This window comes from Neofelis nebulosa, chromosome 12, assembly GCF_028018385.1.
Source record: "Neofelis nebulosa isolate mNeoNeb1 chromosome 12, mNeoNeb1.pri, whole genome shotgun sequence".
Taxonomy (NCBI): domain Eukaryota; kingdom Metazoa; phylum Chordata; class Mammalia; order Carnivora; family Felidae; genus Neofelis; species Neofelis nebulosa.
In genome coordinates, this window is record NC_080793.1 from 95404171 (window position 1) to 95476259 (window position 72089).

At 43.4% G+C, this 72089-nt stretch overlaps 1 long non-coding RNA gene and 1 other non-coding gene across 5 annotated transcripts; one reads left to right on the top strand and one right to left on the bottom strand.

The window, feature by feature from the left end:
- The first annotated feature begins 4804 nt into the window (after nt 1-4804).
- On the top strand, nt 4805-57857 carry LOC131492233 (uncharacterized). 4 transcript variants are annotated; one of them, XR_009251941.1, is made up of 6 exons: nt 4805-5727; nt 7267-7399; nt 19797-19914; nt 26548-26702; nt 51971-52049; nt 57305-57857. It is a non-coding gene; the product is annotated as an uncharacterized LOC131492233 (long non-coding RNA). The 4 variants fall into 4 exon arrangements; XR_009251944.1 differs by lacking the exons at nt 51971-52049; nt 57305-57857 and adding an exon at nt 47841-47924; XR_009251942.1 differs by lacking the exons at nt 51971-52049; nt 57305-57857 and adding an exon at nt 29010-29249.
- LOC131492312 (U6 spliceosomal RNA) lies at nt 49668-49774 on the bottom strand. Its single transcript, XR_009252001.1, has one exon. It is a non-coding gene; the product is annotated as a U6 spliceosomal RNA (small nuclear RNA).
- Nucleotides 57858-72089: the final 14232 nt, after the last annotated feature.

The window sequence follows — 72089 nt, forward strand, 5'->3', positions numbered from 1 at the left end:
CAATTTCCATTATCATTTAGATCAAAATATGTTAAAATTTCTGTAGAAATGTCTTCTTTGACCTATATGGACTTTTTAAAAAATACAACTATAATTAACATACAGTGTAATATCAGTTTCAGGTGTTCCACATGATTCAGTGATTTCATGCATTTCTCAGTGCTCATCACAAGTGTATTCTTGATCTACTTGACCTCTTTCACCCATCCCCCCACCCAACTCCACTCTAATCCATGTCTTTTTGAGAAACTTGTTGTTTAATCTCATGTTTTTTTGTCATTCTCCAACTAAGAACTTTTTGTTCTTGATGTCTAGTTTGAGTCATTTGTGGTCTGAGAACCGACTTCCTGTGATTTTATTTACTTTGTTCAGATCTTGCTGTGACATCTCAAGTACCTGCTATAATTTTATGTCTTCAGGGAATGACTCTATTCAAGAAAGCACTTTCTGCACTTTCTGAAAACGTTTGTTTTCATTTCTGTTGTTGCTTGTGTGTTTTCTCTAGCCATCTCCCCCTTCCTTTCTGATTTGAAAACCTTTGTTGTTGGTGATGTGGGAAAAGTCATAGGACCTGATTTGATAGAATTGTTTGTCAGTTCAGGAAATAGCCAAATGAAGGAAACATTTCTCCCATGTGTCTCATGGGTCAGAGGCATCTTGTAGTCCAAAGATTTTGCCTTTACTTTTGTTTTGTCTGATACTCTGAAACAATTTGTGGTTCTGGAGTTTATTGTGGCTATTGGACTTGACAAAAAATAATTGGAAGTAAATAGTGCATTGGTTATTAAATTAAAATAAGTCTGCCATTTCCATTATTGAAGATTAGTAGTTTGGTATCTGTTTAATAGAATGGAAACATAGCTTTTGGTCAAAAATAAGATATCTACTTTCATTCTCTTCCTTAGAAATGGTTGTTGAAATATCAGCAAGTAGAAAGGAAATTCTTTCTATAGCTTATTCTACTTCTAAGGTTTTAGTATGCTAGGCCTTGGCTACATTTTTCTAGAGTGTTTCCTGAGACAGAGGAAATAAAAACAAAATTAAACTATTGGGGCTATATCAAAATAAATCGCTCCTGCTCAGCAATGGAAACAATCAACAAAACTGAAAAGCAGCTTACTAAATGGGAGAAGTTATTTGCAAATGACATAGCTGATAAAGGGTTAGTACCCAAAATATACGAAGAAATTATACAACTCAACAGCCAGAAGACAAATAGTACAATTTACAAATGGGCCAAAGTCACAAACAGACATTTCCACGAAGGAGACATTCAGATGGCCAACAGATACACGAAAAGATGTTCAAGATCATTCATGGTCAGGGAAAGGCAAATCAAAACTACCACGTGATATCACATTACACCTATCAGAATGGCTAAAATCAATAAGACAGGAAAAAAAAACTAGTGTTGGAGAGAATGTGGAGAAAAAGGAACCCTCATGCACTTTTGCTGGGAATGCAAATTGCTATTGCCATTTTGAAAAACAGTATGGAATTTCCTCAGATAATTGAAAATAGAATTAATTTGTGATGCAGTAACTGCACTACTGGGTATCTACCCAAAGGAAAAAAAAAAAACTACTTATAAAAGATAGATGCATCCCTGTGGCAGATAAGCTTAGGAATCCCCCGGGCTTACACCAATGGATTAACAAGTCACAAAGAAATACAAAGTCAATATAATGCTTGCACCCAAGTTTGGGTAAAGCAGATTGGCATTCCAAGAATAGGGGGGTGCAAAGACAGCCCACAATAGGGAGGGGGTGCTGAGCCCCCCAAAATAGAGGCAAAGGCCTGAAATAGAAATGGTGCAAAGATGCCTAATTCACAGGAATAACAAGTTTAGATATTCAGGGTGAAACCACCTCAAATTTAGTACCATAGCAGAAAGATGCTTTTATAGGAGAATAGGGCCAGGGGAGGCAAATTGGTGAATCGGACTTCAGACCACTGCGCTGCAGGCAAAGCAGCCCAGAATGGAGATGGTTAACAAAAGAAAAGATGGCTTATTAACCCTGAGTTTATTCCCCCTATCTGTCTCATCCCCTAGGCTGGCAAAGATAAATAGGCACGGCGCCTCCTGTCTGCTGTTAACAGCCATCTACCCATCTGCCCGGTGCCTGGATTTTGTTTTATATTGACCCAAACCCCAAACACTGTATATCTTCAAAATCCCCTTTTCCCTGTCATATCCACAAGTTAATGTTCCTAGTTTCTTTGTCTCTTTGTACACACCCATCACGTTTGCAAGCCTTCTGATCTGAATAAATACGAGGCAAGGACCCTTATTCAGCGCTCTTGTCTTTTTCCTGGACATTAGCCGTGTCTCATTTGAATCCTGCATCCGCTCTTTTGCTGGCCAAAAGAGAACTTTAGACTTAGAGTCTATGACACACCCCTATGTTTACTGCAGCGTTATTTATGATAGCCAAATTGTGGCAGCAGCCCAAGTGTCCGTCCATAGATAAGTGGATGAAGAAGAGGTGATATATCCATTAACACACACACACACACACACACACACACACACACACACACTAGAATATTACTCAGCCATAAAAAGGAAGGAAATCTTGCCATGTGCAACAACATGGATTGATATAGAGGATATAATGCTAAGTTAAAGATAAATACCATATGATTTCACTCATATGTGGAATTTAAGAAACAGAACAAATGAGCAAAGCGGGGAAAAAGAGAGAGATGAACCAAGAAAGAGATTCCTAACTTTAGAGAACAAAGTGATGGTTACCAGAGGGGAGAAAAGTGGGTGGGATGGGAGAAATAGGTGATGAGGATTAAAGAGTACACTTACCATGATGAGCCCTGAGTAATGTACAGCATTGTTGAATCCCAATATGTGTACCCGAATCGAACATAACACTGTATATTAACTATACTAGAATTGCAACACTTAAAAAATAATTTATTTTGCTGAACCACACCTTTATTATAATACCACATTGGATTATGATTTTGACTTTTTTGTCACGAACTATACTTTTATAAAAAATATCGTTTCTACATCAAATTTAGTTTTCTTTATCCCTCTTCTAGGTAAAGAGTCGAATATATGAAGGTAAGATTTCAGGCTTCTATTTTCCTTGTAATCTATTCTTTTTAAATCTCTTTTTAAAAGATTCAAAATCCTGACGTGGGGCTCGATGTCACAAACCATGAGATCATGACCTGAGCCAAAATCAAGGGTTGGATGCTCAACCGACTGAGCCACCCAGGTGCTCTGTAATCTTTTCTTAATACAGCTGTTCACTGTGGTTTCTAATTCCACTAGAAGTAAAGACATTGACTTATCAGGTATAGTTAGCCCCTTAACTAGTTAGCCCCTTAGCCTTCTTGTTTGCATCCTAAGTGACAACACAGATTGAGTAGCCACCAACTGAGACAGGTGACCAAGTAGAGGAAAAAATCGGACAATTAGAAGCAGATGAGTTTACCTCTGGTCAGAAATGTTTAAGAATCCAGTGGCAGGAGTATATTGGCGTGACCTGCCTACTGGGGGAAATGCACAGATTAAGGCACTCTCTGAGCCTATCAAGAAGCTCAAGGCTTAGAGAAGAAGTCAGATATTGCCAGGCCACGTGTGTGTCACTAGAGAGGTTTAAAACATGTGTTACAAGTCCTGGGTGGAGAGAGCCTCTAATGCCAGTGGAGAGCGAGTGGAAGTGAACAAGATGCAAAATGGGGCTAATGGATTGTGTATAGGCTTCACGGACTCTGCTGATTAAGGGATTTGGCACATAGTGGGTCCTCAAATGCTGGCGTTGCTATGGGGAATATAGCACTGCTAGTATAGAGAATGGCGACCTCAGGGCATCAGAGCTCTCCCATTGTACAAATAGCAGGTAAGTTTGCAGTTTGGGACCAAACAATAGAATTCAATGCCTGTCAGAAGATTCTGGAGTGCTGGGCCCTGTTCTAGGTGCTGTCCATGTGCTATCCACCTGTAAGGTGAGTGTTTCCTGCATGGTGTTTACCAGTGATGCAGGTGGTAACCTTTGCATCTTGGGCTTTCACCATCTTGTGATTTGGGGAGTTATCCAGGGTTCTAGCTACTAAGTAGTAAAGCTGACATTTTACCCAAGTGTGTTTGATTCCAAGGCCATATCCACCTGAGTGAGCATCCCGCCCTGGTTCTCATGGATGGGACCCTGTGGAGCAGCAGAAAGATATTGGAGGCCTCTGAGGGCCAAAAAGTGACACTTAGAATACTTTGTCTCTCAGTATTTGTTTAAATGTTTATTTACTTATTTTGAGAGAGAGAGAGTGTGTGTGCATGAGTGGTTGAGGGGCAGAGAGAGAGGGAGAGAGAGAGAATCCCAAGCAGCCTCCATGCTTTCAGTACAGAGCCTCACATGGGGCTCAATCTCACCAACCGTGAGATCATGACCTGAGCCAAAATTAACTGATTAGGCGCCCAGGTGCACGCTCTCTTGTTATTGTTATTTTTTTTTATTTTTATTTTTATTTTTATTTTTTTAAATTTTTTTTTCAACGTTTTTTATTTATTTTTGGGACAGAGAGAGACAGAGCATGAACGGGGGAGGGGCAGAGAGAGAGGGAGATACAGAATCGGAAACAGGCTCCAGGCTCCGAGCCATCAGCCCAGAGCCTGACGCGGGGCTCGAACTCACGGGCCGCGAGATCGTGACCTGGCTGAAGTCGGACGCTTAACCGACTGTGCCACCCAGGCGCCCCTTGTTATTGTTATTTTTATTGTTATTGTTGTTTATTTATTTATCTATATATCTATTTAAAGGATTTATTTAATTTTGAGAGAGAGTGAGAGTGCAAGTGAGGAGGGGGCAGAGGGAGAGGAGGAAAGAAAATCTGAAACAGGCTCTGTGTTGACAGCAGCGAGCCTGATATGGGGCTTGAACTCATGAGCGGTAAGATGATGACCTGTGCTAAAGCTGGATCTCAACTGACTGAGTCACCCAGGTGCCCCTTTCATTATTTTTAAAGGGTGGGTGAAAGTGGGGGAAAACGTGGAAGAAATTAGGCAGGTTATTTTTTCTTTTTGACTTTTTTTTTTTAAAGTAATTGCACTGACTTGTTTATTTGATCATGAAGGACAGAATATAAGTATGTAGGATACTTGATTTTTCTCCATTTCTCCTCTGGTGATGTCAGAACAATTTGAGCTGTTCATATATTCTAAGAAGAAAGTTGCTTAATGATGGGATATTAGGGAACACCTGGGTGGCTCAGTCGGTTGTGTATCTGACTTTTGATTTTGGCTCAGGAAATGATCGCAGGGTCATGGGATCGAACCCTGCCTTGGACTCCGCATTGAGCCTGGAATATGCTTAAGATTCTCTCTCTCTCCATACCTTTCGCCCGCTCATGTGTTCTTTCTCTCTAAAAGAAAAAGAAAGAGGAGAGATATATAGAGAGAAACAGAGAGAGGGAGAGAGAGAGGAAGAAGGAAAGAATGAGAGAAGGAAAAATAAAGTGCCACTAACTAAAACTTGCTTTCTTCAGGGACCACAGTAATGCCAAAATGTTATATGTGACCACAGTGCCAGATCATATGCCTTTGCTGTTGACACAATGGGTGGTTTGATTTTCCTGGTTTTGGTACTAATCTTGAGAGATTGCTCTTTTATCTTTTTGGTTAATTTAGATCAAATTTCTGAGAAGATTAAGTACTACATGAAGGAAAATGCAAAACATGCAGAAAAAATGTCCATTTGTGAATAGAAGGTATAACCATCCTCCCCCCTTTTTTCATTTTCATGATTTCACCTGGAATTGTGTTCACTTCTGGTTCACTGATTTTGCCATCTCCTCTTTCATCCTGATGTCCCATTTCATTCCATTGTCTACCAGGCTAAATTCAAAGCAATCATCACACATGTAAAATACCACATTCTTTATTTCTGTAATGACTTACCCACCAAAGATAAGTTTTTATGTCAACGTAGTTAATAGTTTTGAATTCTGAATCCTTTATTACATATTTGTGTAGATCAATGGAGCGAAGAAATGTGCTCAAGAAACCATGTGGCAAAATAAGCTTCCCTCTTACAAAGCACATAGATGTAAGATAAAAATCCCTTCTTTGTCCTGGGGCACCTGGGTGGCTCACTTGGTTAAACATCCAACTCTTGGTTTCAGCTCAGGTCATGTTCTCATGATTTGTGAGTTTGAGTCCTGCATCGGGCTTCGTGCTGATGGTGGGGACCTGCTTGGGATTCTCTCCCTCTGTCTCTCTTTGCCCTTCCCCTGCTCACTCTCTCTTTCAAAAAATAAATAAAAAATATTAAAATACCTTCTTTGTCCTTTAAAAATGGAAGTAAAAGTAATGAGTAAGTGTTCCTGATGACTATGTGTTTTGTTGAAGAATAACAGTGAGACACTTGAGTGCACTAATGAATTTTTTAATAACATCATTCCAAGTGCACACGCTTCATTGCAATCTGAGAGAAATCAGAATGTCAAGAATTGGGGCTTCCCAAGTGATCATAATTTGACATTTGCGCCCTTTTGGTCATTGGGTGAATTGAGCCCCTCAACCCTCCATGCTGTTCACTACTGTTTCAAGCAGTAACACTATAGTACCTCTTTTATTTAGGAGTTAGGCAGCATTTGTTTTCATAACCCTGGCTTAATTTTTATATCATTTAGTGCTGGTGGGAGAGAGCACTAGAGGTTTCTTGCCATGTTGAATGGTTCTGTTCCTCTTAATGCAGAGCAGAGAATTTTGAGAGAATCTGGTGACAATATTTCTCTTCCATAAAGAAAAGTCATTCATTGGAGCTGTTTGGCTTGAAATATTTTACACTTTCTTCGCTTTTTCATTGTCATCCAGTCACAGCTCCATTGACTGGAAACCAAGATAGTTGCTGTGAAACATTTACATCTTCCACTGTTCTCTTCATCCTTCATTTCTTTATGTGTCTGTCTTTTCTCTTTGGCCCAAACTGGATTGACTGTTTTTAATGATACAGGGACTAACTGTGGGGTATGTTCTATTGACAGTGCTTCTTTGTACTTTTGGTTTCTATCCTACTTGCAAATGGGGGAAAGGAAAAATCTACAAAGAACTTGAAAGGTGCTATTTTAGTAAACACTTCAGAAGTTTCAGAAGTAAATTCCCTCTATTTCCTGCAGGATCTCCATTGTACACTTTAGCTTTGAAGAAAAACAAATCTTTCATGTCTTAGAATATTCGATTTATATGTTATCTACTGAGTGATCTTCTTCTTGGGAAGAAGTCACTAGAAAGAATGTTTTGTTCAGGTTCACCTCTCCCTTTACGAAGTTCATACCAGCGAAGTGAAATTGAAGTGTGAAGAACAGGAAGTGAAATCGAAGTCTGAAGAAACAGGCTGTGCAGAAAGAAAATGCTCAGGTTAAGATCCACAAGAATCAGGTAAAAAAAATTTACTATCAAATGTTATATAAATCAGAAATGAACATCATTACTTTCTTTTTGAGTTTCTCTTCTTTAACTGGTAAAATACATGCATTAGAAAGTTTCCCATCATAAATATTTAAGTGTACATTTTAGTAGTGGTAAGTACATTCACGTTCTTCTATAGTCACTCCACCTTTCTCAAATCTGTCTTAAAGTCAGGAGATACTGGTGCACACATCAAGGGTTCAATGCAGGGAGTCTTGACGTCTCATAAATGTAACCTGGAAGAGGTGTTGCTTGGAGGGAAGAAAACTGCACTTGATAGAATGAGTTTGGTCTGGGAAGGTAAAAAGTGGCTTCCTGCCTTGGGAATCCTGTCCTTTCTCCTCTCCCCCTTCATGGCCACACTCGTGGTAACAGGTGCACACACTCAAGTACACTGTTGGGTTTTTTTTTTGTTAATTTTTAATGTTTATTTATTTTTGAGAGAGAGACAGAATGCAAGTGGGTTAGGGGCAGAGAGAGAGAGGGAGATACAGAATCCGAAGCAGGCTCCAGGCTCTGAGCTGTCAGCACTGAGCCCGATGCAGGGTTCGAACTCACGAGCCATGAGATCATGACCTGAGCTGAAGTCGGACACTCAGCCGATTGAGCCACCAAGGCGCCCCTCAGGTACACTGTTTTATGCTTGACAGACAGCAAAAGGGAACTGGGGGACAACTGTGATGCACTTAAGTGTGGGAAAGGGTCAAAGGATGCCAAGTGGGACACGCTGCAGAAGAATGTAGACGTTTGTGTTGGAATGTGTGGGCAAAGACAGAAGCTCACAGGAGAGTAAGACTTTCAGGAATTAATTGTTACAAACACTGTTGTAAGAACAAATGTGTCAGGCAGTGGGGATAATTTTCTTTCTCTGAGGACATTTAACACCAACAATACTTCTATTGTAGTAATCATTAAAAATTGTGTTTCTCCCTTCTGCCTTGATTTCTGTGATCTGCACCTTCCTTCACTTTGTGGAAATCTCAGGGTTTATTTTCATTGTCCTTTACATTTCAGTCCCATCATAGCGACATGACTGCTAAATGTATATATTTTGTTGTTAAAACTCTAGATATTGGGTAGGAAATATTGGGAGGAGAATTCAGGTGTAGTGTGATGGTATCCTGCTGCAAATAAGATGGGAGTTTATGTCTAGCAGGAGATCAGGGGTGCCGGCATTATTGCATCCTATGAACTCAGTTTTCCTTCCTTTCACTCTTTTCCCTTCCCAACCTTTCCCCGCATTCCTTTTTTCTTTTTCTTTTTCTTTTTTTTTTTAACGTTTATTTATTTTTGAGACAGGGAGAGACAGACCATGAACAGGGGAGGGTCGGAGAGAGGGAGGCACAGAATCTGAAGCAGGCTCCAGGCTCTGAGCTGTCAGCACAGAGCCCGACTCAGGGCTAGAGCTCACGGACTGCAAGATCATGACCTGAGCCGAAGTCGGCCGCCCAACCGACTGAGCCACCCAGGCGCCCCAACCCGCATTCCTTTTCAAGGAGACAATATTCTGAAGGTGGACAATTCACATCACTTTCTTTTCGTCAGTGTATTTTGCATTCTTCTCAACTGGTGTCTTTGAGGCAGGTGGCAAGAGTTCCCTCGTGAACTGTAGAAATGTCCAGTAGGTCATTGTACAGTGTGAATAACACCATGTCCAAGAGAGATGTCTCTATGGCCTTGATTGTGCTTCCAGGTTCCATGCCGAGGGAGCCTGAACCACTTCCAGACCCCAGGCGCGTGGTGTTGTCAGACTTTGGTATTGGGTCCCCATGGGGAGAGAGCCTTAGCTAGGGTTAGGGTTCGATCCCTGGACGTCACCAGGGCCAAAGCGACTCCAGTCTCATGATCTCCCTAGAGGACTGAAGTGAGGGCCATGCGATGGTGAGGGTCAAGTGTAGGGTTAGGGTTGGAGATAGGCTTAGGTTTCGGTTGAGGGTCCTGGTTAGGGGTAGGGTTAGGTCCCAGGAGGCTCGAGGCGCTGAACCAACAGCAGTGCAGTGGTCTCCCCGAAAGGCTCAGTTGAGTGAACAAGGGAGGGTGCCAGTCAGGATAGGTCTTTGGCTTCCAAGGCCACAGAACTCTATGGGCCACTGGTCGGGTAGGCCTCAGGAATTCTCTGGCGCAGCTGTGGCTGGGCCTGGGAAACGACATGGTGAGCCTCCGGGTTCCATGCTGAGTGACCCTGCACCGCTTCTGCACCCCAGGTGCATGGTGTTGTCAGACTTTGGTATTGGGTCCCCATGCGGAGAGAGACTTAGCTAGGGTTAGGGTTCGGTCCGGGGACGTCGCCAGGGCCAAAGCGACTCCAGTCTCGTGAAATCCCTGGAGGGCTGAAGGGAGGGCTCATGCGACGGTGCGCTTCAAGTGTAAGATTAGGGTTCGAGGCTGGCTTAGGTTTCGGTGGAGGGTCCCAGTTAGGACTAGGGTTAGGGTTAGGGTTAGGTCCCAGGAGTCTCCACGCACTGAACCCACAGCAGTGCAGTGTTCTCCCCGAAGGGCTCAGTTGAGGACACAAGGGAGGGTGCCGATGAGGATAAGTCTTTGGCTTCCAAGGCCACACAACTCTATGGGCCCCTGGTCGAGGAGGCCCCAGGAATCCTCTTGGGCAGCTGCAGCCGGGTTGGGAAATGACATGGTCGGCCTCCAGGTTCCATGCCGAGTGACTCTGCATCTCATCTGGACCCCTGGCGCGTGGTGTTGTCAGAGTTTGGTATTGGGTTCTCATGGGAGAGAGACTTAGCTAGGGTTAGGGTTCGGTCCAGGGACTTTGCCAGGGCAGAAGCCACTCCAGTCTCGAGATCTCCCTCGAGGGCTGAAGTGAGGGCCCATGTGATGGTTCGGCTCAAGTGTAGGGTTAGGGTTCGAGGCCGGCTTAGGTTTAGGTGGAGGGTTCAGGTTAGGGGTAGGGTTAGGGTTAAGTTTAGGACCCAGGAGGCTCCATGTGTTGAACCCACAGCAGTGCAGTGGTCTCCCCGAAGAGCTGAGTTGAGGGCACAAGGGAGGGTGCTGTTCAGGATCATTCTTTGGCTTCCAAGGGCACACAGCTCTATGGGCCCCTGGTCAGGGAGGCTTCAGGAATCCTTTTGGGTAGCTGCAGCCAGGCCTGGGAAACCACATGGTGAGTTTCCAGGTTCCATGCTGAGTGACCCTGCACCGCTTCTCGACCCCAGGCACGTCATGTTTTCAGACTTTGGTATTGGGTCCCCATGGGGAGAGAGCCTTAGCTAGGGTTAGGGATTGGTGTAGGGACGTTGCCAGGGCAGAAGCCACTCCAGTCTCGTGATCTCCCTCGAGGGATGAAGCGAGGGCCCAACGATGGTGCGGCTCAAATGTAGGGTTAGGATTCGAGGCCGGCTTAGGTTTCGGTGGAGGGTTCCAGTTAAGGGTAGGGTTAGGTTTAAGGTTAGGTCCCAGAAGGATGCAGGCGCTGAACCCACAGCAGTACAGTGGTCTCCTCGAAGGGCTGAGGTGAGGGCACAAGGGAGGTTGCTGGTCAGGATCAGTCTTTGGCTTCCAAGGCCACAAACCTCTATGGGCCCCTGATCGGAGAGCCCTCAGTAATCGTCTCAGGCAGCTGTAGCCAGGCCTGGGAAACCACATGGTGAGCTTCCAGGTTCCATGCCGAGTGTGTCTGTCCTGATTTTGCACCCCGGCTCGTGGTGTTGACACTTTGGTATTGGGTCCCCATGGTAAGAGAGCCTTAGCTAGGGTTAGGGTTCCGTCCAGGGTCGTCGCCATGGCCGAAGCGACTCCAGTCTCGAGATCTCCCTCGAGGGCTGAAGTGAGGGCCCATGTGACGGTGCGGCTCAAGTGTAGGGTTAACATTCAAGGCCGGCTTAGGTTTCGGTGGAGGGTTGCGGTTAGGGGTAGGGTTAGCTTTAGGGTTAGGTCCCAGGAGTCTCCAGGCGCTGAACCCACAGCAGTGCAGTGGTCTCCCTGAAAGACTGAGTAGAGGGCACAAGGAAGGTTGCAGGTCAGGATCAGACGTTGGCTTCCAAGGCCACACAACTCTATGGGCCCCTGGTCGGGGAGGCCACAGGCATCCTCTCGGGCAGCTGCAGCTGGGCCTGGGATTCGACAAGGTGAGCTTCCAGGTTCCATGCAGAGTGACCCTGCATCGCTTCTGGACCCCAGGCGCGTCATGTTGTCAGACTTTGGTATTGGGATCTCATGGGGAGAGAGCCTTAGCTAGGGTTAGATTTCGGTCGGGGACGTTGCCAGGCCGAAGCGACTCCAGTCTCGTGATCTCCTTCGAGGGCTAAGTAGGGCCCATGCGATGGTGCGGCTCAAGTGTAGGGTTAGGTTTCGAGGCCAGCTTAGGTTACAGTGGAGGTTCTGAATAGGGTTAGGGTTAGGGTTAGGGTTAGGTCCCAGGAGGCTTCAGGCACTGAACCCACAGGAGTGAATTGGTCTCCCCAAAGGGCTGAGTTGAGGGCACAAGGGAGGTCTTCGGGCAGGATCAGTCTTTGGCTTCCTAGGCCACACAAGTCAATGGGCCCCTTGTCGGGGAGGATTCAGGAATCATCTGGGGAGCTGCAGCCCGGCCTGGGAAAGGACATGGTGAGCTTCCAGGTTCCATGCCGTGTGACCCTGCCCTGATTCTGCACCCCTGGCGCGTGGTGTTGTCAGACTTTGGTATTGGATCCCCATGGGGAGAGAGCCTTATCTAGGTTTACGGTTTGGTCCAGGGAAGTCGCCAGGGCGAAAGCGACTCCGGTCTTGTGATCTCCCTCGAGTGATGAAGGGAGGGCCCATACGACAGTGCGGCTCAAGTTTAGGGTTAGGGTTCAAGTCAGCTTAGGTTTCGGTGGAGGGTTCCGGTTAGGGGTAGGGTCAGGATCCGGGTTAGGTCCCAGGCGGCTCCAGGAGATGAACCCACAACAGTACAGTGGTCTCCCCAAAAGACTGAGTAGAGGACACAAGGGAGGTTGCCATTCAGGATCAGTCTTTGGCTTCCAAGGTCACACAAATCTTTGGTCCCCTGGTCAGGGAGGCCTCAGGCATCCTCTGTGTCACCTGCAGTAGGGCTTGGGAAATGACATGGTTAGCTTCCAGGTTCCATGCCAAGTGATCCTGCCCTGATTCTGCACCCTAGGCGCGTGGTGTTGTCAGAGTTTGGTATTGGGTCCCCATGGGGAGAGAGCCTTAGCTAGGGTTAGGGTTCGGTCCAGGGATGTCGCCAGGGCCGAAGCGACTCTAGTCTTGTGATCTCACTCGAGGGCTGAAGTGAGGGCCTCTGCGATGGTGCCGCCCACGTGTAGGGTTAGGGTTCGAGGCAACTTAGTTTTCGGTGGAGGGTTCCGGTTAGGGGTAGGGTTAGGTACCAGGAGGCTCCAGGCGCTGAACCCCCAGCAGTGCAGTGAACTCCCAGAAAGACTGAGTTGAGGGTACAAGGGAGGGTGCCGGTCAGGATCAGTCTTTGGCTTCAAAGTCACACAAATCTATGGGCCCCTGGTCGGGAAGGCCTCAGGAATCCTATCGGGCAGCCACAGCTGGGACTGGGAAACTACATGTTGAGATTCTAAGTTCAATGCCGAGTGATCCTGCACTGCTTCTGGACCCCAGGCACGAGGTGTTGTCAGAATTTGGTATTCCATCCACATGGGGAGAGAGCCTTAGCTAGGGTCACGGTTTGGTCCAGGCATGTCACCAGGGCCCAAGCGACTCCAGTCTCGTGATCACCCTCGAGGGCTGAAGTGAGGGTCCATGCGACGGTGCGGCTCAAGGGTAGGGTTAGGGTTCGAGGCCGGCTTAGTTTTCAATGGAGGGTTCAGGTTAGGGGTAGGGTCAGGGTTTGGGTTAGATCCCGGGAGGCTCCATGCACTGAACCCACAGTCGTGTAGTGTTCTCCCCGAGGGCTGGTTTGAGGGCACCAGGGAGGGTGCCAGTCACAATCAGATGTTGGCTTCCAAGGCCACACAACTCTATGGGCCTCCTGTTGGGGAGGCCTCAGGTATCCTCTCAGGCAGCTGCAGCTGCGCCTGGGAAACCACATGGTGAGCTTCCAGGTTTCATGCCGCGTGTCCCTGCCTCGATTTTGCACCCCAGGCGCGTGGTGTTGTCAGACTTTGGTATTGGGTCCCCATGGGAAGAGAGCCTTAGCTCGGGTTAGGGTTCGGTCCAGGGACGTTGCCAGGGCAAAAGCGACTACAGTCTTGTGATCTCCCTCGAGGGCTGAAGTGAGGGCCCATGAGAAGGTGCCGCCAAGTGTAGGGTTACGGTTGGAGGCAGCTTAGCGTTCGGTGGAGGGTTCCGGTTAGGTGTAGGTCACGGTTAGGGTTAGGTCCCAGAAGTCTCCAAGCGCTGAACCCACAGCAGTGCAGTGGTCTTCCCAGAGGGCTGAGGTGAGGGCACAAGGGAGGGTGCCGTTCAGGATCAGAGTTTGGCTTTCAAGGCCACACAGCTCTATGGGCCCCTGGTCGGGTAGACCTCAGGAATCCTCTCTGGCAGCTGCAGCCATGCCTGGGAAACGACATGGTGAGGTTCCAGGTTCCATGCAGGGTGACCCTGTACTGCTTCTCAACCCCAGGCGCGTGGTGTCATAGGTTTATGGTTCGGTCTTCAGAAATTGCCAGGGTCGAAGTGACATCAGTGTTTTGAATTCCATGGAAGGCTGATATGAGGACACATGCTCCGATGTGGATCTGTTGTAGAGTTAGTGTGATATATAGGGCTAGGTGTAGGGTGAGGATTCTGGTTAGGTTTACCATTATGTTTAGGGTTAGGTCCCTTGGGGCTCCAGGCATTTACCCCAGATCAGAATAGGTGTCTCCCCAAAGGCCTGAGTGGAGTACACAAGGGTGTGTGCCCGTCAGGATTATTCTCTGTGTTCCAAGGCTAGACAAATGTATGTGCCACCTTTAGGGTGTGCTTTAGAAATCATCTCGTGTAGGTGCAGTCGCGCTTTGGAAATGACATGGTGATATTCCACGTTCCATGTCGAGTATTTCTTCACTGATTCTGGAACCCATGTGCATGGTGTTATTAGAAAATATACAAATGTATATATTCTGATGGAATGATATCTCCCTTGATGTCTTTGTGGTTTTTAAGTGCCCTACTATGATTATATGAGTATCAATTCTTTACTTTAGGTTTTGACTGTTTTGTGTATTGGATGTCTCAGGTTGAGCACATATATGTTTACAATTGTTGTATCTTTTGTTGGATTATACCTTTTGTCATTATAGTGTCCTTCTTTCTCTCTTATTAGAGTTTTATTTTTAAATCTATTTGTCTGATATAGGTATGGCTACTGCTGTTTTCTTTTGTTACTTTAGTTTTATAATTACTCTCTTGTAGGTAGAGGTTAGATAGATCCTATATTTCATTCATTCTCTCACCTAGTGTCTTTTATTATGAGGAGAGAGAGCACGGGGATGGGAGGGCAGGGTGGGGGGAATGGGGGAAGATAGAGAGAAAGAGAGAGAATGAGAGTGAAGATGTATCTTAAGCAAGTTCCATGCTCAGTGCAGAGCCCAATTGGGGCTCAATCCGATGATCCTGGCATCATAGCCTGAGCTAAAATCAAGAGTCAAAATCTCAAGTGATTGAGCCATCCAGGTGCCCCTATCTGTCACCCAGTGCCTTTGATTTGAGCATTTATTCTGTTTCCTTTCAAAGTAATTGACAGACATGTACTTGTCCTTTTATTACTTGGTGATGGTTGTTTCTGAATCTTTTTGATCCTTTCTTCTCTTTCTCTTTTTTATGGTTTGCTGGGTTTCTTTAGTACCACAGTTGAAATTGCTTGTCTTTATAGTCTACATATGTATTGGTGGTGTTTGATTTGTGGTTATTATTAGGATTGTACCTAACCACTTGTGCATATAGAAGTCTATATTAAGTTGATAGTTGTTTAAGTTTGAACCGGTTCTTTACTCCTCTCCTCCCCGTGTTGTAGATATGTAGTGTCATATTTCAAAACCTTTCATATCGCGAATACTTTGGCTGATGTTTTACAGATATACTCATTTTTATTGCTTTTGCGTTTCACACTTTAATATTGTCACTTTAGGTGTTTCTTTTCCACTTAAAGGGTCCCCTTTAACATTTCTTGCAGGGGTGGTTTGTTGGTTGTGAACTCGCTGAGTATTTATTCTGGAACCTCTTGATCTCTCCTTCCATCTGAATGATAGTGTTGTGGATAGACTCTCTTTGGCTGCAGATGTTATCCATTCAGCACCTTTACCATACCGTGCTGCTCACTTACAGTTTCAAAGTTTCTTCTGAAAAACATCCAGTGATAACCTTATGGGGTTTCTCTTGTAGGTAGTTGTCATCTTTTGTTTTCCTGCTGTTAAATTTTTTCTTTATCACGACATTTTGCATTTTAATTACTATGACTTGATGTGGATCTGCTTCTGTTGAATATTTTGGGGGTTCTTTGTGCCTCCTGCTTCTGGGTCTGTTTCATTCCCCGCATTAAGGAAGTTTTCATCTATTGTGTCTTCAAATAAATTTTCTGGTTCCATTTCTCAGAGTTCTGAGAATGAGAAATAGGACAGGAGAGACCTATGAAGTTTCTTTGATGAGTCACTGGATTTGCATGTGTGGAGGATAGATTTGGGACTCAAATGAACAATCTACCTTTAACTTAAAAGAACTAGAAAAAAACAACAATCTACCAATGTCCAATGTTCTCAAAAGGGAGAAATTAATCCATATGAGAGTGGAAACGAATGAATTTGAGACCATGAAATCAATAGAAAATATGATGAAGACCAAAAGTGGGTTTTCTGAAGAGTGAAACAAAATTTTCAAGATTATACATCGACTATGCTAAGACAGAGAGAGGACCCAACTCAAAATAATTATAAATAAAAGTGTAGACATTACACCTGATACCAAAGAAACATAAAGGAGACAAAGAGGCCACCATGGCTAAATTAGATGCCAGCAAACCGCCTACCCAGAAGAAATGGATAGGTTCTTAGAAACACACAATATACCAAGACTGTATCAGGAAGAAATAGAAGGTTTGCACAGACCCATTAAAGGAAGACTGCATCAATACAAGAAGATAACCAAAGTAAGTAAATTGAATCAGTAATCGAAATTCTCTCAGGGAAGAAAAGCCCAGGACCAGGTAGATTCACTGGTGAATGTGACCAAACGTTTGTAAAAGAAATAACAGCAGTCCTCTCACTGATTCAAAAGGAATGAACACCATAAACTCATTTAATGAGACTGGAATTACCCTGGTAGGAAGCCAGAAAAGGATACTACCTGAACAGAAAACTATAGGCCAGTATTCCCGTGATGAATATAGATGAATAATTCCCAGTGACATACAGGCAAACCAAATTCAGGATCACATGAAAAGGATCATTGACCGTGATGTAGGTTTTTTTTTTCCCTGTAGAGGAAGGATGTTTCAGAAATGCAAATCAATAAATATGACCCCTCACATAATTGAATGAAAGAAAAACCAACCAGAAACCAGACTCTTAACTATAAATAGAAAACAGAGGATTACTAGAAGGGAGGTGGGCAGGGGGATGGGTTAAATGGGTGATGGGCTAAGGAGGGCGCTAGTAGTGAGGAACACTGGGTGTTGTATGTAAGTGATGGATGACTACATTGTATACCTGAAACTAACATTACACTGTATGTTAACCAACTGGAATTTAAATAAAAACTTGAAAAAATAAATACTAAAGAAATACATAAATAAATTTAAACTAAAATAAATACATTTTAAAATTTTTTCTTAATGTTTATTTATTTTTGACAGAGAGAGAGAGAGAGAGAGAGAGAGAGAGAGAGATTGGGCATGATCAGAGGAAGGACAGAGAGAGAGTGAGACACAGAATCCGAAGCAGGCTTCAGGCTCTGAGCTGTCAGCACAGAGTCTGATACGGGGTTCGAACCCATAGACTGTGAGATCATGACATGAATCAAAGTCGTACGCTCAACCAACTGAACCACCCAGGTGCCCCATACATTTTAAAAATTAAAAATAAAACTCCTGTGACGATATCAATAGACACAGAAAAAAAAGTTCTGAGAAAATTTGGTATCTATTTGTGCTAAAAAACTCTTTAAAAATTCCCTGTAGAGGGAACATATCTCAACATAAGAAAGGCCATGTATGTGAAGAACATATCTAACATCATACTCAATAGTGAAATTGTGAAAGATTTTCCTCTAAGATCAGGTAAAAGACAAGGATGCCCTAGATATGTGAAGGGGATTGGGTGATGCAGGCTTCTGGTTATGGAATAATAAATTACAGATAGAAGATATAGCATAGGGAACATTGAGAATGGTACTGGAATAGTGATGCATGGTGACAGATTGTAGCTACACCTGTGTTAGCGTATCAGAATGTATACACTTGTCCAATCACTATGTTGTTCATCTGAAACTAATGTAACATACTGTATCAGCTATTCCCAAATAACATGACTTTTTTTGATAAGGTAAAAGAATGAAATAAAGTTCAGTGTAAAAGAACTTGTTAATGTCTAATCAAGAAATGCATTAAAGTTCCAAACTAGAAAGTCACCATGTCAAATTCTGTAGCTTTCCTATACACTAACCAAATTATCTAAGAAGAAAAGAAAACAATCCATTTACAATAGCATCAAAAACAATAAACTGTATAGGAATAAATTTAGCCAAGGAAGTGAAAGATCTCTCTACAAAAAACTATAACACCCGTGTACAGAAATGGGAGAAATTCAATTTGGATGAAATAAACAGGAGAACACACAAGTCAGTGAAAAGCCATCCCATGTCCATCTTTCAGAGGAATTAATATAGATACAATGTCCATACTACCCAAAGCCATCTAGAGATTCAGTGCAATCTTTATCAAGACTCCAATGCAATTTTTATGCAATTAGAAAAACATATCCTAAAATGTATTTGGAACCACAAAAAGACCCCAAGTAGCCAATGCAAGAAAGGACAAAATAGGAGGCACCACACTTCTTGATTTCAAGCTGCATTCTAACACAAAGAAATCAGGTATGTCACTGGCATAAGCACACACACAAGACAATGGAACGGAAATTGAGAGCCCAAACTAAACCCTTGCATGCACAGTAAACTAGTATTTGACAAGGGAGTCAAGAATACACAGTGGAGAAGGGTAGTCTCTTGAATAACTGGGGCTGGGGAAATTGGATATTCACATGTATAAGAATAAAGCTTAGCACCTTATGTTATACCACTCCAAGAATTAACTTGAAATGGATTAAAGATGTAAATGAATAGTATGGAAACAAAATTCTTCCTCATCGTTTCAGCTCTTACTATGCCAACACGGAGCTGTTGAGGTGGTGAAGGGTTGGGTGGAGAGTAGTCCTGGACATAGAAGCCTGTGTGTGTGGAACAGACTTTCTTTAGTAGTCTGGAATTATCCCTCTGATCCTTTAAGACTAGCTACTTCCTTCCCTACATTTGCAGGCACAGCTAGTACCATGCTGCCAGCAACGCACTGCTTTGTCTCCTCCAACTCCTAGAAGTTCTAGGTGGGACCCAGTGGGAAGGGTGGAGTTTAGAAGCACTGATGCTGCCCTATTGAAACCAAGTGAGAGGAAGGAGACAGGTGCCATTCGGCTTCATTGGGGTTTAGGTATGTTAGTGTTGGTGTTGGTGTTGGATTTTTCACCTTTTACCCTAACACATCTCAAAAGTTTAATTTTTGTCCTGCAGGTCCACGTGGTTTCCAGGATATTTCCTCCTTTCCCAGAAGTGCCCTCCATGTCATACCCCGTAGGCTGACATTTATCACCACCCATGGGCTTTGGACCACCCCCACCTTCTCCAAACTGGGGTCCTCTGGGACCTCATCTTCCTCCTCCACCATGTGGAAAGATGATATGATCAGTATGAGTTGACTTATAAAACACGTTTTGTCTATTACTTGTTATGTGTTTGGAGAAGATGCAGTGATGGCACCACAGGGCTTTCAGGTCAGCCTGAGTGAGGACAGTGTAATGTGCTTCAATTTCTCAGGAAATGCATGAAATGGGCAGTCATTTACACCTAGTGAGCTGGGCAACACGTGTCTCTGAGAAGGAAAGAGGCCTTATACATGCTGACAGACATAACACTCCCTAGTATGTAGCTTGTACAGAGACCATGTGCTGGGCTCTCTGAGGGATGAAACACACCCCTAACATACTTTCTAGCAAGTTGACACCTGAGCTGGTCACAGCTGCTTGATTAGTTATAAAAACACCTGAGCCAGGGCCCTGTAAACCTTCCTCAAGAGACAGGATCAGATCTCCCTCTTGTCCTCAAGGGTCACCCGAGGCACATGAAAAACGCTCTGTCCCTGGTAAGGGACCTGAGAGTGTGAATGAGTTGAATATAATGAAACATGTTGTGAATGGCTTGTTTTTCTTCCACACAGTCTATGCAAGTCAGAATCAACCTCCATCCACCTCCATCCTTTATGAGACCTAAGACGTGATGCAGCTCCCATGGGAAATATCAGTTTTGTCTCTACCAAGGATGCAGAGAAAGACAAGGTAAATTCTGTTGCCCATTTCAGTTGCAATGCTTTCTGGAAACTTTTATCTGGCCTTGTCTGGTTTTCTTTGTCCTCTGGTGTCTTTACTGTTTGATTTACGTGCTCACAAGCCTCCAGGCTTCTCCAATGTAACATCATCATGTTAGCTAGTGCCTCTGGACGCCACAAGTACATGGAAGCTGAAGACCACGTGGCTCTCACTTAGCGTTTGTGGAAATAACTTGAGGAGGATGACACTTCACTGCACCCTCAAGTCTTCTGGAGCGTCTGACTCCTTCCGCACCTTCTTTACATGGGATTATCCTGATTATTTTCATTTTTTCCTATTTCAATGTAGGCCATGAATTTGTTCAGAATGTCTGCTATGAGCCTCATGACTGGAATAGATAAAAACTCTTTCCAACATTATATTGTGTGCTTTGTGCAGTGCTGAGGGTTCTTAGAAAAATTTCAGAATTCATTACTGGTCCTTCTGTGTTGGTAAATGTACAATAGAGAATTTCTCCACTTGTCCCCTAGGTGGAAATACTTTGAATTTTCAGAAGTGGCACGTGTAATAAAAAATGTACGTGGAACTGCAGTGAAGGGAGAGAATCAGTGATTACCTGCAGGGCCAATACCTCACAGAGTTCTTCAGTTGTGTTTATATGAGTAGGTTCTCTTGTGTCCTGGGAGCAGTTGTAATTGGTACTTTGTCTCATGATACCTTATGGGAGTTTTGCCCCTGAAATTGAGACATGTTTCTGTTCATTCTTTTATGTAGAATTTCTACCTCCCTTTTACAATGGCACAAAATAGCTCTGCAACTCATATTGTATTTAAAAGCTGAATTACCTGTGAATTAAGATAAACATACTTGAGACCAATGAATATGCACAGGTAATGTGTTTCCTCAGAAAACACATTTCCAGGCCCCATGCAGGACTCCAGGAATCCCCATCTCCTCAGAGGTCCCTGTGGCCTTGCACAGAAGATGTCTTTGTCAGGGAGGGAAGCAGAGTGAGGACAGGCGTGGGATGGCAGGTAGAGCTTTGACCTTGGGGTGGCCCTGGATCTCTGTGTGGTTCTGGTCATTTCTTTCATTCCTTCATGTTCTGTCTGTTCTCAATGTGCAAAGAAAAAGTCTTCAGATCTGGTGGAAGAGGACACCAGAGGGGTCCTGGACACAGAAGCCTGCCTCTCTGGAATACATTCCTTTATTAGACTGGCATTACTGCCATCAATCTTCTAGAATAGGACTCCTTGGCTTTCTGCATTTGTAAACATGGGCTGTGAAGGGTGGCGACAGTAGTTTTTACTTGTGGCATCTGGTACTTTCAGGCTATAGGTGGGACCTCATGGAAGGGTAGAGTTTTCTGACACTGATGCTCTGTTCTACTAGAACCCATGAATGAACAAGGGGCCAGGTGCTGACACCTGCTTCATTGTGTTTCAGCTCCTGTGGGCGTTCTGCTTCTGTCTGTCATACCAACACACCTGTCACTTCTGTAGGTCCCTATGGGTGCAAGAGGACCTCCTTCTTTCCCAGGTCCATCCCCCACAGATACCCTTTATCACTGTTCATGGGCTCTATGGGCTGCCTCCAGCTCCTTGATGTTCTCAGGGACAGGACCCACCACCTCCACCTCGACTATTTGTGAGATGAACTGAGCTGTATGAGTTGACATGTTCAGCACGTTCAGCTTTTGTGTTGTTGAGTCTTTGAGAAGACGTAGAGATGGCCTCACATGCTTTGTAATGCAAGGGTGCTGCTGGATGAGGACACTGTTAAGATTCCTCAAGTTTCTCAGGACATACATATGTTGGGCTGTGTCATTTCCATTACTGAGCTGGGCTGCATATATACTTTGTGGAGAAGGAAAGAGTCTTTTAATAGAAAAGCAGGCATATTAGTTCTGCAGATGTGCCCAGTACACAGTCCATATCCCTGGCTCTGTGAGAGATGAGGCAAACCCTTTTCCATCAGGGGCTTCAACTGTCCTAATGGAGAGAGAGTCACATGCGTTAAATTACATGGAGCTTCTGGTCTACAATAATGGCAGCTCCAATAATGGGTCCTCAAGTACAAGAGACGGAGACATGAATCTCATGGGAATGAATTGGAGACTGTTCATGAGAAGGGAGAGCTGAGATGGTGCAGAGGGGACGGTGTTGGACTCAGTGAGATGGAATTGGAGGCCATTTGTGGCAGGGCCCACAACCTGGGCAGGGAGAGTGAGCGACGAGTAACATCCACCCAGAGCTGCTGTATGGGTTCAAGGATAGTTCATGCAGGTATCCTCTCTGAAATGTCATTGTGGCCAAAGTGCACCTAGTTCATTATCTAAATAAAGACTGTTGTTTCCCTTGGAGGTTCTCCTGAAGGTTCTGGATCCTTGTGAAAGAATGCCCTGGAGAATTGTGGTTTAACTTGGTTCTTATGGGATGCTTGTCTGCCTAAGTTTGTGTGCCTCTGTGAGACTAAATGTGATGAAGGGTTGTAGATTAGTTGTGTGGCTACCTTGGCCTTCAGCCTGAATCAGACTCTTAGCAGGAATTCAGGGTTGACCAGGAAACGCCCCTGCTGGAATCTTGTTACCACACCCCTGAACCTACTGTCATGACCCTGCATGAAGATTTGCATCTCTGAAACTTCCCTCACAATTTCTAGAGGCACTGCCTGAGATCCTGCTGTCTCAGCCCTAATGCCATCTCTCAGTGGGGCCATCTCAGAGCCTCAGCATTGTAATCTGAGAAGCAGGAACAATGTTGGTCTCTGAGGTCAGTGCGATGAAGAGGTGGTTAAGCACATAAGGAATTTGTAAAATGTATGGGATGAGTGGGCATTCACCCTTCTCAGGGTGGAAATGAATGTATCTGCACACAGAAGATCATCAACAGATGTTCATTCAGTTTCATGAAACTAAGGGTATAATGCCTGAGGTTGGGAGATTGGCAATTTCTGTTTCAAAAGATACAACAAAGACACCTGTGTTTTTTCTATTAAAATTCAGGTCCTACTTTACAAAGAAGGAAAAGATAAGTATGAGAATGTGTATATTCAGGCATCTACATCTAAGATCTGGGGTAGACACACAAATGCAGCCAACAAATATGTGCTCATCCAAGGCCACAGATGTATTGTAGAAGACAAAATGCATAGAGGAGAACAGAAGATCCCTTTGCAATAACTCAAAATCACTTTGACGTAGAGGGCAATCCGTTTGAAATTTGAAGAGGACACTGAACCATTACAAACCAGCTATGGTTATTATATATTTAGAGATGGTGTCTAATCTGCCCCTTGGTCTGAATGCTTTCCCTGCCCACCCTGTCCACTCCACTTTGTCCTTCCTAATGTCCCCTAATACACTTGTCACAGTTGTGTTTCTGTGTCAGCGTCTGCTTCCAGGAAAATCAACACTCATTCTCCATCAAGTGTACACTTTGGGGTTCCTGTATATGCAGTTAGCCAACACATAGTATGTACACGATTGGTGGAAGAAGACAGATCATTCTTTGGGGTTGTAATGCCTGGAAGGGACCTATGGTTCCATCTGAGGAGTTGGATACATCCTTTAGGGAGATCTGGTGGTGGTTGTTATATCTGTAGATAGATGCTCATGAGCACACAGCGTGCGTGCTAGTTGATGGGGTTTGTGCTGATGAGGAGGGTAGGTATCTGTCTCCAGGAAAGGGTCTCTTCCGATGGTGAGGAATGGATTCAGGAGACCAGTAAGGAGGCCTTGCATTAACTCAGCTCTTGTGCCCTTGTGCACCTTACCAGCTGCCCCCAATAGCACCAATCCAGGTGGCCTCCAAGGGGGTAAATGGCACAGCTTTTGTGGTGAGTCACATGATGTCTCACAAAACTTCCCCTGTTGCCTTATTGAGGGATGGGGAGGGCAGAGCTCCATGGTCTGAGATAGTTCCTTGGACACCACCCAGGAGAGTTGTGTGTAAGCATATGGCTCCTTCTACATCGGCCAAGCCAATCCACTTTGTCCCAGGGACACTGAACCCTGTGAGCCCCTTTTTCCTCCCAGGTTAGGGGAGCAGCCAGCCCTCCAGGAGCTTTTGGGTCATGGCTGGGCCACCAAGGGTAAATGTCTGGCTATCCACATGCTGCCAGCATTGCTCTAGCAAATGTCAACATGAGCAGCTGCTGTATAGGGGATTCTCCTTCATTGTGATCAGGGCCTGGGACAAAACAAAACATGAGAGAGGGAGAGACAGGAATGCCCTGTGGTCCTGGACAGGGCTGCATGCACAGAGCAGATATCCTGAAGCCTGGGGAGAGGTGGAGAAAAAGACAGGCAGGGAGAGAGACACTGAATTTGTGATAGGGGAATTGGGCAAGTCCTAGAGAGTGAAAGGAAGAAATAGAGATGTGGTTAGAGAGAAACAGAGACAAAGAGGAAGTACAAGGGGGAAATCCAGGAATGTGGATGGGGTGAGATGGGCCAGGGGAGAGGGGATGTATGAAGTGTCTCTGAGTGCTGGGGCAGAAATGGTAGGTATCATGGGCATCAGTTTTCTGTGACTCCAAGACTCCAACATCCCTGGGGCCAAGCTTTGCAGAGGCTATTGCATTTGAAAAGATGGGTATCCCTCATTTCTCCTGGAATTGTGGGGGCACAGCCTCATGTTCTGTCATAGAGAGGGATGTCTTGAGGGAGAGTGTGCTGCTCATTGGCAGGTAAACGCCAGAGCCTACCCTGTGGGGAGGGGACCCGGACCCATCTCCCTCACTGCCCCAGGCCCTGTTGGATTTCCCCAACACTCCCTACCAGCTGGTCTTCCTCATGTTCTGAACCCAGGCATCAGGCATTGTGTTGCCCCCAGGTCTGGCAGTCTGTACCTGGCAGAGTTGAACTGCTGATATTGATAAAAAGTATTTGACAAGAAGGTCCATATTCTCCCTCTGGAACTAGCGGTGTGCATCAAGATCGTGGGTTTCTATCCTCCTGTCCACTGCCAAACTGAGGATGCCAGATGGTAGGTGAACCCTTTAAAACACCATAGTCTTCTCTTACATCAAATTCAAAGACATTTTCTTGTCCCAGCTTTCTTTTAATTTTGAAGAGATGACAATTAGTAATTGAAGGCATAATGGTCCTATAGGAATTTGACATATATGACTGATGGACATTATTTCATACATCTATATCCCTAAAGCACATTTCATTGGAAATATTAGCCAAGGATACATACAGTAAATTCATAACAGATGTGTAGCTCCCTGTAAGTTGCATTCTGACCCTGTCACATATGTGTCATCAAATATATTATTAGTGACTATTTAGATAAGCTCTCAACATCAAGATGTGATATTAGAGAATCTGGTATAAATGGAGTTTCACAGATTCTAAATTAGGAATGATTTTTTAAATTTATAATGATTCTGTTTTTCTTTTTTGGAGACAGCCTGAGGGAGGAAGGGGGGAGAGAGAAGGAGACACCGAATCTGGGGCAAGCTCCAGGCTCTGAGCTGTCAGGACAGAACCTGACACAGGGCTCAATCTCATGGACTGCAAGATCATGACCTGAGGGGAAGTCGGACGCCTAACTGACTAAGCCACCCAAGCGCCCCAGGAATGATAGTTCATTGGCAAAAAAACAGAAATTAAAGATAGCGTAAAGGATGTCGACTTTTAATTGAAATATTCTTCACACATTTGTTGTATTAGTTTTAGGCATACATTTTAGTCATTCCATATGTCTATAAATTATGTTGTACTTTAGCACAAGTGTAGCTATCTTGTGAAAGCATGCAACAATATTATTACAGGATTGACTCTATTCCATTGGCTGTCCCTTGTATCCCTAGGACTCACTCATTCCATAGCTGGAAGCGGTTATCTCTCTCTAAGGTGTCAATTCTTTATCTAACCTAAATAGTCTGGTGGCAAACACAATTACTTGCTCAGCATGTGTAAATTGGCGGTCTATTTTTCTGTGGACATTGCTTAAAACATTACAAATGATGTCATTATGTTAATAAATTCAGTTTCATTCTTCACTCAAAAGAAAGGAGAAGGAAAAGATTTCTTTGTGTCCCAGGCCCTGTCACTAAGACCCTTCCCAATGTGGAGAACAGGCTGAGTTGTCCAGAGCACCTTCAGTCCCTCAGCTGAGCGACCAGGGCCTTCAACATTGCAGGAATTCCCATGGTAGCCAGCAGAGAGAGCTCAAGCACCACAGACCCGGAGGGGCGGGTTCCTCTGCCCAGGCAGTGATGGCCAGCAGAGGGCGCACCATCGGCTTTTCTGACCCAGGGTACTTCAGAGCAGGAAGGGCTGCTGTTGCTCCCAGAGGACTCAGGGCCTCTGCCGCTGTCTCAGTACAGAGAGCAGAGCTGCGTTTCCAGCGGGTTCTGCCGCCCGCCCCAGGGGAGACCTTGGGAGCTTTGCAACAACTTGGCATCTCCTGAGTCTCCAGAGAGAAGCTGCCTTTTTGTACTGAGTGCTGAGGAGGGGGCGCTGGGTGGTTTCCCTGGGCAAGCTGGTTGCTAAGCAGCACAGGCCCTTGCATTTTCTGGGCTGTTCCCGTGTTTCATTCCTCCACTTACCGGACGTATTTTATTAAAGGACTCGTGGATTGCGGGGTCCCACGACATCACCTCATAGATGCAGTCGATGGTTTGTTCAAGATTCAGGCTTGTTTCCAGGAAGAAACCCTAACAAATTCAGAAGAACGGGAGCTGCATTCCATTAGGACGTGAATACATGAAATGTTTGTCTCAGGACCTTCTAGAAGAATGAGCTGGGACCCACTTTCCGAGTCCTGCTGGAACCAGAGACCGAGGTAAGGGCACAAACTGTCCCCCACATCATACATGCTTTTAAAAAAATTTATGGTTATTTTTCCAACCTAATGAAGTGATTGAAAACTACAGAAAACCCCGTAGGTAGGTGTCTTAACCTTATGTTATCTTTTACTTTAAATTGCACTTAGTAAACATACAGTGTAATATTAGTTTCAGGTGTACAATATAGAGCAACACGTCCACGCGTCACCTGGTGCTCATCCCAGGTGCACTTCTTAATTCCCAGCAGCTGTTTCATCCATTCCCCCACCTCACTGTGGAACCCCTCAGTTTGTTTTCTAGTTAAGAGTCTGTTTGTCACTGTCTCCTCCCCCCCCCTTTGTTTTGTTTTATTTCCATGTGTTAGTGAAATCATCTGGTATTTGTGTTTCTCTGATAGGCTTATTTCACCCAGCATAACATTCTCTTGCTCCATCCACCTCGTGGAAAATGACAAGATTTCATGTTTTTACGGCTAAATAATATTACATTCCATATACTACATCTCAGTTTTATTCATCAGTTGATGGATGCTTGGTCAGTTTCCGTAATTTGGTATAGAAAATGCTGCTGTAAACATCATGGTGCATGTATCCCTTTGAAGAATTATTTTTGTATTCTTTCTGTAAATACCTCGTAGTGAAATTGCTGGATCGTAACATAGTTCTATTTCCATTTTTTTTTGACGAATCTCCATGATGTTTTCCAGAGTGGCTGCACCAGTTTTCATTCCTTCTCACAATGCAAGAAGGTTTCTCTTTCCCCACAGCCTTGTCAACACCTGCTGTTTCATCATTCATTGATTTTAGTCATTCTGACAGATGTGCCATGTTATCTCATTGTACTTTTGAATTGTATTTCCCTGAAGATGAATAATGCTGAGCATCTTTTCATGTGTCTCTTGGCTATGTTTATGTCTTCCTTGGGAAAATTTCCATTCATGTCATCTGCCCATTTTTAATTGGATTTCTCATTTTTTGGGTGTATACCTTTATATATTTTGGACGGTAACCCTTTATCAGATGTCGTTTACAAATATTATTCTGTAGGTGTTTTAGTTTTGTTATTTCCTTGGTGACAGAAGCTTTTTATTTTTATGAAGTCCCATTATTTTTGCTTGTGTTTCCCTTACCTCAGGAGATATATCTACAAAGATGTTTGTACAGCCAATGTCAAATAAGATACTGCCTGTGTTAGGTATCCTCTGGGATTATTATGGTTTCAGGTTTCACACATAGGTCTTTATCCGTGTTGGATTTATTTTTGTGTATGTTGTAAGAAAGTGGTCCATTGTTTTTGTTTTGTTTTCCAGGTTGCTGTCTAGTTTTTCCAAAACCATATGTTGAGGAGACTTTTTTAAAGTTTATGTATTTATTTTTGAAAGAGAGAGAGAGCATGCAGAAGAGGGGCAGAGAGAAATGGAGAGGGAGAATCCCAAGCATGCTCTGCACTGCCCTGAGATCATGATCTGAGTTGAATCCACAATCACATGCTTTGGAGCCACACATGTGTCCCAAGAGTATCTTTTTTTCCCCATTGGATATCCTTTCCTGCTTTGTTGAGAATTAATTGACCATATACGTGTGAGTTCATGTCTGGGTTTCCGTTCTATTGATCTCTGCGTCTGTGTTGTTGTTGTTGTTGTTGTTGTTGTTGTTGTTGTTTGCCAGTACCATACTGTTCTGTTCAGTACAGCTTTATAATATAACCTAAGGTCTAGAAGTGTGATGACTCCAGCTTTAGTTTTGGTCTTCAATTTCTTTTGGCTGTTTGGGGTCTTTGTCATTCCATACAAATTTTGGGATTATTCTAGTTCTGTGACAAATGTTTTGTTTGTGTGGTAGGGATTTCATTATATGTGTAGATTGTTTTGTGGAGTGTAGACCTTTTAACAGTATTTTGTTCTTCATATCCATGAACATGAAATGTGTTTCCTTTACTTTGTGTCCTCTTCCATTTCTTTCATCAGTGTTTCATAGCCTTTAGAGTACAGATCTTTTACCTCTTTAGTTAGGTTTATTCCAGGTATCTTGGGGTATTTGGTGTACCTGTCAATGGGATTGATCCCTTACTTTCTCTTTCTGTTAATTCATTATTCATCTACAGAAATGCAATAGATTTATGTACATTGATTTCTGTATATTTTGATTTGTCGAATTCATATAGCAATTCTAACAATTTTGGGGGGAGTCTTTCATGTTTTTTATAGAAAGTATCATGTCAGTTCCAAATAGCGAAAGTTCTAGTTCTTCCTTGCCAATTTGGATGCCTCTTATTTCTTTTTGTTGTCTGATTGCTGTGGCTAGGACTTCTAGTACTATGTGGAATAAATGGTGAGAGGGAACATCCCTGTCTTGTCCCTGACGTTGGAGGAACAACTTTCAATTTTTCCCCATTGAGGATGAGATGAGCTGTGGGTTTTTCATAGATGACCTTTATTATGTGCAGGTAGGTTGAGTCCCAATCTACTTGCTAGGGGGTTTTATCGTGAATGGATGTGACATTTTGTCAAATCGTTTTCCTGCATGTCTTGAAAGCATCATATTGTTCTTGGGGCGCCTGGGTGGCGCAGTCGGTTAAGCGTCCGACTTCAGCCAGGTCACGATCTCACGGTCCGTGAGTTCGAGCCCCGCGTCAGGCTCTGGGCTGATGGCTCGGAGCCTGGAGCCTGTTTCCGATTCTGTGTCTCCCTCTCTCTCTGCCCCTCCCCCGTTCATGCTCTGTCTCTCTCTGTCCCAAAAATAAATAAAAAACATTGAAAAAAAAAATTTTAAAAAAAAGAAAGCATCATATTGTTCTTATCCTTTCTTCTATTACTGTGGTGCATCATGTTGATTGATCTGTGAATGTGGAACCATGCTTGCAGCCCAGAAATATATCCCACTTGATTATGGTAAATGATTATATTAATGTATTGTTGACTTTAATTTGAAGGTATTTTGATGTGAATTTATGCATACATACTCATCGCGGTATTGGTCTGTAGTTTTATTTAAAAATTTTAAAACATATTTAAAATATTTACTTAGAGACATAGAGTACATAAAAGTGAGGGAGGGGCAGAGAGACAGGGAGAGAGAGAATCCTGGCCATGCTCCACACTGTCAGCACAGGGTCCAACGTGGGACTTGAACCCATGCGCTGTAAGATAATGTCCTAATCCGAAATTAAGAGTTGGACACTAAGCCGACCGAGCCACACAGGCGCCCTGGCAGTTTTCCTGTTTAGTGGAGGCTTTATCTGGTTTTGGTATCAGGGTAATGATGGCCTCATAAGATGAATTTGTAAGTTTTCCTTCTTTTTTTATTTTTTGTAATAATTCAAGAAGAATACATATTATCTCTTCCTTAAATGGATGGTAGAATTCATTACTGAAGCCATCTGACACTGAACTCTTGTGTTGGGGGGATTTTTTTATTACTGATTTAATTTCTTTCTGTTTTCAGATTTTATGTATCTTCCCATTTCAGTTTTGGTAGTTTGTGTGTTTCTAGGAATTTGTCCATTTTTCTCAGAGTGTCCAATTTGTTGCATATAGTTTTTCATAATATTATCTTCTAACTGTATTTTTGTGGTGTTGACTGTTATTTCTCCTGTGTTATTTTTGATTTTTTTTACTTGAGTCCTTTCCTTCTTCTTTGTGAAAAGTATGCCTAGGAGGTTTTCATGTTGATTACTGTTTTCAAGGAACCAGCCCCTGGTTTCATTGATTTGGTCTAGTGTCTTTTTGGTTTGTATATCCCTTATTTCTGCCTTAATCTCTATTATTTCCTTCCTTGGCTGTTCTTCTCATTCCTTTAGTTATAAGTTAGGATTGTTTGGGATTTTTCTTGCTCTTTATGGTAGGCTTGTACTGCTATATACTTCTATCATAGACTGCTTCTGCCGCATTCCAAATATTTTTACCAGTGTATTTTCATTTTCATTAGTTTCGGTGTATTTTCTCATTGATTTCCTGTTTGACCCATTCATTTGGTAGCATGTTATTTAACCTCCCTTTATTTGTGGCCTTTCCCCCTGTGTGTGTGTGTGTGCGCGCGCGTGTGCATGGTTAACTTCAAGTTTCCTAGCTTTGTGGTCAGAAAAAATGCGTGGTCTGATCTCTGTCTTTGGGTACCTGTTGAGGCCTGATTTGTGACCTAGAATGTGATCAATTATGGAGAATGCCCCATGTGCACTTAAAAAGAATGTGTACTCTGTCATTTTAACATGGAGTGTTCTGAATATATCTGTTAAACCCATCTGGTCCAGTGTGTCATTCAAAGCCATTGTTTCCTTGTTGATTTTCTGTTTACAGGTTCTGTCCATTGATGTGAGTGATGTGTTAAAGTCCTCTACTATCGTTATATTATTATAAATGAGTTCTTTTATGGTTGTTGTTCAATGTTTTATATACTTGGTGGTTGCATGTTGGGGGCATCAAAATTTACAATCATTGGATCATCTTTTTTGTTTGTCCCCTTAATATGAGATAGTGTTCATCTTCATCTCTTGTTACAGCTTTATTTATTTTTTAAATTTAAGTCTTAGTTGACATACAGTGCATTCTCAGATTCAGGAGTAGAATTCAGTGATTCATCCCTTACATACAACACCCAGTGCTCATCACAACAAGTGCTATTCTGAATACAGGTCCCCCATCTAGCCCAGAGCCAACCCATCTCCCTCCATGAACCTTCACTTTTTTTTCTCTATCATTAAGAGACACATGTGGTTTGTTACCACTCTTCTCTTTTCCTGCCCCCTTCCCATGTTTTCATCTGTTTTGTTTCTTCAATTCCACATGAGTGAAATCGTATATTTGTCTTTCTCTGATTGACAAATTTCACTTAGCATAACACATTCTAGCTCCATCCACATCGTTGCAAATGGCAGGATTTCATTCTTTTTGAAGCTGAGACATATTTGATTGTATATACATATGTATGTATGTGTGTATGTACACACATACATACATATACACACATGCATATACATGAATACACAGACACACACATACACAGGCCCCACAACTTCTTTATACCTTCATCAGTTGATGGATACTTGGGCTTTCTCCATAATTTGGCTACTGTTGATAAAGCTGCTATAAATATTGGGTGCATACAATTTTACTACTAGGTATTGGCCTAAAGGGTACCAAACTGCAGTCTCGGTTTTAAAGTTTTTTTGCCCAATATAAGTATTGCTACTGGGTTTCTTTTGATATTATTGGCATGATAAATGTTTTTTCATTCTCTCAATTTAAATCTGCAGGTGACTTAAGTCCAAATAAGGCTTTGTAGGCAGCACCTAGATAGGCCTTGTTTTTTTTGTTTGTTTGTTTGTTTGTCTCTTTTCTTTTCTTTTTTTTTTTTTTTTTTGTCCATTCTGACCCCCTATCCAATGTCTTTTGATTGGAGCATTTAGTCGATTTACATTCAGAGTAATTATTGATAGGTATATATTTAGTGCCCTACTAGTTGTTTTGCCATTGTATCTTGATGTTTTCTCTGATCCTTTCTTGTCTGTAACAATTTTGGTCTTTCATTTCCACTCAAAGAGTCTGATTTAAATATTCTTTTCTTTTGACTGGTAGTACATTTCTTTACTTATTTTTAATATTTCTTCTTTTTAAAAATTTAAGCCCAAGTTAGTTACCTAATAGTGGAATACAGTTTAAGGATTAGAATTTAGTGATCCATCAATTACAAAATATATCCAGTACTCATCCCAAGTTCTGTCCATAATGCCCATCACCCATTTAACCCATACCCCTATTCAGTAACCCTCCAGGAACTCTGAGCTTCTTCCCTCTATTTATGGTGTCTTATCGTTTGACTCCATCTCTGTTTGTATCCTGTTTTTGCTTTCCTTTCACTACGTTCTTCAGTGTTATGAATTCTCTCATCTGTGGAATTTAATATGATGTGTGTCTTTCTCTGACATATTTTGCTTATCATAATAAAGTCCAGTTCACTCCACGTTGTTGCAAATAGCAACATTTCACTCCTTTTGATCGCCGAGTAATATTCCATTGTATGAATATACCACATCTTCTTTATCCATTCATCTGTCAATGGTCATTTGGCCTCTTTGCATAATGTAGCTATTGTTGATAATGCTGCTATAAACATTGGAGTGCATGTGCCACTTCGAGTCAGCGTTAGTGTATCCTTTGTGTAAATACCTAGTAGTGCAATTGCTGGGTCCTAGTTCAGTTCTATTTTTGGTTTTTGTAACGAATCTCCATACTATTTTCCAGAGTGGCTACACCATTTTGCATTCCCACCAGCATTGCAAAACCTTTGCCTTTGCATCCTTGCCAACATCTGTCGTTTCCTGAGATGTTAATTTTAGCCATTCTGATAGGCGTGAGGGGATATCTCATTATGGTTTTGATGTGTATTTCACTTATGAGGAATGAGGTTAAGCATCTTTTCGAGTGTGACCAATCTGGATGTCATGTTTGTTAAAGTGTCTCTTCATGTCTTTTGCCCATTTCTTCACTAGATTATTTTGTTTTTGGGTGTTGAGTGTGATAATTTTTTATAGATTTTGGATACTAACCCTTTATCTGATATGTCACCTGCAAATATCTTCTCCCATTCCATTCACTTGCCTTTTAGTTTTGCTGATTGTGTCCTGTGCTGTGCAGAAGCTTTTTATCTTGATGTCCCAATAGTTTATTTTGGTTTTTATTGCCCTTGCTTCTGGAGGCATGACAAACAAGAAGTTGTTGCGGTCAGGATCAAAGAGGTAGGTTGCCTGTTTTCTCCTCTAGGATTTTGATGGTTTCTTGGCTTACATTTAGATGTTTCATCCATTTTGAGGTGTGTGTGTGTGTGTGTGTGTGTGTGTGTGTGTGTGTGTGTGAGAGAGAGAGAGAGAGAGAGAGAGAGAGAGAGAAGTTTAAGAACATAGTCCAGGTTCATACTTCTCACTGTTCAGTTTTCCCAGTACCATTTGCTGAAGAGACTTTTCTTTTTCCTTTGGATATTCTTTCCTGCTTTGTGAAAGATTATTCAGCCATATGTTTGAGGTTCCATTTCTGGGTTCCCTATTCTGGTCCTTTGATCTATGTGTCCGTTTTTGTGCCCGTACCATACTGTCTTGATGATTGCGGCTTTCTAATGCACCATAAAGTCCAGAATTGTAATGTCTCCATCTTTGTTTTTCTTTTTCAACATTACTTTGGCTCTTTGGGGTCTTTTCTGGTTCCATACAATTTTAGGATTGTTGTTTCTAGCTCTGTGAAAAATGCTGGTGTTATTTTGATAGGAATTGCATTGAATTTGTCAATTGCTTTGGGTAGTATTGACATTTTCTTTTTCAATATATGAAGTTTATTGTCAAATTGGTTTCCATACAACACCCACTGCTCATCCCAAAAGGTGCCCTCCTCAATACCCATCACCCACCCTCCCCTCCCTCCCACCCCCCATCAACCCTCAGTTTGTTCTCAGTTTTTAACAGTCTCTTATTATGCTTTGGCTCTCTCCCACTCTAACCTCTTTTTTTTTTCCTTCCCCTCCCCCATGGGTTTCTGTTAAGTTTCTCAGGATCCACATAAGAGTGAAACCATATGGTATCTGTCTTTCTCTGTATGGCTTATTTCACTTAGCATCACACTCTCCAGTTCCATCCACGTTGCTACAAAGGGCCATATTTCATTCTTTCTCATTGCCACGTAGTACTCCGTTGTGTATATAAACCACAAATTCTTTATCTATTCATCAGTTGATGGACATTAAGGCTCTTTCCATAATTTGGCTATTGTTGAGAGTGCTGCTATAAACATTGGGGTACAAGTGCCCCTATGCATCAGTACTCCTGTATCCCTTGGGTAAATTCCTAGCAGTGCTATTGCTGGGTTATAGGGTAGGTCTATTTTTAATTTTCTGAGGAACCTCCACACTGCTTTCCAGAGAGGCTGCACTAATTTGCATTCCCACCAACAGTGCAAGAGGGTTCCCATTTCTCCACATCCTCTCCAGCATCTATGGTCTCCTGATTTGTTCATTTTGGCCACTCTGACTGGTGTGAGATGATATCTGAGTGTGGTTTTGATTTGTATTTCCCTGATAAGGAGCGACGTTGAACATCTTTTCATGTGCCTGTTGGCCATCCGGATGTCTTCTTTAGAGAAGTTTCTATTCATGTTTTCTGCCCATTTCTTCACTGGGTTATTTGTTTTTCGGGTGTGGAGTTTGGTGAGCTCTTTATAGATTTTGGAGACTAGCCCTTTGTCTGATATGTCATTTGCAAATATCTTTTCCCATTCTGTTGGTTGCCTTTTAGTTTTGTTGGTTGTTTCCTTTGCTGTGCAGAAGCTTTTTATCTTCATAAGGTCCCAGTAGTTCATTTTTGCTTTTAATTCCCTTGCCTTTGGGGATGTGTCAAGTAAGAAATTGCTACGGCTGAGGTCAGAGAGGTCTTTTCCTGCTTTCTCCTCTAGGGTTTTGATGGTTTCCTGTCTCACATTCAGGTCCTTTATCCATTTTGAATTTATTTTTGTGAATGGTGTGAGAAAGTGGTGTAGTTTCAACCTTCTGCATGTTGCTGTCCAGTTCTCCCAGCACCATTTGTTAAAGAGACTGTCTTTTTTCCATTGGATGTTCTTTCCTGCTTTGTCAAAGATTGGTTGGCCATACGTTTGTGGGTCTAGTTCTGGGGTTTCTATTCTATTCCATTGGTCTATGTGTCTGTTTTTGTGCCAATACCATGCTGTCTTGATGATGACAGCTTTGTAGTAGAGGCTAAAGTCTGGGATTGTGATGCCTCCTGCTTTGGTCTTCTTCTTCAAAATTACTTTGGCTATTCAGGGCCTTTTGTGGTTCCATATGAATTTTAGGATTGTTTGTTCTAGTTTCGAGAAGAATGCTGGTGCAATTTTGATTGGGATTGCATTGAATGTGTAGATAGCTTTGTGTAGTATTGACATTTTGACAATATTTATTCTTCCAATCCATGAGAAGGGAATGTCTTTCCATTTGTTTATATCTTCTTCATTTACCTTCATAAGCTTTCTATAGTTTTCAGCCTACAGATCTTTTACATCTTTGGTTAGATTTATCCCTAGGTATTTTATGCTTCTTGGTGCAATTGTGAATGGGATAAGTTTCTTTATTTGTCTTTCTGTTGCTTCATTGTTAGTGTATAAGCACGCAACTGATTTCTGTACGTTGATTTTGTATCCTGCAACTTTGCTGAATTCATGTATCAGTTCTAGCAGACTTTTGGTGGAGTCTATCGGATTTTCCATGTATAATATCATGTCATCTGCAAAAAGCGAAAGCTTGACTTCATCTTTGCCAATTTGGATGCCTTTGATTTCCTTTTGTTGTCTGATTGCTGATGCTAGAACTTCCAACACTATGTTAAACAACAGCGGTGAGAGTAGGCATCCCTGTCGTGTTCCTGATCTCAGGGAAAAGCTCTCAGTTTTTCCCCATTGAGGATGATGTTAGCTGTGGGCTTTTCATAAATGGCTTTTATGATGTGTAAGTATGTTCCTTCTATCCCGACTTTCTCAAGGGTTTTTATTTAGAAAGGTTGCTGAATTTTATCAAAGGCCTTTTCTGCATCGATTGACAGGATCATATGATTCTTCTCTTTTTTTTCTTTATTAATGTGATGTATCACGTTGACTGATTTGCAAATGTTGAACCAGTCCTGCATCCCAGGAATGAATCCCACTTGATCATGGTGAATAATTCTTTTTATATGCTGTTGAATTCGATTTGCTAGTATCTTATTGATAATTTTTGCATCCATATTCATCAGGGATATTGGCCTGTAGTTCTCTTTTTTTACTGGGTCTCTGTCTGGTTTAGGAATCAAAGTAATACTGGCTTCATAGAATGAGTCTGGAAGTTTTCCTTCCATTTCTATTTCTTGGAATAGCTTGAGATGGATAGGTATTATCTCTGCTTTAAACGTCTGCTAGAACTCCCCTGGGAAGCCATCTGGTCCTGGACTCTTATTTGTTGGGAGATTTTTGATAACCGATTCAATTTCTTCGCTGGTTATGGGTCTGTTCAAGCTTTCTGTTTCCTCCTGATTGAGTTTTGGAAGAGTGTGGGTGTTTAGGAATTTGTCCATTTCTTTCAGGTTGTCCAATTTGTTGGCATATAATTTTTCATAGTATTCCCTGATAATTGTTTGTATCTCTGAGGGATTGGTTGTAATAATTCCATTTTAATTCCTGATTTTATCTATTTGGGTCATCTCCCTTTTCTTTTTGGGAAGCTTGCCTAGAGGTTTGTCAATTTTGTTTATTTTTTCAAAAAACCAACTCTTGGTTTCGTTGATCTGCTCTACCGTTTTTTTAGATTCTATATTGTTTATTTATGCTCTGATCTTTATTATTTCTCTTCTTCTACTGGGTTTGGGGTATCTTTGCTGTTCTGCTTCTATTTCCTTTAGGTGTGCTGTTAGATTTTGTATTTGGGATTTTTCTTGTTTCTTGAGATAGGCCTCGATTGCAATGTATTTTCCTCTCAGGACTGCCTTCGCTGCATCCCAAAGCATTTGGATTGTTGTATTTTCATTTTCGTTTGTTTCCATATATTTTTTAATTTCTTCTCTAATTGCCTGGTTGACCCACTCATTCTTTAGTAGGGTGTTCTTTAACCTCCATGCTTTTGGAGGTTATCCAGACTTTTTCCTGTGGTTGATTTCAAGCTTCATAGCATTGTGGTCTGCAAGTATGCATGGTATAATTTCAATTCTTGTAAACTTATGAACGGCTGTTTTGTGACCCAGTATGTGATCTATCTTGGAGAGTGTTCCATGTGCAGTCGAGAAAAAAGTATATTCTGGGGCGCCTGGGTGGCGCAGTCGGTTAAGCGTCCGACTTCAGCCAGGTCACGATCTCGTGGTCCGTGAGTTCGAGCCCCGCATCAGGCTCTGGGCTGATGGCTCAGAGCCTGGAGCCTGTTTCCGATTCTGTGTCTCCCTCTCTCTGCCCCTCCCCCGTTCATGCTCTGTCTCTCTCTGTCCCAAAAATAAATAAAAAACGTTGAAAAAAAATTAAAAAAAAAAAGTATATTCTGTTGCTTTGGGATGCAGTGTTCTAAATATATCTGTCAAGTCCATCTGATCCAATGTATCATTCAGGGCCCGTGTTTCTTTATTGACCGTGTGTCTAGATGATCTATCCATTTCTGTAAGTGGAGTGTTAAAGTCCCCTGCAATTACCACATTCTTATCAATAAGGTTGCTTATGTTTATGAGTGATTGTTTTATATATTTGGGGGCTCCGGTATTCGGCGCATAGATATTTATAATTGTTAGCTCTTCCTGATGGATAGACCCTGTAATTATTATATAATGCCCTTCTTCATCTCTTGTTACAGCCTTTAATTTAAAGTCTAGTTTGTCTGATATAAGTATGGCTACTCCAGCTTTCTTTTGGCTTCCAGTAGCATGATAAATAGTTCTCCATCCCCTCACTCTCAATCTAAAGGTGTTCTCAGATCTAAAATGAGTCTCTGGTAGACAGCAAATAGATGGGTCTTGTTTTTTTATCCATTCTGATTCCCTATGTCTTTTGGTTGGCGCATTTAATCCATTTACATTCAGTGTTATTATAGAAAGATACGGGTTTAGAGTCATTGTGATGTCTGTATGTTTTATGCTTGTAGTGATGTCTCTGGTACTTTGTCTCACACGATCCCCCTTAGGATCTCTTGTAGGGCTGGTTTAGTGGTAACAAATTCCTTCAGTTTTTGTTTGTTTGGGAAGACCTTTATCTCTCCTTCTATTCTAAATGACAGACTTGCTGGATAAAGGATTCTCGGCTGCATATTTTTTCTGTTTAGCACACTGAAGATCTCGTGCCAATCCTTTCTGGCCTGCCAAGTTTCAAAAGAGAGATCAGTCACGAGTCTTATAGGTCTCCCTTTATATGTGAGGGCACGTTTATCCCTTGCTGCTTTCAGAATTTTCTCTTTATCCTTGTATTTTGCCAGTTTCACTATGATATGTTGTGCAGAAGATCGATTCAAGTTACATCTGAAGGGAGTTCTCTGTGCCTCTTGCATTTCAATGCCTTTTTCCTTCCCCAGTTCAGGGAAGTTCTCAGCTATGATTTCTTCAAGTACCCCTTCAGCACCTTTCCCTCTCTCTTCCTCCTCTGGGATACCAATTATGCGTATATTATTTCTTTTTAGTGTATCACTTAGTTCTCTAATTTTCCCCTTATACTCCTGGATTTTTTCTCTCTCTTTTTCTCAGCTTCCTCTTTTTCCATAACTTTATCTTCTAGTTCACCTATTCTCTCCTCTGCCTCTTCAATCCGAGCGTCGTCGTTTCCATTTTGTTTTGCATTTCTTTTAAAGCGCTTTTCAGCTCCTTGTGACTGTTCCTTAGTCCCTTGATCTCTGTAGCAAGAGATTCTCTGCTGTCCTCTATACTGTTTTCAAGCCCAGTGATTAATTTTATGACTATTATTCTAAATTCTCTTTCTGTTATATTATTTAAATCCTTTTTGATCAGTTCATTAGCTGTTGTTATTTCTGGAGATTCTTCTGAGGGGAATTCTTCCGTTTGGTCATTTTGGATAGTCCCTGGAGTGGTGGGGACCTGCAGGGCACTTCCCCTGTGCTGTGGTGTATAACTGGAGTTGGTGGGCGGGGCCGCAGTCAGACCTGATGTCTGCCCCCAGCCCACCGCTGGGGCCACAGTCAGACTGGTGTGTACCTTCTCTTCCCCTCTCCTAGGGGCGGGATTCACTGTGGGGTGGCATGGCCCGTCTGGGCTACTTGCACACTGCCAGGCTTGTGGTGCTGGGGATCTGACGTATTAGCTGGGGTGGGTAGGCAAGGTGCACGGGGGCAGGAGGGGCAGGCTTGGCTCGCTTCTCCTTAGGTGATCCACTTCAGGAGGGGCCCTGTGGCAGCAGGAGGGAGTCAGATCCGCTGCCGGAGGTTTGGCTCCGCAGAAGCACAGAGTTGGGTGTTTGCGCAGAGCGAGCAAGTTCCCTGGCAGGAGCTGGTTCCCTTTGGGATTTTGGCTGGGGGATGGGCGGGGGAGATGGCGCTGGCGAGCGCCTTTGTTCCCCACAAACTGAGCTCTGTCGTCTGGGGGCTCAGCAGCTCTCCCTCCCTTTGTCCTCCAGCCTTCCCACTTTCTGAGCAGAGCTGTTAACTTATGACCTCCCAGACGCTAAGTTGCGCTTGCTGTTGGAACACACTCCGTCCAGCCCCTCCGCTTTTGCCAGCCATACTCAGGGGCTCTGCTTGGCTGGGGGCTCTGCTTGGCCGGCAGGCTGCCCCTCTGCCCTGGCTCCCTCCCGCCAGTCCATGGAGCGCGCACTGCCTAGCTGCCCTTCCTACCCTCTTCCGTGGGCCTCTCGTCTGCGCTTGGCTCTAGGGACTCTGTTCTGCTAATCCTCTGGCAGTTTTCTGGGTTATTTAGGCAGGTGTAGGTGGAATCTAAGTGATCAGCAGGATGCGCGGTGAGCCCAGCGTCCTCCTATGCCGCCATCTTCCAACCTCCTCTAGTATTGACATTTTGACAATATTTGTTCTTCTAATCCATGTGCATGGGATTTTTTTGTGCCTTCTTCAACTTCTTTTATAGACGTTGTATGGTTTGTTCTTTTAATTTTTTTAATGTTTATTTATTTTTGAGAGAGTGAGCAAGCAAGCGAGAGCGCATGACCAGGGGAGGGGTAGAGAGAGAGAGGGAGACACAGGCTCTGAGGCAGGCCCCAGACTCTGAGCTGTCAGCACAGATCCCGTCGAGGGACTCAATCCCACAAATGCAGGATCATGCCCAGAACTGACGTTCTTAACGCACTTAACCAACTGAGCCACCCAGGAGACCCTCTATTGTTTTAACTGTATTGATCTTTTCCTTCTTTGGTTGGGTTTATCCCTGGGTATTTTATGGTTTTCAGTGCAGTTATAAATGACATCAATTCCTTGATTTCTCTTTCTGTTGATTCATTACTGGTGTATAGAAATGCAATCAACTTCTGCATATTGATCTTATATTCTGATACTTTCCTGAATTCCTGTATCAATCCTAGAAGTTTTTTGGTGGAGTCGTTTGGATTTTCCACGGAAAGTATCGTGTCTGTGAGCAGGGAAAGATTGACTCATCCTTGCCAACTTGGACACCTTGTATTCTTTTTGAGGTCTGATTGCTGAGGCTAGGACTTCCAACAGTATGGTGAATAATAGTGCTGAGAGTGGACATCCCTGTCGTGTTCCTGACCTTAGGGGGAAAGGTCTCAGTTTTTCGCGATTGAAGATGATATTAGCTGTGGGACTTTTGTATCTGGATATTCTCATGTTGAGGCACGATACTTCTATCCCTCCTTTCATGAGGTTTTTTTTCAGCAAGAAAGGATGCTGCTGCATTTTGTCAAATGTTTATTCTGCATCTATTGAGGAGATCATGTGGTTGTTATCCTTTCTTTTATCAATGTGATGTATCACATCAGTTGATTTGCAGATATTGAATCTATTGTGCATCCCAGGAATAAAATCCACCTCATTGTGCTGAATAATCCTTTTTATGTATTGTTGGATCTGGTTTGCTACTTTTTTTTTTAATTTTTTTTTCAACGTTTTTTATTTATTTTTGGGACAGAGAGAGACAGAGCATGAACGGGGGAGGGGCAGAGAGAGAGGGAGACACAGAATCGGAAACAGGCTCCAGGCTCTGAGCCATCAGCCCAGAGCCTGACGCGGGGCTCGAACTCACGGACCACGAGATCGTGACCTGGCTGAAGTCGGACACTTAACCGACTGCGCCACCCAGGCGCCCCACGGTTTGCTACTTTTTGTTGAGAATTTTTGCATCCAGGGTCATCAGGGAAATTGCCCTGTAGTTTTCCTTTCTGGTGGGGTCTTTGTCCAGTTTGGACTCAAGGCCAAGCTGGCCTCATAGAATGAGTTTGGAAGTGTTCCTTCCATTTCTCTGGCCATGACCTTATCTTGTTCTTTCATTTGGGATGCATTCCTCTTGTCTTGGCATTTTGGTTGAGTATTTGCCTTCTCTGTTACCAAAGCTCATTATGTTCCCTCCTCTGAGATGAATGGCTTTATGAAGAGGAGATCATCTAGTGTCCAAGGCCTGGCACATCACGGATTGTCTTTGGTGTGTATTGCATACACTGTTTTGTGTTCTGGCTGCACTATCCTTCAAGCCAGTTGTATGAGCAATGTATGGTCCTTGGCCAGAATGTGGTGAGAATTACCTAGGTCTGCTATGATCTGCTTGTTAAATGAGACTTGAAACGATTGCCACTAGAAGAGAAGCAGAACTGTCTGGTCGAGAGAGGTGGTGTGATCATGGGCTTCCACTGGTGTTCTGGGGAATGGGCCAGCTCCATTGGGACTGAGGTAAGCTTCAATGACCTAGGCCAGTCTCTCCAGAACACAGGGATGTGGGGTTGGTATAAGCATCTTAGGCACCCAGTGTGGGGATTGCCTTATTTCCAGCAGATGGCTCTGTGTTTTTTTGCTGGGAGGGGGGTGTGCAGAGCAGGGAAATGGCGCCACGCAGCTCTTCTGTCCTAGCTCTTTGTCCCCTCATTGTGAACACTGCTTCTTAGGGATGTTCTCCACGATGAGTGTGTAATCTCCTCAGTGTGTGCACCAGGCGTTGTACAGATCACTGTTTCAATGCCATCTGCCTGCAAGTTTTTTGCGCCTTCTCTTCAGGAGTAGGCCAGTGCTATCATAGCTGTATCCCAGCCAATACTGCTAACCTTTGAAACTCCACATTCTCAGGGTGACTGGATGGCTTGGTTAAGTGTCTGACTCTTGATCCTGGCTCAGATCATGACCTCTTGGTTGTGGGATTCTCTCTTTCCCTGTTGTCTTGCCCCTCTTTTGCATGTGCTCCCTGTCTCTAACTTGAATAAACTTAAAAAAAAAAATAGTGGCATGGAATACCTTATTTAGGCAAGACTGCCTCTCTGAGGGGAATGGCAGGGATCTATCAGTTAAATTTCCAGCACTGACTAGGAAATTCTTTGCTGACTGGTTAAAGGTTACATTCCTGCAGGAATGAAATTAGGTTTAGTGACATGTGGCCTTAACGTAAGTAACTCCATGATGGGCCTGTGATTTTTCTTAACATTCCAAACCCAAATTTTTACACATACATTTTTTTTCATTAAATGTATAGCCCTAAATAATATTTTAGCCATCTACTGCTGGCCCAAAGATCATATCCTGTGAAACTGTGACCATCTCCTAATCATAGGTGAAGATCGACTCTGTGGTTCTAAGATCTTTGTGAGTATAGGTTACTGCTGGCCTTTTGAAGTCTTTGACGCAGGGACCCCCAGCCATGTTGCTGAGCCATCACTTAGGCACAGAAGCACCCTTTCCAAGTCACCCTGCCCTAAAGCGTTGTCTTTCCCTCTGGTACTTCTGGGACTTACCCTTTGGCAAGTCACATATCCTCATGCAAACATGTCAAATGGGCCCAGAGAAAGCTGCTTGCCTGTGACTCCCCCTTCATGTCACATCTTATCCTTCTGAAACTCTTTGAACTCCCTATAGTTCTTCCAGTCTTTGAATAGCTCTTTGATTTGGAAATATTTGATTCTCTTGTATTCCTGCTAAAAATATGCGTGAATATATTAAAGCAAGGATTCTTAACAATAAGTGAGCCAGTCACAATGTTTCACCTGACCGCGTGTATGTTTTTATTTTTGACAATGTTCAGGCATGATGTGACATACATCCTGTAAAATCTGAGTATCATTCATTATCTAGCATAACCACCTTTATGGAAAGCCATTCAATGACATGCTCGTTCAAGATCCGAAAAACACTTAATTTACATACCACATAATAGAGTGGTATATACATATGTTATTATCTTAAAATATGTAAAGTAGGTGTTTCTATGAAGTGTTTATCATGCATTCAGTTTTCTGTACCATGAATGCTATTATTTAAATTAAATAATAGTAAGAACAACAAGAGTAGGTACATGTCCATCACTAGTAACTAATACTGGAACTAGTTATATAATCTTATGTGTTGAAAAACCATGGTTACTAATAGTCTTTTCTTTCATGATGGGTTTCTAGTTACCAAAAAAAAATTGGGAAGATAATACTGAGTATCCACGTACATTAGACTGTTTTCTCACTATTGCTGTCATAATGGTTGGTACATGATCACAATCAGTGTATCAAAGAGATATGGTAGTATGAAGTAAAGTTTAAATTTGTATTCAGATTGCTTCGGTTTTAAACTCTCCTAGCCCAGACTCATCCCACCTGGCACATTACAGTCATCCTGTCTCCTTAGGCTCCACTTGGCCATAACAATTTTTAGATTTTTCCATATATTTCATAATCTGCAAAGTTTTGAGGGTATGTTTGTATAATGTATTTTGTAGAATAATCCTTGGTTGGGATGTGTCTAACGTTTGTTCGAATGCTTAAGCCAGAGTTATTGTGTTTTGGAGCAGAAGATCCAGAGGCATAGTGCCATCCATAATTATCACTTCACATAAAGATTGTTTACTCTGAAGATTGGGGTCTTTTTTGGTTCCATACAAATTTTAGGACTGTTCTCATTCTGTGAAAACTGCTGTTGGTATTTTGATGGAAATTGCATTAATTCTGTCAATTGCTTTGGGAAGTATAGACATTTTCACTATATTTGTACTTCTGATCCATATGGAATGTCCTTCCATTTCTTTGTGTCATCTTGAATTTCTTTCATCACTGTTTTATACTTTTCAGAGTATACGTCGCTCACCACTTTGGTTAGATTTATTCATAGATATCTTATTTTTGGTGTACGACTGTAAATGGGACTATTTTCTTAATGTCTCTTTCTACTTCTGTATTGTCTACAAATGCAACAGATTTCTGTACAATGATGTATCCTGTGACATTGCTGAATTCATTTATCAGTTCTAGCAGTTATTGGGTGGACTCTTTAGGGTTTTCTATATATAGTGTCGTGTAATCTGCAAATCGTTTTGTTTCATTTGTCTGCTGGCTGTGGCTAGGACTTCCAGTAATTTGTTTACTAAAAGTGGTAAGAGTAAACATCCTTGTCTTCTTCCTGACCTTACAGGAAAAGCTCTCAGATTTTCCCCATTAAGGTTGATTATAACTGCAGGGTTTTCATAGATAACCTTTATGATGTTAATGTATGTTTCCTGTAAACCTACTTTAGGGGGTTACATCCATGAACGGATGTTGTACTTTGTCAAATGTTCCTTTCTGCATGTATTGAAATGACTGTATGCTTCTTTTCTTTTAACATTTATTAATTTTGAGAGAGGCAGAGCATGAGCAGGGGAGGGACAGAGAGAGAGGGAGACATAGAATTCGAAGGAGGCTCTTGGATCTGAGCTTTCAGCACAGAGTCTGACGCGGGACTTGAACTCAGGAATCATGAAGTCATGACCTCCGCTGATGTCAGACTGTTAAAGGATGAGCCACCCAGATGCCCCGATCATCTGGTTCTTATCCTTTCTCCTGTTGATGTATTGTATCACATTAATTGATTTGCGAATATTGAACCACTTTTGTAGCTTGGGAATAAATCCCACTTAATTGTGGGATATATTTACAGTTGTTATATCTTCTTTTTGGATTGTACCATTTACTGTTATATACTGTCCTCCTCTGTCTCTTGTTATGTACTTTTTTAAAGTGTATTTTTTCTGATACAAGTATTGTTACTCCAGCTTTCTTTTGACATTAATTTGTGTGATGTTTCTCTATCCTATCATTCTTGAGGTGTAAAGTGGGTCACTTGTAGGCATCTGAATCTGTTTTGTCTTTTCATCCATTCTTACTCCCTACATCTCTAGATTGGAGCATTAACTCCATTTCCCTCAAAATTGATTGATATATGTATTGCCATTTTATTGCCTGTTTTGTTGTGGTTTCTAATGATTTTCTCTGATCCTTTCTTGCCTTTCTTTCATGTATTGCTTATTTTCTTTACTGATATATTTTGATTTATCTCTATTCTTAGCATATTTATGACTGGTTTTAGTATAGGGCTACTGTTAGGTGTTTATATAACCTCTTCTGCATTTAGCAGTCTGTATTAAGTTGATGGTCATTTACCTTTTAACCCATTACTTTCTCCTCCCTAGGTTTTTGGTAGATGTTATTATATTTCAAATCCATTTCTCTGAGTTCTTTAACTGATTTTTTCCAGAAATGTTCATTTTTTACTTGAATTGTGTCTTCTACCTCTATACTGTCACTGTTGGTCTCTCCTTTCCACTCAAAGAATCCCTCTTAATATTTCTTGCAGGACTGGTTTAGTGGTACAAACTCCTTTAGTTTTTGTTTGGGAAAGTCTGTGTCTCCTTCATCCTGAAAGATAGCCTTGCTGAATAGAGTATTCTTGGCCGCTGATTTTTCCATTCAGCACTTTGAATATGTGATGTCACTCACTTCTGGCTTGCCAAGCTTCTGTTCAGAAATATGTAGTTAGCCTCATGGGTCTTCCCTTGTAAGTTAAGGACTGTTTTGCTGCTTTTACGAGTTTTTCTTTATTCTCACCCTAATTTTTAAGTTTGTTTACAATAGGTTTGTGTGTTGGCCTGATTTTGTTGATTTTGATGGGAGTTCTCTAGTCTCCCGGATGTGGATGTTTGTTTCCCTCCCCCAATTAGGGATGTTTTCAGCTATTATTTCCTCAAATAAATTATCTGCCCCATTCTCTCTTCCTTCTGGGACACCTACAATATGAATATTATTATTTTTCCTGTAGTCACTGAGTTCTCTTAGTCTCATCTCATGTTGCAGAATTCTGTTTTCTCTCTTTGGTTTAGTGTGATTAATTTCCATCACTCAGTCTTCGAGGCCACTAGTTTGTTCTGCTGCTTCTTCCATCACTCTGTTCATTCCAGCAAGCATGTTTCTCCTTTATTGTGTCCTCAGTGTCTGTGTTATATCTTATCTCTGTCAGGGGTCTCACTCTTCTACTCATTTTGCAACTCCAATGAGTATCCTTATGATCATTGCTTTAAATTCTATATCAGGTATGTTATTTATATCTCTTTGGCTTAGATCTCTGGCTGTGGCTTTGACTAGGTCTTTCATTGTAGATAAACATCTCTGTGTGTCCATTTTGTTTGTCTCCCTGTCTCTATTTCTCTGTGTTAAGAAAGTCAGCTGTGCCTTCTGATCTTGAAATTAATGCCGTTATGAAGAAGAGGTCCTGGAGTCCTCAGCAGTGCACGTCTCCATTTATAGGACCTGGACCTTCAGGAGGATATCATATGGGTATTGCTCACTCCCTGCTGTTGTGTCTGGGTTACTTTTCCTTTCAGTGCAGGGGTCTGCACTGATTGCATGCCTGTTGTGGGCTGTGCTTGCTCTCAGTGGGGTCAGTGGGACCCAGGCAGGCCAGCTGAGTCAAGAATCAAGAATCAGCATGAATACATGTGTCTCCTGTGGCCTGGGCATTGTGTAAAATGCCATGTTTATGTTGCCTGTCTACACAGGCAGGGACCTGGCTATCACTCATCCTTCTGGATCACCCAGTGCTGGGTCAGCTGACCTCCAAAGCACCAGGATCTAAACTCAAGGGAATTCAGCCCCCCTGGGTTTTAATGCCAAATGTTATGGAGATTAGTCTTCCCTGTGTCAGCTCCCTGGTGTGAGGGCTCACTTTCTCTGCTTCTGCAGGCATCCAACCTCCACCTTTCTGACCTTCCTAACCTTCCTGATGCAGCTTCTATTTAGGTGTGGAGTTTGTTGTGCAGGTCGTGGATCCCTCTCTGGTTCATGGACTTGGATGTGGAAGTTATATAGTTGAAAACATGGGACAGGGTGAGCTCAGGGTCTGCTTACTCTGCTATTATTAATTTTTTAAATGTCTTATTATTTTGGATTTTTGAGACATGGGCAGACAGACTCATCTCACCCATGCACTTTAGGATTTGAAAGGAATGTTCCCACATTTGCTTCTAGTATTTTGTGCTTTGAAACTCTCTTTAATGAGGTATAATTTACATATAACAAATAGCCTCAAATTAAAGGCTATTAAAGGCATTATAATTTGATGAGACTTGATCTCATGGATACAGCACCATGAAGTCATATGGTTGCTCTCTAAACCTTAAATCATGATCCCTTTGTGTCTAGCGCTAATGTTGCTTTTGAAGTAAGGACTTTTTTTTTTTTTTTACGTTTTCAGATATTTCCCAGGTGTCTGAATGCCTGCAGTAGGGTACCTACCTCCTTTTCTGATAGACTGTATTCCCGTAAGTATTGCAGTCAGTCTACCTTTGGACTTTATCCTGCGTTGTATCTTTCAGTCTGTTCACTTAATTTTGTTGCAGTACTTTAATGCTGAGGGATGCATAATTGGATTGATTTTCACTAAATGGTACAAGCTGCAGTTCCAATCATGACAGAAAGCACATGCTTCCTGTGTTAGGTACTCAAGAGTAAGGCAGATACCCTGGGCACTTGAGCTGAGTATATTACTCTGTCTTTTTGCCAGCCCTCTTCCCTTCCCTGGGAGACAAGGGTCTCGTTTTGGTCACACAGAAATGTAGGTGAAGTCAGCAGAGAAGGGTCCCTTCTCTTCCGTTTGTCTCTCAAACACCCTGTCACTACCTTCTGCCTGTCCCTTTCCCTGACTCAATCCCCCAGGCCCACTGCTCCACTCTAGCCATGATCAGGCTGTCCTCCAGCTGCTGGCCTCTGCTCTGGCCATCGCTCAGTGAGGAAACTACAGGAGGATTATGTAGTTCATGGGTCTGATCAAGAAATCTCTGTTCCTCAGAGTCCTCCTACACGTGGTGCTGTCTGTGGAGACCTGGCATCCTGGGCGTGTGTCTGACCTTCACTCCTCTCTACAGTCACTGCTGGTCCCTCATCCTTCTCCACCATTAGAACTCAGCCATTTCCTAAGGACAGATACCTCTCTGTCTGACCCCAAGACACCATGGAGTCAGGGAATATTTCCAAAATAATTGAGCATAAGCACCCCATCAATCTAGATATAGGAAGTTCCCATCACCCCAGAAAAGTCCTTCAGGCTCCTTTTAAGAAAGGGTGATCTTGCTTCTATCCTCCATCACCACCATTTCTGCCACTCTGTTACCTGTGTGTACAGGAACCCCACTGTGTGAACTCAATGGGGAGTGAGAGTAGATGGCCCTAGAAGCAGACACTGACAGAGACAAAACGATGAAAGGTAGATTAGGGGACAGTAGGAAGGAGAAAGTAGAGGGGACATGATGGGCAGGGAAAGCATTCAGGTAGATCTGACACCTTCTTAAAATGTATATACAAACACGATTGTCTGTCACCGTGCACAGTCCTCTTCAAATTTCAAAAGAGTTGTCCTATAAGGCAAAGAGATTTTGGTTTATTTCCCTGTGATCTTATGTTTTCCTACATGCATTCTGTCTTCTGTAGTTTATCTGTGGCCTCAGATGAACACTGTAGTGTGTGGCTGCATCTGTGAGATTATGTGTAATAAAAAATGATTGTCTTCAGATCTAGGTCTCTGAATGTACACATTCTCATAATTATCTTTTCTTTTTTTTTTTTTTTAGATAAATTTGTTTCATCACTTTTTATTTATTTATTTATTTATTTATTTATTTATTTATTTATTTATTTATTTTTTAATATATGAAATTTACTGTCAAATTGGTTTCCATACAACACCCAGTGCTCATCCCAAAAGGTGCCCTCCTCAATACCCATCACCCACCCTGCCCTCCCTCCCACCCCCCATCAACCCTCAGATTGTTCTCAGTTTTTAACAGTCTCTTATGCTTTGGCTCTCTCCCACTCTAACCTCTTTTTTTTTTTTTTTCCCTTCCCCTCCCCCATGGGTTTCTGTTACGTTTCTCAGGATCCACATAAGAGTGAAACCATATGGTATCTGTCTTTCTCTGTATGGCTTATTTCACTTAGCATCACACTCTCCAGTTCCATCCACGTTGCTACAAAAGGCCATATTTCATTCTTTCTCATTGCCACGTAGTATTCCATTGTGTATATAAAAAATATGGAACGCTTCACGAATTTGCGTGTCATCCTTGCACAGGGGCCATGCTAATCTTCTCTGTATCGTTCCAATTTTAGTATATGTGCTGCCGAAGCGAGCACTCATAATTATCTTTTCTTTCATTGTGTGGCAGGGCCCGAATTCTAATAGAAAAATGAGAGACATTGTCTTATTTTTTAAAACAGTGATTCCCACTCCCTGGGCTGAGTTGTTAACAGTCTTAGTTTAATGAACTCCCGTGACCATCTTTTTTGGAGGATCATTGTGTGGAAATATCTTAATTGAAACTGTGAGAAGTGTGTTCCCAGAGATTTTGCAGATGCTTTATACACTGAATGTCTTCTTTTTCTCTTGTTCTTAGAAACAAATATTACCCCTGTTTTCACAGATAACACAGCTGAGGCTCTGTGTAGGTCCCACTGAGAACTGTATTAGGGCTGAGACAGCAGGAACACAGGCAAAGCCTCAGGATATTGTGTGAGAAGTTTGAGGAGATGCAAAGCTGTAGTCAGGGTGATGACAGGGGTCCAGCAGTGGTGGCATCTGGCCAGCCCTGAATTGTAGGATGACTCAGCTGATCTAGAACCTGTCTCCACTTTTAGTCTCACTGAAGGATATGAACTTGGGCATACAGCATTTTCATAACACCAAGTTAAATTCCCATATCTCCAGGGCTCTTTCCCCCCACAAATATCCAGAACCTTCAGGAAAATCGAGGGAGACAACAATCCTTTTAGATGATTACCTGTGTGCACTTTGGCAACACACTGACATTTTGGAGATGAACACTGCATTGTGCACTGAGAGTGATCCCAAATAGCAGCTCCTTATGGGCCTCACACTCCCTGCTCAGGCTGTGGCCAGGAATGACCTCCAACTGCATCTCACTGACCCCAACACCCTCCCCTCTGCACCTCCTCAAACTCTGCTTACTGTGCTCAACTTCCCTTCTATTCCTGTATGATTCAAGGTTCCCCCGGTTTTGCACTGGATCCTTCACTGGTGTTTCCATTTTGGTGATCACAAGGTCTGCATCGTTTAATGAATGTCTCTCTTTCACACAGGACACCTGATGCTCTAAAAGTTAGGGGTGCACCTCATTCATTACAGAACCCAAAACATTGTGTCTCCAACATACTCACCAGTACTGCTGATATGTCTGCTTTTGTGTAAAAAATCCTCTTTCATTTGACAAGAGAAATGTATAGCTCACTGTATTACAGGGACATGACACCGCCCATTGTATGTATGTCCTGAGAAACTTGAGATATGCTACAGTGTCCTCAGGCAGTTTGTAGTTGGATTGCCAAGACTCACAACCATCTCTACATCATTGCCACAAAGTCAATAATGAAGAAGATGAATATACTTTACCAGCCACTCATCCAGTTCAGGTCATCAAAACAAAGTCGGTGGAGGAGGGGGATGTGGCTCCTAGCCCATGACTGGTGGTGAAGGGTGGTCCATGGGGTACAGCCTGCAAGGCAACCCTGGGAAAGGACCAGGACTCTGGCACACAAAATAGCCTGCGGAAAAGAAATGAGAGGTATGTTCATAGGATAGAACCGAGCACCAACACCAGCAAAAAGCAGAAACCCAAAGAAGCAGTGCTCATATTCTACTAGCTCCCCCACCACCAGGTTCTAAGAGGGCAGCATCAGCGCCAAAATCTCTACCCATACTTTGGGTCCTCACTTTGAGGTGAGGAATGGATGTGATTGGGATAAACTAGTGTCCCCATGTGTCTGGAAACGTAGAAACAGCAAGGGCCCTTTTCCTAGAAGATTTATAGGCTGAATACTAAATTAACAAAGTAGCATATTCCAAATAGGAAGGCAACTATGTCCAGGATCACACTCCACCCTTCATCCCCTCCACCACAGAGGCTGTTTATTGTGTATGTGAAGAACTACAGAATGAGAAGGAATGACAATGCCAGTGTCCACACATGGAATCATAGCCCTTGTGGCTCAAAGTTCTGCCTCTAAGCCCCTGCCTGTGCCCAAACTACTGTCCCGACAATGGGGTCTCCTCCTCTCTGGAAGTGCTATCCATGGGTACAGAGACATATGGGGAGATGGGGATCCTGAGGGCCTGTAGAGGACCTGGGAAAGTATGTTCTTAGAGAAACAGGTAGCCTATACATGTTAGTTGGGTTCAGCTAATTTATTTGAATTCAGAGGTACTTCTCAGCTTAAGTACAGTACATTTTGCAGGGTAATTGTGTTCCCTGGAAAAATGAGCTGAAATTCTAAAAGACAAAATTAACACAAATGCACTTTGTTTTCATGTTTTAGCTGTACCTGTGACACAGGACACGAGAGAACGTGCTCATGTGAACACAAGTGAAGGACACCGTGGGGACTTGCCACACAGGTAATTTTGGATTTTTTCTCTTCACAATTTAGGTTTCAGTGCATGTTTTCTATGACAAATATGCCACCTAAGGCTCAGAGTATTTGTGCCCAGGGCACACCTGAGGGGATTCTGGACAGCATGTTTACCAAAATGCTGATGGGTATGAAGTTTACTTTGTCTAAAACCATTCTAAATGACACATACAAAAATATAAGTTGCGGTGAAGGCAGTTCGCATTTTCAAATTGTAAGGATACCCACAGATTTTTCTGACCACGTTAAAACCCTCAATAGAAGGAAACAGGAGAGGAAGAAACAGCAAGAGCAGTGATTCCACATTGAGGAGATCCACAAAGAATGAGGCAAGGTAGGAGACTTCCAAGTGGAGTGTGGTGTCATCCTCCTTGATTTATTCCAGGAACACATTGGAAAAGCCCTATGGTCCCCACCTTTAGGCACGCTTAGCTGCTCAAGTTACCACAAACAGATGCCAGCTGGAAAACAGGGAATCCCATAGACTCGGTGGGAAAGGTTTTTCATTTGGGAAAAAACAAAAAACAAAAAAAACAGCAGACATACCATACGACACACAAACCAGAGACAATGGCAGGAGAGTGTCCTGTACAGAAAGATGTGGCTGTCCGTAAAGACTTAGAACAAAAATGGCCACAGCATTTACTTTGTGCTTCTCTGCAGTTTTGGCAGAGCCAGTGTCGATGTCACTCTTGGTTGTGACACCTACTTCTGGACCTGCAAAAAGCTCTAGAAGGGATGGAGGTTTATTCTGATTTGAGTAGACTGTTTGGAGATCAAAAACAAAAACAAAAGACCCTCCCCTCATACTTCCGACAACTTAAACTCTTTGCCCTAGTGAGATCCCAAATTACATGCACAGGGTGTCCCACATGCCTCCGGTGATACCCAAAAAGAACTTGAAGAACCATCCCTTATAACTTGATGAAGACTCCTAAAAGCCCTGATTCAGATGTATTCATCACTCATCGAACAACTATGGATGGCTGGGGGCACAACTAGATGGACATACATTACATTGTGCCTCATGCCTCACAGATCCCAGCACGTGGACTGTGTACAGGGCATTTCTGCTGAAGTGCTATGTCTGATTTACTGCATACAGCCCCATTCCTTCTCCACAAGAGACGCCTGTACCAACCCATGGTGGGGGAAAGGACAAAGATGAGATCCTGAGAAACTTGAGGAATATGGTAATGGCAGCAGACACATTCCCCTTGCATCACAATGGTCTGTGGTACCGCCTCTGCACCTTGGCCCAAGACCTAACAGCAACAAAAATAAGGTGAGTGTGTTTTACAAGTCAACTCCTAGTGCTTAGATCATCTTACCAAGTGTTGCAGGTGGAGGGGTTCCGGGTGGCCCCAAGGCCACCAAGGTTCAGGAGGTGGACGTGCCTAATTGTCCATGGGGGCAGGGCATCTCCAGGGTAGGGCATGCAGAATTGTCCAGTTAACGGAGGAGGTCCCCAGGATCCAGACTGCCCTGCAGAACAGAAGTGACAGCTACATCCATATGCCAGACAAGAGAACCAATACCAAAATCAGCTGTAACCCAGAGAAGAATGTGTCAGCACCTGCCACCTTCTATGCCACCAGGATCCAAGAGAGTAGCATCAGTACCTGAAAACTCTGTCCCTGCCACTGGATACCACCTACAGCTTGGGGTAGTAGATGCAAGAGGGTAACCTACTGCCACCACACATCACTGCCCATGTCTGTGGAAGTAAAATGGCAAGGGTCCTGTCCTAGAGGGTTAACGGAAGTAATTACAGATTAATGAAGTAGCATTCTCCAGACAGGCAGCCATCGGTGTCCAGGTTCACCCTGCATCCCTCCTCTACAGTGACTCCAGATGTTCTGCTTTTGGTATATTAAGAACACACACACACACACACACACACACACACACACACACACACACATGAGTGGGAATACACGGCTCATATTCTGCTCATGGAATCACATCCACTCCTGGCAAAACGTTCTGCAGCTGGACCCTCACTGTGCCTCCTCTGCTCCTCTCCCTGAGAAAGGAGTCTTCCCTCTTGAAATGTTGTCAGAGGCCTCGGAGACCTCTGGGGAGTGGAGGATGCCTGGAATCTTGCAGGGGAATGAGAGTATTCTGTGAAGAACAAGTTACTTGTGGTGAATGTCTACAATGCTCAGATGTGTTCATCTTAATTCATAGGGAATTATGACTTTAAGCATTCTACAGGACACAGAATAATTATGTGCAATGGAAAAAAAGAAGGAGAAATTCACATAACAGATTTCATGCAAGTGTTTTGGTATAAAACTCCTGGTATGTGTCATGAGACTGTATCAGCTCTAACAGTGACTGGGGACACAACCAGAAACTGCTCATAGAAACACAATTGAAGGACACAGTGTTCAAAACTATTTTTTACCTAAGGTATAGCTGGAAGGATTCTGGGCAAGTCATTTACTAACAAAGACAGGAAGGTGATGAGTGATTACATTGACTTTATCTAGGACCACTCTAAATGGCACAGGGCACAAAATATAAAGTTGGAGTCATGATGTCGTTTCTAACAGGTTCATCTCCTAGCCAGAATCAAGAAAGAAAGACACAGCAACCACACTCTTCCCACAGAGGTGAGGTCTGCAAGGGGTCACCAGGCCAGGAGACTTGTTTGGAGTGTGCAGTCATCCTCCTCTCGTTATTTCTTGAAACTCACGGAAAAACCTAAAGTTACTCAGTCTCTAAGCGCTTTTGGCTTCTAAACTTACCACAGAAAGCTGACAGACTAAAAATTGAGAAGCCTGTTGGCTCCTGGATTATGAGTATGCATTTCAAAAACAAAGAATAAATAGACATATCACACAACATGCAAAATGAGACAAGGCCGGGAGAGCGTGCTGTACATAAAGATGAGGGTTTCCCAAAAGAGTTACAACTGAGAATGGCCCCGGCATTTACCTTGTCCTTGTCTGCATTCTTGGTACAGCCAGAGCTGCTCTAACTCACAGAGGTTTCAGCAGTTTCTCAATCTACTAAAGACCCTGGAAGGGACAGAGGTTTATTCTGCTTTTAGAGGACTGTGCGGAATGAAAATCATCCCTCCACTCATTCCTCAAATATCTTAAACTTTTCCCTATGGTCAGGTCCCCAAGGATAAGGGGGAGAACCATCCCCTCACCTTGATAAAGACCTCACAGTGCCCTAGCTCATGTTGTTTCATAATTAATCACATAACTGTGAACAGGTCAGGCACAACTAGCAATTTAGAATTCATCAGTAAAACAGTTTTCTCAGTATACATCATGGGAAATCACGATTTCATTACAGATAAAGAATTAATATGAGGATGCTTGGATTCATCATCCGTCTCTTAATTTTGGCTCAGGTCACGATCTCACAGCTTGTGAATTCAAGCCCAGCGTTGGGTTCCTCATTGACAGTGTGGAGCCTGCTTGGCATTCTGTCTCTGCCTCTCTCAAAATAAATAAACTTAAAAAAAAGAATAACATTGAGAATACTGGTTTGGTGTATATCCTCAATGAGTCCTCAAGAAGGGTGCCTTTCTTCAGACTTCAGGCAAATTGTTCAATCTCTCAGCTTATCTACAAGCTGCCTTCCACATGAGAGCAGTTAGTATATGATGAAAGACTAATTTTACACTATTGAGAAAAGAAAAACTGTGAGAAGTTAGCAGTGAAGCTGCAGAGTTGCACTGATACCATCAGAGGACTAAGCTAAGCTTTATGGAACTTGAATTGAGGGATGTAGGGCTACAGTTCCCAAAAACAAACAAAAAGAAAGACCGTTAAAACTAGTGAATAAATGACCTTCTACTCAAATAAACTAGTCTTCATATTGAGTCCGGGTGGGAAGAAGGATGAGGCCCATGTCCTGTCATCCTTTCCAGGCTCTTCAGACAGGGGGATGCTAGAGGAGGTGGGAGGCTCACCGTCAGAGGAGGGGCATGAGCTCCACCAGTCACAGGGACAAGTGCCTCACTGTCTGCGGCACCAGAGGAGAACACCCTTCTGTCACCCCTTCAGACCACCTGCCGTCCTTAGTGCTTGTGATTCTTTCCAGACCACACGATGATCACACACAGGAACAGGCTGCACAGCAGAAATTAGACTGCGGCACATCACAACGTGCTCCTTACCTCTTCTTGCAGGGTTCTGCATCTCTGGTCTTTCAGCCATTGGTTTCTGCCTCGTGTATCCCTCAGGCAGCCTCTTTGCTTCCATCCCGTCCAGTCTTGGATACAGAAAAATAATGGACTTCTATAAGAGTTGCAACACCACGTCATCTCCTAGACAACAAACAGTGCAGGTGTCATCCCTGGAAACACCCATAAAAACGCAAGTCAAATGACCACACCTGAATTTCAAGTAAGCGACCTCCCTGCCCTGCTCCGCCATCTCCCTGTCCCAGATCTGAGTCTTGATCTGGGGGAGAAAAAACACATCCACCTTCAGTGGTGCCAGACTGTGCACTAAAGAAAGAGGAGGAGGGGCGCCTGGGTGGGGCAGTCGGTTAAGCGTCCGACTTCAGCCAGGTCACGATCTCGCGGTCCGTGAGTTCGAGCCCCGCGTCAGGCTCTGGGCTGATGGCTCGGAGCCTGGAGCCTGTTTCCGATTCTGTGTCTCCCTCTCTCTCTGCCCCTCCCCCGTTCATGCTCTGTCTCTCTCTGTCCCCCCAAAAAAAAAAAAAAAAAAGAGGAGGAAACAAGAAAACACTTACCTAGTTGTCCTGAGCATTCTTCTCACGAACTGCGATCTGAAAAAGCCAACAATGAAAAGCCCATGGTTAGGGATTCCAAGGGCCACTGCACTCACCCGCGTGAGGTGCTAAGGGTTCAGTATGTCAGGAAGAACTCAGGTTACCTGGTATCTAAAGGTGAGCTCTGCCAGCTGTTCCCGTGTTTGTTCAATTTGTTGCCTGTGAGTTACAATTGCTCTTGTCAGATAAGGCCCAATATTGGGTATGATTTTAAATAAGCTGCCCACGTTCCCAACAACCTCATATCTGTCCCCTGATACAATTTATTCTTACACATGAAACACTTTGCACATGATTATCAATGTACAGTAGGATCAAAGCTATTGTTACATCCTTTCATTACTCATTCCATGCCTGTAGGGTTCAGAGTTCATAGAATTCCTTCCCATTTTCAATCTTTGTCTAACTCATCATGTGACAAGTGTCTTTTATCATAAAGCTCTATTCTTCTATAACTTATATCCTCACCATGTTTCCCAGGGTTGCAAAGACGAGGGCCATGAAATGGCACTACCACGTTGATGGGTATGATTCATTGTACAACACACTGCTTTCCTACAGATGATGACAATTGACACCACCCCCGAGGAATGTTAGCATGGACAAAGTTTCCACACAGTCTGGCCACTACTTGAATCTGCAAATGTTTAGAAACTTAATTGTTTTATTCTTTCTAAACTTACCTTTTTTATCTGTTCATACTCTATGCATATGTTGACTTTAAACATTGCAAAAAGATTAAAAACCAAAAAATGAACAGCAGTTCCATGAGCTGCTGGTAATTACTAGCTGAACTCACTTGTACTTGGTTATTTCTTCTGTAGCTATTTTTTTCCTAATGTTTATTTATTTTTGAGACAGAGAGTGAGTGAGCACATGCATGAGCGGGGGAGGGACAGAGAGAGATGTAACAGAATCCAAAACAGGCTCCAGGCTCTGACCTGTCAGCACAGAGCCTGACATGGGGCTCGAACTCACGGATTGTGAAATTATGACCTGAGCTGAAGTTGGATGCTTAAATGACTGAGCCACCCGGGCGCCCCTTCTGTAGCTATTTTCAAATTTTACCTGCAGCTGCCAGCTGATTCTTCTTTGCCACCAGTTCACAGTGTCATTTTCAGCTTCCTAAGATGGGAAAGATACATACACAGTCAGGAACAAGGTCCAGAAGTTCCCCCTCTTTACCTCCCAGCACTCTTGAAGGCCTATGCAAATATCCTTTCCCCAACTTCTCCCATAAATGCACAGACTGACAACTCAATCAGAGAAATGAAGTGAACACCCCATTTAAGTTCAAGAAAATTCAACTTTTGTCTGCTGCCACGTCTCTGCTATTGGAACCGTCTTTCTTTTTTTTTTTTTTTTTCAACGTTTATTTATTTTTGGGACAGAGAGAGACAGAGCATGAATGGGGGAGGGACAGAGAGAGAGGGAGACACAGAATCTGAAACAGGCTCCAGGCTCTGAGCCATCAGCCCAGAGCCTGACGCGGGGCTCGAACTCACGTACCGTGAGATCGTGACCTGGCTGAAGTCGGACGCTTAACCGACTGTGCCACCCAGGCGCCCCTGGAACCGTCTTTCTAGTTCTCTTGTTTCCTCTCCTTTATCATAAAGTCATCAAATAACATTGTACTTTGTGCCTTCCCAGAGTTGGTCTTTTGTTTGAGATGGTGAAGACTAACTTCATCTCAGTGAGTGAAAAACCATATCCGACCAACTGTACCCATTAGGATGAAGCAGGGAATCATCACTAGTCTTAAACCTCCATGGGGAGCCCTGATTCTCAGGCCAACGTTGTACCATGACACAGGCAATCATCTGAAAGACGACCTTCCAGAATATGGTTTCACTAACATTGCAGCTCACTCCCAGACATCGCTAGAGTTCAGGACTGCAACCCCTGCCTCCACCTTCAAAAGGCCGATCTTAGAACAACATCATATCCTGAAGTACAACCTGATAAGAACTGTCACACAGTCTGGGTTTACTTCCAGGAAACAGATTTCAGATGGAAAACTCCCAACTTCATGGAGCCAAATCTACTTTAACAAGACTCATTCCATTGATAATGAAGACAGCAAAAGGCAATGCTTGGCAAGGCTGGGTGGCTGTGTTGCCCTCAGACTATTCTCTTTGTGGTGTTGATTGAGACGGATTCAACTTGACACTTGATGTACTCAAGAATCACATGCAAAATTGAAAATCTCTTAGAAAATGACACAAAAGCACTAGACAGAGAAAGGCACATGCATTTCCTTCTGGCCTCTCAGGCCGTCCTTCAGCAAATGCTTGCTGGAGTGGTTGTAATGTAGTGGCTCTGTTGTAAGGGGTTGAAGATAGAGAGGTGGTCAGGGTGCTATACCCACTCACAGAAAGAGCTTACCAGTTAACAAAAACAAGATGCCAGTGAGACAGAGCAAGCCCTAACCCCAGCTGTGGGAAGGACGAACATAAGGAGTCTAAAGTCCCCCATCTCCTCCTGAGAACAAAAGGAAATACTGTACAAAGAAGGAAACATGACTGAATGCACCAAATATTTGACAACCCCACAAAGACACACAAGACCAAGACGGAGAAGAAGGAAGCCCAGGACAAAGCCAGCCTGGCAGTTGGACCCAAACTCCCTAGGACTCATCATTGATGTGGGGGGCATACATTTGAATGGCAAAGAAGCTGAACAACTTTATGCGTACAGACTTAGAAGTAAACAAGTGTAGTTCAGGGGCGGCCAGCAAAGATGAGCCCTAGTGAAGCTGCGGGCTTTGGCCAAGACTCAGAAGAGTTACACTTAAAAAATCAGGGGACAGGAAACAACTTGACTTTCTTAGGGATTGGGCCTGCAGTGAGCAATCTCACTGGCAGAAGGGATGCAGGGATCCAGTACTGCTGGTACCCCTACCCACTTTCCAGAAAGCAACTTCCATTGTTTCTGCAGCAAGATAATTCATTTTTTTTCCCCACACATTTTTGACCCATGTCTGGTCCTGAGGAAAAATGACCTAATTGCTGGGTGACAAAACAGTGTGATGCGATTGAAACCTGTAGGACAGTGTAGGTGGATCCAGAGTGGATCCAGGTATTAAAGTTATTAATGATGGTACCTTCCCTCTTCCACCCCCAAAACATGACACAATGTGTGGCAAGCACTTAGGACAGAAAGGAAAATGCAGGTTACATTACAGAAAGCAAGGTAGGAAGGGAAGGTCCAATACTACTGAATGCATTGGGCAAAAATACTCTGGACCCAGTTCCAAAAGAAATACAATTATCTCTACTGGGTGCCATGTTCTCCCACACAATCCGGTCCTTGTGACAGTTCTCATATGAACATCTTACTTTTCTAAATTTTTTTTAACGTTTATTCATTTTTTGATAGAGACAGAGTGCGAGTTGGGTAGGGCCAGAGGAAGATATAGAATCCAAAGCAAGCTCCAGGCTCTGAACTGTCAACACAGAGCCCGACACGGGGCTTGAACTCATGGACCGTGAGATCATGACCTGAGCTGAAGTTGGACGTTCAACCGACTGAGTCACCCAGGCGCCCCCATCTTACTTTTTTGTAGGCACTTTTCCTTGTTCATAGAATTCTTCCAGGTTATTTGCTTTCTCCTTCAGCTGTTTGACTTTTGCTTCCTTTGTGGCTTTCACAGACCTCAATGCATCACACTTGTCTTCCAGGGCGTTTTTATTTTCTGGATAAAAAAAGGTGTTTTCTTGATAAACATGCACATGACCTGAGTCTTGATTTTGGTGAGACAGAAAAAGCGCAAGAACCATGAAGGCATGAAAGTATTCTTTCCCTTACCAATGCAAAGTCATTGCCATCATATGGGGATTTCTCCCCAACAGAAAATATAACTTCTAGTTGACAGTTATTGGACCTCAAGGCTCTTAGCTCTACATCCTCGAATTCAACATTTGCATCTTGTGGTTAAGGCAGATATGAGGAAAGACTTTCACAGAAAACTGATCACACAACAATTTGTACCTCACACAGCAAGATCATGCATTGCAATCAACAAACACTTTGAGGCATGACTATAACTAGGAGATAAAGATGATGGAAAATAGTTCATGTCTAACAACTCATGGCTTTCTTAGTGGTATACATATGTATGTATGTACGTATGTATGTATGTATGTAATGTATGCCTGTTTATCCCCCCATTCACGTTGAAAATTTACTATTCAGCATTCAAAGAGAAAGAGACTATTGAGCACCTGGGTGGCTCAGTCAGTTGAGCATCGGACTCTTGATTTTGGGTCAGGTCATGATTGTAGGATCATGTGATCCAGACCTGTGTTGGGCTCCACACTTAGCGTGAATCCTGCTTAAGATTCTCTCTCTTTCTCTCTGCCCTCTCCCCCACTTGCATGCCCCCTCACTAAAATTAAAAAAACAAAATCATAAAACATAATTTAAACATATTTTTAAAGGGAAAGGATTATACACTTTGGCTATCACCCTTTCTCTCTCACCTATATTTGGGTATTTTCTACATATCTTGGAGGGCAGAGTTGAATGATGTGATAATTACCTAGTTGTGAAAATAAGAGATAACTCCTAGTCCTTGAAATAGCAAAACTCATCTTGGCGGTCCTAGTAAAATTCCAGCTCATTGGTCAGAAAGTTTTGGCTCCCAGAGGCTCACTGTCTACTGTGGTAAATGGCAGGCAAATATGCTGTGCTCACTTCACCCAATGAACAAAAAGTCTCCAAAGCCAAATTACGGTAAAACTCAGCAGCCAACTCTTAACACTTCCTGTTTCTTCACATTTCTTTCTCTCTGAGTTTGCAAGGTAGCAAGGGCACTCTGAACGGTGTCATTTAAAATTTGATTAAAGTTGGTGCCTTGGGGGCTCAGTCAGTTAAGCATCTGACTTCAGATCAGGTCATCATCTCATGGTTTGTGGGTTTGAGCCCTGTGTCGGACTCTGTGCTGACAGCTCAGAGCCTGAGGCCTGCTTCGGATTCTGTGTCTCCCTCTCTCTCTGCCCCTGTCTCTCTCTCTCTCTCTAAAATAAATAAACATAAATAATTTTATGTTTACTTGTACTCCACAAGTACAAAAAGATAGAGATCATACCGTGCACAGTTTCAGACCCCAATGCTATGAAACTCAAAATCAACCACAAGAAAAAATTTGGAAAGATAACAAATACTTGTAGACTAAAGAACATCCTACTAAACAATGAATGGTGGAATGCAAGCTGCTGCAGCCACTCTGGAAAACAGTACGGAGGCTCCTCAAAAAGCTAAAAAGAGAACTATCCTACGACACAGCAATTGCAATACGAGGCGTTTATCTAAGGGATACAGGTGTGCTGTATCGAAGGGACATATGCACCCCCATAATTATAGCGCCACTATCAACAATAGCCAAAGTATGAAAAAAGCCCAAATGTCCACTGATGGATGAATAGATAAAGAAGATGTGGTGTGTGTGTGTGTTGTGGAGTATTATTCAGCAATCAAAAAGAATGAAATCTTGCCATTTGCAACTACATGGGTGGAACTAGAGGGTATTATGCTAAGTGAAATTAGTAGTCAGAGAAAGACAAACATCATATGACTTCACTCATAGGAGGACTTTAAGAGACAAAACAGATGAACATATAATGGATGGGAAACAAAAATAATATAAAAACAGGGAGGTGTACAAAAAGCACACACATAAATATGGAGAACAAGCAGTGGGTTACTGGAGGGGTTGTGGGGGGGATGGACTAAATGGGTAAGGGGCACTAAGGAATCTACTCATGAAATAACTGTTGCGCTATATGGTAACTAATTTGGATGTAAGTTATAAATAATAAAAACTAAAATTAAAAAAAAGAATGAATGGGCGAACCACGAAGTTAAAGGGAAAATTAAAAAGTACATGCCCAAAAAGTACATGCCCACAGCCCCAAACCTCTGGGATGCTGCAAAGGTAGTCATAAGAGGAAGTTTAGCAATCCAGGTCTTCCTAAAGAGGGAAGAAAAGTCTCAGATACACAACCTAAGCTTATACCTTAAAGTAATGGAAAAAATATCATCAAATAAAAACCAAATCCAGCAGAAGACAAGAAATGATAAAGATTACAGCAAAACTCAATGCTTTCAAAACTGAAAACAAAAACAAACAACACCCCCCCCCCCCGCAAACAGTAGAAGAGATCAATGTAACCAGAAGCTGGTTCTTTGAAATAATTAATAAAATTGATAAACCACCAGCCAGTTGGATCAAAAAGAATAAGGAAAGGACCCAAATAAATAAAAGCAAGAATGAAAGAGGAGAGATCACAACCAACACAGCATAAGTACAAACAAGAATAAGAGAATATTATCAGCAATTATATACCAATAAAATGGGCAATATGGAAGAAATGGACAAATTCCTAGAAATATACAAACTACGAAAACTGAAAGAGGAAGAAACAGAAAATATGAACAGACCCATAACCAGTAAATAATTGAATTAGTAATCAAAAGTCTCCCAAAAATCAAGAGCCCAGGGCCAGATGGCTCTCCAGGGGAATTCTACCAAACATTTAAGGAAGAGTTAACACCTATTCTCTTGAAGCTGTCCCAAAAATAGAAATGGAAGGAAAACATCCAAACTCTTCCTATGAGTTGGCATTACCTGGATTCCAAAAATAGACAAAGATCCCACTAAAAAGTAGAAGTATAGACCAATTTTCATGATGAACATGGACGCAAAAATCTTCCACAAGATATTAGCCAACCAGATCCAATGATACATTTAAACTTTATTCACCACGACCAAGTGGGATTTAAACCTGGAATGCAAAGCTGGATCCATATCCACAAAATAATCAATGTCATTCATCACATCAATAAAAGAAGGGACAAGAACCACATGATGCACTCAGTAGATGCAGAGAAAGCATTTGACAAAATACAGCATCCTTTCTTGATAAAAGGATTCCACCAAAAAACTGCTAAAATGATCCATGAATTCAGCAAAGTGGCAGGATATAAAATCAATGCACAGAAATTGCTTGCATTCTTGTACACAAACAAAGAAGCAACAGAAAGAGAAATCACAGAATCAATCCCGTTGACAACTGCACCAAAACCCAAAAAAATACCTAGGAATAAATCTAACCAAAAAGGTGAAAAATCTGTACACTGAAATCTATAGAAAGATTATGAAAGAAATTGAAGATGACAAACACACAAAAACGAAAAACATTCCATGCTCCTGGATAGGAAGAACAAATATTGTTAAAATGTCAATAGTACCCAAAGCAATCTACATATTCAATGCAATACCTATCGAAATAACACCAGCATTCTCCACAGAGTTACAACAATCCTTCAATTTGTATAGAACCAGAAAAGACCCTGAATAGCCAAAGCAATCTTGAAAAAGAAAACCTAAGGAGGAGGAGGTATCACAATCCTGGACTTCCAGCTGTATTGCAAAGCTGTAATCATCAAGACAGTACGGTACTGGCACAAGAACAGACACTCAGATCAATGGAACAGAATAGGAACACAGAATTGGACCCACAGATGTATGGCCAACTAATCTTTGACCAAAAGAAAGAAGATCCAATGGAATAAAGACAGTCTCCTCAGCAAGTGTGCTGGGAAAACTGGACAGTGATATGCAGAAGAATGAGCCTGGACCACTTTCTCACACACAAAGACACTCAAAACGGATGAAAGACCTAAATGTAAGATAGTCAGCCATCAAAATCCTCAAGGGGAAAGCAGGCAAAAACCTCTTAATGTTGGCGTCCACAACTTCTTACTCAACACGTCTCCAGAGGCAAGGGAAACAAAAGCAAAACTGAACTATTAGGACCTCATCAAAATAAAAAGCTTCTGCACAGAGAAGGAAACAATCAGCAAAACTAAAAGGCAACCAACAGAATGGGAGAAGATATTTGCAAACGACATATGAGATAAAGGATTAGTATTCAAAATCTATAAAGAACATACCAAACTCAACACCCAAAAAACAAGTAATCCAGTGAAGAAATGGGCAAAGACATGAGCAAACACTCCTCCAAGGAAGACATCCAGATGGCCAACCGACACATGAAAAAATGCTCAAAATCACTCATCATCAGGAAAATACAAATCAAAACCACAATGAAACACCCCTTCACCCCTGTGAGAATGGCTAACATTAACAACGCAGGCAACAACAGATGTTGGTGAGGAAATGGAGAAAGAGGAACTCTTGCACTGCTGGTGCACTGGCTTGCACTGCTGGTGCAGCCACTCTGGAAAAAAGTATGTAGCTTCCTCAAAAAGTGAAAAAGAAGACTGTTCTACAACCCAGCAGGTGCACTAGTAGGTATTTATGCAAGGGATACAGATATGCTACTTCGAAGGGACACGTGAACCCCAAAGTTTATAGCAGTACTATCAACAATAGCTAAAGTATGGAAAAAGCCCAAATGTCCATCAATGGATGAATGGATAAAGATATGGTATATATACATACATATATACATAGTATGTATATGTATGTGTGTGTATATGTATGTATGTATGTATACACACACACACACACACAATGGAATATTAGCCATCAAAAAGAATAAAATCTTGCCATTTGAAACTACATGGATGGAGAGCCTCCTGGGGCCTAACACTAACCATAACCCTAACCCTAACCATAACCCTCACCCTACACTTAAACCTATGTAGCACATGAAATGTAAACCAATCCAGAGCCGCACATGTGCCCTCACTTCAGCCCTCCATGGAATTACAACATTGGTGTCGCTTCGGCTTTAGCGACTTCCCTATACCGAACCCTTACCCTAGCTAAGTGTCTATCTCCACGGAGACCTAATTCCAAATTCTGACAACAGCACGCAAATGGGCTCGAGAATCGGTGCAACGATACTCGGCATGGAACGTGGAACATCACCATGTCTTTTGCAAAGTGTGATTGCAGCTGCACGACAGGATACCTGAGGCCTATTCCAAGGGTGGCCCAAACATCTCTCTGGCCTTGGATCCTAAGAACTGATCCTGACCGGCACGCTCCCTTCTGTACTGCTCTCAGCCCTTCTGGGAGACAACTTCACCGTTGTGGGTTCAGTGCCTGGAGCCTCCTGGGACCTAAACCTAACCCTAACTGTAACCCTAAACATAACCCTCAACTTATACCTAACCCTATCTCTAACTGAACCCTATACTTGACCCCCACCGTCGCTAGAGCCCTCAACACAGCCCTTGAGGGAGATAATGAGAGTGGAGTCGCTTCAGCCCAGTCGTCTTCATTGGACTGAACCCTAACCCTAGCTAAGGCTTTCTCCCCATGGGGACCCAATTCTAAAATCTAACAATAGCACCCACAAGGGTTCGAGAATCGGTGCAACAATACTCAGCATGGAACATGGAACATAACCATGTAATCTCAAAAGTGTGTCTGCAGCTGCACAAGAGGATTCCTGAGGCCTACCTGAAGGGTGGTCCATACATATGCCTGGCCTTGGAACCCAAAGACTAATCCTGACAGGCACCCTCCTTCTGTCCTACACTCAGCCCTTCAGGGAGACAATTGCTCTGCTGTTCATTCAGTGCCTGGAGCTTGCTGGGTTAGGACCTAACCCTAACCCTAATCGTAACCCTAATCGTAAACTTCAACCTACACCTAACCCTATCTCTAACCCAAACACTACACTTGACCCGCACACTCACACGGGCACTCAATTCAGCCCTCCAGCGAGATCACGAGACTGGAGTCTCTTCAGCCATGGCCACACCGCTGGAACGAACTCTAACCCTAGCTAAGGCTCTGTACACATTGGGACCCAATTCCAATGTCTGACAACAGATCGCACACTGGTTCAAGAAATGGTCCAGAAATAGTTCACATGGAACTTGGAACATCACCATGTCACTTCCAAAGCGCGACTGCAGCTGCACGGGAGGATTCCTGAGGCCTACCCAAAGGGTGGCCCATACATTTGTTTGGTCTTGGAACCCAAATACGGAGACTGACGGGCACCCTTCCTTGTGTACTACACTCAGCTCTTCAGGTTGACACCTGCTCTGTTTGGGGTCAGTGTCTGGAGTCTCGTGGGACCTAAACCTAAAAGTAACCCTAACCATAAATGTCACCCTACACCGAACCCTGTCTATCTCATTAAGTCTACACAAGACCCACAGCTTCGCATGTGCCCTGACTTCAGAGCTCCATGGATTTACAACACTGGAGTTGCTTTGGCCCTGGTGACATTCCTGGAACAAACCCTAAACCTATCTAAGTGTCTCTCCCCCTGGGGAACCAAGTCCAAAATCTGACAATAGCATGCACAAGGGTTCGAAAATAGGTGTAGAAATACTTGGCATGGAATGTGTATCATCACCATATTATTTCCAAAGCGCAACTGCAGCTGCATGACAGGATTCCTGAGGCCTATTCGAAGGGTGGCCCATATGTCTCTCTGCCTTTGGATCCTAAAGACTGATACTGACCAGCACCCTCCCTTGTGTATTCCACTCAGCATTTGGGGATACAACTGCTGTGCTGTGGGGTCAGTGCCTGGAGCCTCCAGGGACCTAACCCAAACACTAACTGTAACATAACCATAACCCTCACACTACAACTAACCCTATCTACCACACTAACTCTAAACCAGATCCACAGCCACGCGTGTTCCTAATTTCAGCCCTCCATGGAGTTCACAACAGTGGTGTCGCTTCATTCATGGCGACGTCCCAGGATTGAACCATAACCCTAGCCAAGGCTCTATACCATGGGAGCCCAAAACCAAATCTGACAAGAGCATGCACACTGGTTCCAGAATCAGTGCAGAAATACTCGGCATGGAAAGTGGAACATCACCATGTAATTTCCAAAGCATGAGTGCAGTTGCACAAGAGGATTCCTGAGGCCTATGGGAAGGGTGGCCCATACATTTCTCTGGCCTTGGACACAAAGACTAATCCTGACTGGCACTCTCCCTTGAGCACTCCAATAAGCCCTTCGTGGAGACAACTACATTGTTGTGCGTTCAGAGCCTGAAGCCTCCAGGGACCTAACCGTAACCCTAACCGTAACCCTAACCGTACCCCGAACCATTACCCTTACCCTACACCTACCCCTGTATATAACCTACTCTACATTGAACCACACCCTCGCATGTGCCCTCACTTCAGCCCTCCATGGAATTCAAAATACTGGTGTCGCTTCAGACTTGGCGAACTCCCTGTACTGAACCCTGACCCTAACTATGTGTCTATTCCAATGGGGACTCATTTCCAAAGTCTGCAACAGCACATACATGGGATTGAGAATCGGTGCATAAATACTAGGCATGGAACGTGGAACATCACCATGTCATATGCAAAGCATGACAGCAGCTGCACGAGAAGAATCCTGAAGCCTACCTGAAGGGTGGTCTATATATTTATCTAAAGTTGGAACCCAAAGACTAATCCTGACCAGCACCCTCCATTGTGTACTCCATGAACCCCTTCGGGGAAACAACTTTTCCCTGTGGATCAGAGCCTGGAACCTGATGGGACGTAACCCTAACCCTAACCGTAAACCTAACCATAAACCTAACCATAAACCTAACCATAAACCTAACGCTACACCTAAACGATCTCTAACCATAACCAACACTTGACCCGCACCCTCGAACAGACCCTCAAGACAGCTCTCGAGGAAGATCACAAAACTGGAGTCGCTGCAGCCCTGGTGACTTCCCTGGATTGAACCCTAACCCTAGCTAAGGCACTCTCCCCATGGGGACCCAATTCCAAAGTCTGACAAGGCACACACATGGGTTTGAGAATCGGTGCAGAAATACTCAGCATGGAACATAGAACATCACCATGTCATCTGCAAAGTGCGACAGCAGTTGCAAGAGAGGATTGTGGAGGCCTATCCAAAGGGTGGGCCATATGTTTGTCTGGCTTTGGAACCAAAAGACTAATGCTAACAGACACCCTCTCTTCTGTACTGCACTCAGGCCTCAGGGAGAAAACTGCTCTGCTGTAGAGTCACTGCCTTCAGTCACCTGGGACCTAACCTAACCCTAACGGTGAACAGAACCATAACCCTCACCCTAAACCTAACAGTATCTAGCACACTAACTCTACAGCAGACTCACAGCCACACATGTTCCCTCACATCAGCCCTCCACTGAATTTACAACACTGTTGTTGTTTCAGCCCTGGCGACATCCCTGGATGAAAACCTTACCCTAGCTAAGGCTCTTATCCATGGGCACCCAATAACAAAGTCGGAAAACACCACATGCCTGGGGTCCAGAAACAGTGCAGGATCACACGGGATAGAACCTGGAACCTCAGCATGTCGTTTCTCAGGCCCGGCTGCGGCTGCCCAAAAGGATTGATGAGGCCTACACGACCAATGGCCCATACAGTTGTCTGGAATTGGAACGGAAAGACTAAACCTGAACGGCATCCTCCCATGTGCCCTCCACTCAACCCTTCGGGGAGACAACTGCACTGCTTTGGGCTCAGTGCCAGGAGCCTCCTGGGACCTAACCCTACCTCTAACCAGAACCCTCAACCAAAACCTAACCCTATGTCGAAACCTAACCCTACACTTGACCCACACCATCATAGGCCCTCACTTCAGCCCTCGAGGGAGATCACGAGACTTGAGTCACTTTGTACCTGGTGACATCCCTGGACCGAACCCTAACCCTAGCTAGGGCTCTCCAATGCCTGGGGTCCAGAAGCAATGTAAGATCACTCGGTATAGAACCTGGAACATCACACAAGTCATTTCCAAGGCCCGACTACAGGTGCTCGAGAGAATTCCTGAGGACTAACCGAGGAGTAGTCCATAGAATTGTATGGTCTGGGACCCAAAGACTAATCTTGACTGTCACCCTCCCTTGTGCCCTCAACTCAGCCTTTCGGGGAGACAACTGCACTGCTGTGGGTTCATCACAGGGAGAATCCTGGGACCTAACCCTAACCCTAACAAGAACCCTCAACAGAAACCTAACCGTATCTCGAACCATAACCCATGACTCACACTGTTGCGTGGACCCTCAATTCAGCCCTTGAGGGAGATCACGAGACTGGAGTCGCTTCAGCCCTGGTGTTGTCTCTGAACCAAAACTTAACCCTAGTTAAGGCTCTCTCCCCATAAGGACGCAATACCAAAATGACAACACTACGTGCCTATGGTCCAGAAGCAGTGCAGGATCACTCAGCATAGAATCTGGAACATCACCATGTCATTTCCAAGGCCCGGTGGCAGCTGTCCAAGAGTATTCCTGAGGCCTACCTGAACACTGGCCCACAGTGTTGTCTGGCCTTGGAATCCAAAGACTCATCCTGAGGGCACCCTCCCTTGTGCCCTGAATTCAGCCCTTCGGGGAGTCAACTGCACTGCGGTGGCTTCAGCGCCTGGAGCCTGTTGGGACCTAACGCTAACCAGAACTCTCAAGCAACACCTAACCCTATCTCGAAAACTAACCCTACAGTTGAGCCGCACCGTTGCATGGGCCCTCACTTTAGCCCTCGAGGGAGATCACAAGACTGGAGTTGCTTTGGCCCTGGCGACGTCCCTGGACCGAAACCTATCACAAGCTAAGATTCTTTCCCAATGGGGACCCCATACCAAAGTCTGACAACACCAAGCACCTGGGGTGCAGAAATGGTGCAGGATCACTCACCATATGATCTGGATCATCACCATGTCATTTCCAAAACCCAGCTGCAGCTATCTGAGAGGATTCCTGATGCTTACCCAACCAGTGGCCCATAGAGATGTCTGGCGTAGGAACCCAAAGACTATTCCTGACCATCACCCTCCCTTGAGCCCTCAACTCAGCCCTTTGGGTAGACAACCACACTGCTGTGGGTTCAGTGCCTGGAGCCTCTTTGGACCTAACCATAACCCTAACCCCAGCCAGAACTGCCAACCAAAACCTAACCCACTCTCGAACCCTAACTGTACACTTGACCTATACCATCACACAGGCCCTCATTTCAGCCCTCAAGGGAGATCACGAGACGGGAGTTGCTTCAGCCCTGGTGACGTCCCTGGACCAAACCCTAACCCTAGCTAAGGCTCTCTCCCCATGGGGACCCAATACCAAAATCTGACAACACCACATGCCTGGGGTACAGAAGCTGTGCAGGATCACTCCACATAGAACCTGGAACATCACCATGTTGTTTCCAAGGCTGGGCTTCAGGTGCTCAAAAGTATTCCTGAGGCCTAATCGACCAGTGGCCCATAGAGTTGTCTGGCATTGGAACCCAAAGACAAATCCTGACTGGCACCCTCCTTTGTGCCCTCAACTCAGCCCTTTGGAGAGACAAGTGCACTGCTATGGGTTCAGAGCCTTGAACCTCCTGGGAACAGACCCCGAACTCTACTCCTAACCCTAATCAGAAACCTCAACTGAAACCTAAACCTAACTCGAACCCAAACCCTAAAATTGCTCTGCATCGTCCTATTGGCCCTCACTTCAGACCTCGAGGGAGATGAAGAGACTGGTTTCGCTTGGAGCTGGTAACATCACTGGACTGAACCCTAACCCTAGATAAGGCTCTCTTGTCATTGGACCCAATAACAACATATGACAACACCACACGCCTGGGGAACACAAGCAGTACAGCATCACTCCGCATAGAACCTGTAATACACTATGTCCTTTGGAAGGACTGGTTGAAACTCCAGAGATATTTCCAAAGGCCTACCCGCCTAGTGGCCCATACAGTTGTCTAGCTTTGGAACTCAAAGACTAATCCTAATCAGCACCCTCCATTGTGCCTTCAAATTGGACTTTCGGGGACACAAGTGTACTGCTCTGGATTTAGCGCCTGGTGTCTCCTGGAACATAACTTTAAACCTATCCCTAAACCTAACCAGAACCCTCAACAGAATAATAACACTACCTCAACCCTAACCCTACAGTTGACACGCACCATCGCATGGGTTCTCAATTAAGCCCTGGAGGGAGATCACGAGACTGGAGTCGCTTCGGCCCTGGCAACATCCCTGCAACAAACCATAACCCTACTTAAGGCTCTCTACCCATGGAGACCCAATAGCAAAGTCTGACAAAACCACATACCTGGGGTCCAGAAGCGGTACACGATCACTCAGCATAGTACCTGAAACATCATGATGTCATTTCCAAAACCTGGCTGCAGTTGTCCGAAAGGATTCCTGAGGCATACCAGATCACTCTCCCATACAGTTGTCTGGGTTGGAACCAAAAGACTAATCCTGACAGGCACCCGACCTTGGAACCTGAAATCAGCCATTCAGGGAGACAACTGCAAT